General features: G+C 38.4%; 2 protein-coding genes and 1 long non-coding RNA gene across 6 annotated transcripts; all 3 read right to left on the reverse strand.

The window, feature by feature from the left end:
* Window positions 1-22,320: 22,320 nt before the first annotated feature.
* Window positions 22,321-22,707, reverse strand: LOC110777863 (protein S40-1). Its single transcript, XM_021982448.2, has one exon. The coding sequence runs from the start codon at window positions 22,705-22,707 to the stop codon at window positions 22,321-22,323; it is 387 nt and encodes a 128-aa protein (XP_021838140.1).
* An 8,891-nt stretch (window positions 22,708-31,598) lies between these two features.
* LOC130461233 (uncharacterized) lies at window positions 31,599-34,410 on the reverse strand. Of its 2 annotated transcripts, XM_056829232.1 has the most exons (6): window positions 33,167-34,410; window positions 32,925-33,083; window positions 32,523-32,839; window positions 32,300-32,440; window positions 32,119-32,226; window positions 31,599-32,037 (listed from the first exon to the last, which is right to left on the reverse strand). In XM_056829232.1, exons 3-6 carry the CDS (start codon window positions 32,658-32,660, stop codon window positions 31,732-31,734), a joined length of 693 nt encoding a protein of 230 aa, XP_056685210.1. In that variant the 5' UTR covers window positions 32,661-32,839; window positions 32,925-33,083; window positions 33,167-34,410; the 3' UTR covers window positions 31,599-31,731. The 2 variants fall into 2 exon arrangements, with proteins under 2 accessions (XP_056685210.1, XP_056685211.1); XM_056829233.1 differs by lacking the exons at window positions 32,925-33,083; window positions 33,167-34,410 and having other exon boundaries at window positions 32,523-32,905.
* Window positions 34,411-36,036: 1,626 nt separating this feature from the next.
* On the reverse strand, window positions 36,037-42,466 carry LOC110777864 (uncharacterized). Of its 3 annotated transcripts, none has more exons than XR_008921746.1 (9): window positions 42,153-42,466; window positions 41,196-41,462; window positions 41,078-41,112; window positions 40,924-40,983; window positions 40,706-40,747; window positions 40,526-40,586; window positions 39,047-39,101; window positions 38,864-38,962; window positions 36,037-36,253 (listed from the first exon to the last, which is right to left on the reverse strand). It is a non-coding gene; the product is annotated as an uncharacterized lncRNA (long non-coding RNA). The 3 variants fall into 3 exon arrangements; XR_008921745.1 differs by having other exon boundaries at window positions 41,273-41,462; window positions 42,153-42,462; XR_008921744.1 differs by having other exon boundaries at window positions 41,078-41,109; window positions 41,273-41,462; window positions 42,153-42,461.
* Between the last annotated feature and the right edge of the window lie 20,675 nt (window positions 42,467-63,141).

Raw genomic sequence — 63,141 nt, forward strand, 5'->3', positions numbered from 1 at the left:
TTAAATTAAAATCCTAACGAGCCTAGAGTTCGTAACGGGCCCAGACGCATCCCGTCATAAAATTAATACGCACTAAAAGACTCGATTAAGTCTCATACACTCCGGATTCTAAGAGTCCGAATCTGACAAAGAAACAGCCCAAACATCAATTTCAACGCCCAGCCCTGGGCGCTGAAAATTGCCTGGATCCTATTTTCAACGTCCAGAGATGGGCGCCGAAATCTTTGACGCCCAGCCCTGGGCACTGAAAATACCTGGGACGTGTTCTTTCCTAATTCCTCGTGGATTAGAGTTCTACAATTCTATCTTTCCACAAACTCTTTTCTATAAATATAGCCCCAAGTTCGACGTGAAAAAGACACAACACACAATTCATATTCTGAGTATTGACTCTAACCCCTAAGCCTAAGCCTCACGCTGCGAAATTGATCACGCGTTCTGTCGCAATCGATCCAAAAATCGAACAGAACGTATCCTATCCCGTAATTTGAGATTCGTTAAATAAAAGGAGAAATAGCAAAGTCAAAGTGGTTAGTTTTCTGAGAACCGTGACGCACCTCTCAAGGGTGCGTCGTAATGTGTCCCTTTTCCATGATTTAATTACTTTCCTCGCCCTTTTATGAACTGTTAAACTAATTAAATCTGATTGTTCTATCACGCCTAATAAAGATAATATTTTTGGGAAATTGGATTATCATGCTAGGTCCCTTAATACAATCTAAATCAGATAATCGCGATCGATCTAGTATTATGTGTTGCATATTGTTAAAATCAACTCAGATTAGTTTAATAGTTAACGCATGTCCCTTCAATTATTTATGCTGAGCTAGTAAGGATATCCTGCCTCTGGAGTTATCGACGAGCGAGTACTCCTCTCGGTAGTTACAGTCCCCCGAACCCTCAATCTCTACCTTGCGGGTGTATGTTGAGAGATCCCCACACCAGGGATCATAAGGGAACCTATGGCCGTCGTGGTCAAACATAATTGCACTCCCTTTATGTCACGATAACCGGGTTTTGTCAGTTTTTCTCATTGTCGTTAAAAACTGAATGGCGACTCCTATATTACTAGTCAATTGGGTGTAAACTCACAGGAAATCCAATTACACTTGATTTGACAAAAAGAAACGTCACACCCACGAGGGACGAGGTCACGCATTAGCCTCGCGCTTTTTCGACCCCCCTCACACATTACTAGTCATTGTCTTGTCAAACTTGTCATGACATTGCTTAGGCGCTTGCTTAAGCCCATACAATGACTTGACCAGTTTACAAACTTTGTTTTCTTGACCTGGAACAACAAAACCTTCAGGTTGAACCATATAAATCTCTTCATCTAAATCACCATTCAAAAATGTAGTTTTCACTTCCATTTGATGCACAACAAGATCATGAATGCATGCAAGAGCAATTAAGGTTCTAATGGTTTAAATTTTAGTTACAGGAGAGTATGTATCAAAATAATCAATGCCATGTTTTTGAGTAAAACCCCTTACCACAATCCTGGCCTTATACTTGTCAATGGATCCACATGATTTCAACTTTTTTCCTAAAGATCCACTTACAGGTGATTGGTTTGCAGCCTCTAGGCAGATCAACCAATTCCCAAGTATTATTACTTAGGATTGACTGAAGCTCGCTATCAATGGTCTCTTTCCAGAAAACTACATCAACCGACCTCATTGCCTCTTCATAGGTTCTAGGATCGTCTTCTAGAATAAATACATACACAAAGTCATCAGTAATCAAGAAAGGTTCAGTTAGGAAAGCAGTAACAAAATCATCACCATAACTTGTTTCCTTTCTTGCCCTTTTGCTTCTCCTTGGCTCTAAATCATACTCATTATTAGTAGTGGAACAAGGAACAATGGGTAAAGCATTAGAAGTGCTAGAAGATGGCACATCATTACTAATGCAAGAGATCTTTAAAGGAAAAGTGTTTTCAAAAAAATTTGCATCTCTTGCTTCAATAATGTTACCACTTGCATAAGAGTTGTTAGCACCCTTAACTAAAAAACAATAAGCAGAACTTTGATAAGCATAACCAATAAAGATAGAATCAACCGTTTTGGGACCAATCTTATCCCTTTTGAAACTAGGTAAGGCAACCTTTGCTAAGCACCCCCACACTTTCAAGTATTTCAGGCTTGGTGCTCGACCTTTCCATAGCTCATATGGGGTCTTGTTCAGCTTCTTGTGAGGCACCCTGTTCAAAACATGACAAGCATAAAGAATAGCTTCCCCCCACATATTATCAGGAAGCCCAGAACTAATAAGCATTGAATTCATCATATTTTTTAAAGTTCTATTTTTCCTTTCAGCAATCCCGTTTTGTTCGGGTGTGTAAGGAGTTGTTGTTTCGTGAACTATACCATTCTGTTCACAAAACGCCTTAAGAGTGTTAGGGTCATACTCACTGCCCCTATCACTCCTAAGTCTCTTGATTTTCCTGTCTAGCTGGTTTTCAACTTCAGCCTTGTACTTGAGGAACATCTCCTCGGCCTCATCCTTAGACTTGAGAAGATAAACCATGGTGAATCTAGAGCAGTCATCAACAAAAGTAATGTAATATCTTTTACCACCCCTGCTTTCATAGTTTTTAAAATCCCCCAAGTCACTATGAACAAGTTCTAGTACTTCTGTCTGTCTATCTATTGATTTAAAGGGTTTCTTTGCGAATTTTGCTTCAACACATACTTCACATTTTGCAAAATTAGTTTTAGAAAAGCTTGGAATCATGTTTAAGTGTTTAAGTCTTTTAATTGAAGCAATATTAACATGACCCAATCTAGCATGCCATAAATCAATAGACTCGGCAATATAAGCAGAAGAAGTACTAGCTTTCTTATTCATAACTTCAATGGAAACATCAAGAGTAAACAACCCCCCATTACAAAAGCCCTTTCCCACAAATTCCCCATTGTGAGTAATAACTAGCCTATCAGAATCAAAGGACAACTTCAAACCAACTTTCATAAGTAAACTACCAGAAATTAAGTTCCTACGCATTTCTGGAACATGCAAAACATTAGTTAAAGTGAGTGTTTTTCCAGAAGTGAGAGTGAGAACGATCTTCCCTTTGCCTTGAACAGTTACAGAAGCAGAGTTACCCATGAATAGATTTTCACCATCAGTCTTCTCGTAGGAAGTGAACATTTCTTTGTTGGTGCAGATGTATCTGGTTGCTCCTGTATCAACTATCCATTCAGCAACATCACCTGCCAGATTAGCTTCTGAAACAACAGCAATAAAATTGTTAGGATCAGCAACTGCTTCAACAAGGTGAGCTTGATTCTGATCTGGCTTCTTCTTGACCCTGCAATCCCTGGACTTGTGACCAGCCTTCCCACATTCAAAACAGTTACCCTTAAACTTATACTTCTGAATTTTCCCTTGAGGCTTGAACTGACTGCCCTTCCCCTTAGGCTTATCAGAATAGAAATTGCCCTTAGGTTCAACAAGGTTAGCTTTAGCAGAACCAGAAAATACAGATTGACCCTTATCCTTAATACGGTTCTCCTCCTCAATTTTTAGGTGACCTACGAGTTCCTCTAGGGTAAGGTCTTTCTTCTTATGCATTAACTGGTTTCTAAAATCTTTCCATGAGGGTGGTAGTTTCTCAAGTAAAATAATAGCAAGAGTTATATCACAAACACTCAAACCCTCGGTAGCCATAGCAATACATATATTTTCATAAGCATGAATCTGATCAATAATGGGTTTATCATCCTCAACTTGAAATCCTAGCCACTTACTAACACAATAACGTTTAGTTCCAGCATCATCAGTTCCATACTTTTTCTATAAACCATCCCAAATATCCCTAGCATAATTATAGCCCATATAGATATCAAGCAAAGCATTCGACATATGATGCAACAACATTCCCTTATAGGTTCTATCAAACTTAGCAAACTTAACCTCAAAATCATGCAATTCAGATTCATCATCAGGTTTAACAACATCAGAAATAACATACGCAACATCAATTTGCTCCAAATAAAATCTCATCCTAACAGCCCAACGTTTGTAATTTTTCCGATCAAGAGGTTCCAATTTCGACATATCAGGAATAAGAAATTTCGACATATTCATAGCCATAACAGAATAATTATCTTTTAGATTGTTAGCTAAATAATGAACTGGAACAACTTAGCTGGATAATGCGTATGTACGAACTGAACCAATTGTCGTGTCATGGCCGGACCACTGCTCTAAAAGACAATTCCGCGCTACCTCTGACGCAGTAGAATGCTTGCGCTTGCCCTCCAGGGCTCACACGACACCAAGGATTGTGTGCACTCACAAGCCTCGGTTGGAGACCAGAATATTTGCCCAAAAAATACAAGAACAGTGTTTAGAATTTGAGAGAGAATAATAGAGAATGCTTTCTGATTGTGTGTATATGGAAAAACCGAAGTGAGGTATTTATAGGGAAGCTACAACAGCCATAAACGGCTAGTAGTGGAGTATTGGGAGGTTACACGTTTTACTGAGAGATTAATGGGTAGTTAAAACGGTCATTAAGAGGGGTTAATGGGGCAGTTACGGAATTAGTGGTTTGATTAATTCTCTGCCCGTTGGAATTAATTAAACCCTTCACTGACCAAAAAGAAAGACCCGGACCACAAAATCCACCCCACGCCCGCGAACCGCATTCGCCAAGTACCAAGTACCAAGGCCCAAGGCCCACGGCCCAGCCCGCGCGCGTGTGTGTGTTGTGTGTCCACCCATGCCACTCACATGCTTTCTTAAACAAATGATTCCCTCAAGTCCCCAAATATAAACATTGAATGAAGCTTGTGTTTTTCCCATGTAGGACTTTCCATATTCCCACATTTTCCCATTTCCCACTCATTCTCTTTTGTATTTCTCACAAGGATTTCCAACAGTGTTATGAGTCACAAAAGGGTGAAATTCACTATTCCTAAGAAATAGAATTTTGCATTCCTTCTCTTTAGATGCTCTATGTTGATTTTTCGAATAACTTGGGTTCAAGCTTTGGTACTCCCATATTTTTTTCATGCTCCATTTGCTCAACATTTTTTCTTTCTTTTTCCTTTTCTCCTGTTAGGAATTAAACACAACTTAATTAAGTCGACAAGAATACGAAACGTACTTGGAGTCAAATATAGTCTTGTTTGGTTTAATATCTTGTTTCCTAGCTTAATTAGAATTTTAATTAGAAACTAGATATATTTTGGTATGTAACAATCTTTAGAATTATTTAGACTTAGGGAGAAAATATAATTCTAGTAGATGTTGGTTTCTAGTTTAGCCAATGCAAGGGGGTTTAAGCCTACCTAGAAAATAAGAGGGAAAAATACATTGGTGAGAGGAATCATCAATTGAGGGGTTATTGTGTTATTTTGCAGGAACTTAATAATACGATAATATTTGAGGGGTGGAAATCTAAATTTCCTCACAAACACTTGTGTCTTTATTATTGTTTTTGCTATTTGTTCTATATTGTATTTGCGGGTTTGTTCCTAATCGTTTGTGGCAGGTGTTTGGTTATAACAAACTGGTATCAAGAGCTAGGTTCAGTCATGGATGATTTCAGGAACAAGTACAAGGTAGAACCTTTTAACGGGAAGATGAATATATCGTTGTGGCAAAGTACAATTAATAATATTCTTATACATCAATTTCTTCACAAGACTTTGGAAGATAAGAAACCTGATTCGGTGGACAAGGACAAGTGGGAAGATATGCAATTACGGGTTACTAGTACGATCAGATTGGCTCTTGCACCAGAGATCAAGTACAACGTCTTAGAGGATAATAATCCAAAAGAGTTGTGGGACAAATTGATTAATATGTACGCATCTAAGTCATTGGCCAACAAGTTGTTCTTGAAAAAGGATATTTATTCACTCGAGATGGAGGAAGACAACGCACTACAAGATCATCTAAATAAGTTTAATGGCTTGATCACTCAATTGGCGAGTTTGAATGTGAAAATCAAGTAGCAGGAGAAGGAAATTTTATTGTTGACATCACTCCCGTTAAGTTATAACTCTGTGATATCTAGTTTACTTGTAGGGAAGACAACAATTGCTTTGGACGATACTGTGGTGGCGTTATTCGAGGCGGAGAGGTTCATGAAGAAAGAGAGATCGTCAATCCATGGAGAAGTAGGATTAGTAGCGGAGGGTAGTAGCAACATATGGAAAGGCAATAAGAAGGTGCGCAATACAAACCCTAACATCAAGTGTTGGTACTATGACGAGGTAGGACATATACAATCAAAGTGGCCTAGGTACAAGGAAGACATGATGGTGTTGAGGAACGGTAGGGTTAGAGGTGCTGCTACTATTGCTATTTATGAGGATATGGCTCTAATGGTGGAGGAGGGTAAAGATTCAAAAGGGGGTTGGATTTTGGATTCAGGATGCTCACAACATATTTGTTGTAGGAAGGAGTGGTTTACTTCTTATAAACAAAGTGATGAGTTGTGTGTTACCTTGCCTAACGGGGAAGAGGCTAAGGTTGAGGGTATAGGTGAGATAGAGATCAAGACACATGATGGGAAGACTCGATTATTACGAGAGGTAAGGTATATTTCGATACTTGATCGTAATCTCATATCTTTAGGTCATTTGGATGGCTTGGGTTATGATATACATATTGAGGGAGGTCGTTTGGAGGTCACCAAGGCTGGGAGTGTGATCTTGAGGGGACGGCGAAATAAACAAAACCTCTTCATACTTGAAGGAGGTATTAGAAGTTGGATTTTGGCTCAAGGGAAGGCACGCTCCGAGAGTTGTTTGTTGATTCACGAAGAGACTAAGTTAAGTTTAAGGGAAGGTTTGTTAGGAATTAAACACAACTTAATTAAGTCGAAAAGAATAGGAAATGAACTTGGAGTCAAATATAGTCTTGTTTGGTTTAATATATTGTTTCCTAGTTTAATTAAAATTATAATTAGGAAACTAGATATATTTGGGTATGTAACAATCTCTAGAATTATTTAAACTTGGGGAGCAAGTATAATTTTAGTAGATGTTGGTTTCTAGTTTAGCCTATAAAAGGGGGTTTAAGCCTAGCTAGAAAATAAGAGGGAAAAATACATTGGCGAGAGGAATCATCAATTGAGGGGTTATTGTGTTATTTTGCGGGAACTTAATACTAAGATAATATTTGAGGGGAGGAAATCTAAATTTCCTCACAAACACTTGTTTCTTTTTATTATTAATTTTGTTATTTGTTTTATATTGTATTTGCAGGTTTTTTCCTAATTGTTTGTGGCAAGCATTAGGCTATAACATCTCCCTTTCTTTTCTTTCTTCTGCTTCTGAAATTTGGTCGTTTTTCTTTGTTTTCTAACCTAGCTCATCTCCCTTCTCCTCTCCTATCTCCTTCGCCACTTTTCTCTCACTCAAACTCATTAAAAATTATCAAATTTCAAGCTCAAAATTCCTCTTCAATCGCGTAAAACAAAACCACACTATTTTCTTTTTTTGAAACAACCTCCATTAAATATCCTCAATTTTCCAAGCATCGAAAAACAACAGTTTCCCCCATATCTCTTCTCCTTCTTCTTCATTGATCTGAATCTTCCCCTCATTTTCAATAACCAGGGTTTTTGCCAAGTTTCGTCGATTGAAGAAAAAATGTCGGTAGTAGCCACAAAGATGTTCCTTTAGACATTAAAGGTAGAGTTCTCATATGGCGGGATTATCGCGGCGATGTTTCGGCGGTTCAAGCTGAGAAATTCTTCACTAAGTTCATCGAGAAAGAGGTTATTCTGATCTATCTATTTGTGGTTTTTGTTGTTGGGTTTTAGGGGCTGGAAGCTTATAGTTGGTTTTGTAAATGTCTCTTAGTTGGTAATTATGACAAATCACTTTGATAGTGCATTGGTGATCTTATTGAAACTACATGCCAGTAGAAATCCCTAGGAAATATAGATTTTTGAAATAGGTTTGATATAGATTACCTGGGTTGAGTGATTTGATATAGATTTCACGCAAATATTACTGTTTATTCCAGTTTAGGTGGTTAATGTTGATATTATAGAGCTGGTTTTTGAGGGGGAGGAGATTGTAATTTCTGGTTATGGAATGATGCATGTTCTGATGATAGTGGTGGTAAAATTTGTCAATAGTTGTGAGAGGAATCATACTTTCATAGCATTTACTATGTTTCAGTTTGTCAAATTGGATGTTATAACAGATGCAAAGAAAGATTAAATAACGTAATTAAAGAACGCAGAGATTTTAACGTGGTTCACTAACAATGTGTTAGCTACGTCCAAAGGCAGAGGGGAGGAAAGATTTATTGATCTTTGAGGATTACAGATTACATAATACAGCTAGGTTATGACCTAAAGAGTTTATATAGTACTCTCTAGACAGATGCGGAAAGCCCAGAAAATAGGCCCAAAACAAATAACCCGTGTCCAAAATAACAGATACCGTGCTGGGGCGTTGCAGTAAGGGGCTTGACCGATTCAAGGCATTATCTAACATTGGCTCTGATGCATTTAACGTGTATTGATGACCATGGCGATGTCGTTAATATGCAGTCAATCTTATATATGTGTTTGTGTTCAAGTTTAATGCAACTCTTGTCATGTCCCTTGCGTTTTTTTTATTATACTAAGTTGTTTTGAACCCTTCCTGAATTTTTTTTTTCTGGTTGGTTTTGTTTACTCATTCCTCTTTTCACATCTCTTGTTTTCATTCTTATGAATGTAAAATGTTGGGAATGCTAACTACATGCAAAATATTGTTCTCTGTATCATTGCAAGGAGAAATGGAGCAACTTCGTGATAAGCTAGCTTGTTGTGGTCGGGCGTACAACAAAAGCAGAAACACAATTCAATACAAGAGAATGAAGAGGACGACACACATCCCCCCTTTTGCTTAGCTTAGCTCAGGGCCGGCCCAAAGAAAATTGAGGCCCTGTGCTACTGTTCAAGATAGGCCCCCAATTTTTTAAACTATTTTTAAGAATTTTTTTTCCGTAAAGAAACTAGGACGTGGTAGTAATTACTGTTATAGGGATTAGAGAAATACAAGTTTGTTTTGAGAAAATAAAATAAATAGTGGTTGGTTGACACAAGTCTTCTGACTTGAACAGAGATTGCAGAGAAATTGAGAACAATAAACAAAGTAAAGAGAGAAAGTAGAGAAGCCCCACATGGCCCCACTCTTCACAGGCACATACATATTTTATTTTATAAATTTTGGGCTTTATTACAATTTCTTTTGGCAATTTCGGGGCCCTCTATAATGTGAGGCCCTGTTGTTAGGTTATGATACATATGACAATTCATAAATCATGCGGAAAAACCATTAAGCCAGGAATACATATTATTTACACATAATCATTTAGCATAGTTTAGATGCATACTCTTTGTTGCGTGCCTTCCCTAGCTGCGCCCGAACCGAACAAGAACAAGTCTTTAGGACTCCAAGTGTCGTCCATCCGTAGATAGTCCACAGCACGTCCGGATCCGCCTTAAGATTGACCAACTAGAATCGCCCTTAAGGTACTATTATTTTCGGCACTTTATAGCTAAATGTGTGACTGAATTTTTCTCTCAAAAACTCACTTTGAATACTTCAATGCTCGATGTAAATATGTGACCCTAGGCACTTATTTATAGAGTTTATGGAAAGGAATTATAATCCTATTAGAATACAAATCTATTTAATTATAATCCTACTAGGACTCTAATTAAACAAACTTTATCTATTAGGATTAGATTTAATCATATTACGAATCCCGGTAGCCTTAGGATTCCGAGTAACACACACGAGTGGCGCACAAGCACCGCACGCCCGCACGCAGGCCTTGCGGCCCACGCCGAGCGCACAGCGCAATGCCCACTGTCGCAGCCTTGTCCGCGCGTGCGCCCAAGCTTTGGCTGGGCCTGGCTTTTGCGCTGGGCCTGGTCGTATGCTTGGCGTGTGGTTGTTGCGCTTGGCTTGCTGGGCGATGGTCCGGCTTCGTGCTGGGCCTTCGTCTGGTAGGCCTCGTCCGATGCTAATTCGTACGATACGCTTACGATTAAATTCTCGATTCCGGAATTCATTTCCGATACGAACAATATTTAATATTTCCGATTCCGGAATTAATTTCCGTTTCGAACAAATATTTAATATTTCCGTTTCCGGAACTATTTTCCGATTCCGATAATATTTCCGATTCTGACAATATTTCCGTTTCCGGCAATATTTCCGATTCCGGCAATATTTCCATTTCCGATAATATTTTCCGATACGTACCATGTTTCCGTTTCCGGCAACATCTACGACTTGGATAATATTTATATTTCTGATACGATCCATATTTCCGTTTCCGGCAATATCATCGTTTCCGGAGTATTCATTTCTTGCCTGTGACGATCTCAGCTCCCACTGAAACCAAGATCCGTCGATTCCGAATATCCATAGATGGAGTATTTAATTCCATTAAATACTTGATCCGTTTACGTACTATTTGTGTGACCCTACGGGTTCAGTCAAGAGTAAGCTGTGGATTTAATATCATTAATTCCACTTGAACTGAAGCGGCCTCTAGCTAGGCATTCAGCTCACTTGATCTCACTGAATTATTAACTTGTTAATTAATACTGAACCGCATTTATTAGACTTAACATTGAATGCATACTTGGACCAAGGGCATTATTTCCTTCAGTCTCCCACTTGTCCTTAGGGACAAGTGTGCATTTCCTAATTCCTTTGTCGCTCGACGTTTGCTCTTGAACATAAGGTAAGAGTTGTCATCCTTATTATGTCCAGAGGTGTTCCTCGGTTTCAGAGTTCAACTGATCAAATAAACAGATAATCATAGCCTATGATTCATCCGAGCACGGCCATGCATTTCACAGTTTCTAGCTCTCCGAGTGGCCTTGTACAACTTTTAAGCATCTCATCCCGATTTATGGGAGGACAATCCCAATCTTGCGATCTTGAGATTAGACTTCGTTTGATAGGTGATTACCTGAGCGTTGCCTTTATAGCCTCCTTTTACGGTGCGACGGTTGGTCAACGTCAAAGCAACCAGTTCTCAAACAAGTAATCTCAAATCACTCAGGTATTGAGGATTTAGTGTCTAATAATTTTAATGAAATTTACTTATGACAGATTTTCATCTCTTACAGTAAAGTTTCATAGGTCTTGTCCGATACTAGTCTTCCCAAAGTAAGTATCTATGCAAATGATTATGACATTGCCATGTCCACATAGTTCAAGAAACAGAACTACTAGTCATCTTGCATTCTAATCGTCTAACGTTTTCTATGCGTCCAATTTTATAGAAAACTCCGACTAGGGACCATTTTCAACCTTTGACATTCAAGTTCACTTGATCGACATTTCTTAGTCACAGGACTAGTCCTGAGAGTCTATCTTGAATATATCGTCAAATTGAAGGGACTCATCATTTAATAAACCACAAATTAAATGGAAAAATGAATTCTTTTCATTTATTGTGAATGATTAACCAATAATGTTTTACAAAGATTTAAACTCTAAAACTTTAAAACATTAAACAGGGACATCAAAGCCATTCTCCAATATGCTTGATTCCCATAGCTGCAGTGTGCGAGTTGTGCTTCGCCTGCGGCAGAGGTTTAGTCAATGGATCTGATATGTTGTCATCAGTTCCAATTTTGCTTATCTCGACTTCTTTTCTTTCAACGAACTCTCGTAGAAGGTGAAATCTACGAAGTACATGCTTGACTCTCTGGTGGTGTCTAGGCTCCTTTGCCTGTGCAATAGCTCCGTTATTATCACAATACAGGGCTATTGGTCCTTTAATGGAGGGGACTACACCAAGTTCACCTATGAACTTCCTTAGCCATATAGCTTCCTTTGCTGCTTCATGTGCAGCAATGTACTCCGCTTCAGTTGTAAAATCCGCAATGGTGCTTTGCTTAGCACTTTTCCAGCTTACTGCTCCCCCGTTGAGGCAGAAGACAAACCCAGACTGTGATCTGAAATCATCTTTGTCGGTTTGGAAACTTGCGTCCGTATAGCCTTTAACAATTAATTCATCATCTCCACCATAGACCAGGAAGTCATCTTTGTGCCTTTTCAGGTACTTAAGAATATTCTTGGCAGCAGTCCAATGCGCCTCTCCTGGGTCTGACTGGTATCTGCTCGTAGCACTGAGTGCGTACGCAACATCTGGGCGTGTACATATCATAGCATACATTATTGAACCAATCAATGATGCATATGGAATCCCATTCATTCGTCTACGCTCATCAAGTGTTTTTTGGGCACTGATTCTTGCTTAGAGTCATTCCATGAGACATGGGTAGGTAGCCTCGCTTGGAGTCCGCCATCTTGAACCTATCAAGCACCTTATTGATATAAGTGCTTTGACTAAGTCCAATCATCCTTTTAGATCTATCTCTGTAAATCTTGATGCCCAATATGTACTGTGCTTCTCCTAGATCTTTCATCGAAAAACATTTCCCAAGCCAAATCTTGACAGAGTTCAATATAGGAATGTCATTTCCGATAAGTAATATGTCGTCGACATATAATACTAGGAAAGCAATTTTGCTCCCACTGACCTTCTTGTATACACAAGATTCGTCTGCGTTTTTGATGAAACCAAAGTCACTGACTGCTTCATCAAAACGTATATTCCATCTCCTGGATGCCTGCTTCAATCCGTAGATTGACTTCTTTAGCTTGCATACCTTTTTAGCATTCTTTGGATCCTCAAAACCTTCAGGCTGTGTCATAAACACAGTTTCTGTTAAAACGCCGTTTAAGAAAGCAGTTTTGACATCCATCTGTCATATTTCGTAATCGTAATATGCAGCGATTGCTAACATTATCCGAATAGACTTTAGCATTGCAACTGGTGAAAAGATTTCATCGTAATCCACATCGTGGACTTGCCTGTAACCTTTTGCAACCAATCTAGCTTTGAAAACTTCAAGTTTCCCATCCTTGTCCTTTTTCAGTTTGAAAACCCATTTGCTTCCAATGGCTTGGTAGCCATCTGGCAAATCGACCAAATCCCATACTTGGTTTTCAGACATGGAGTCTAATTCAGATTGCATGGCTTCTTGCCATTGCTTGGAGCTAGGGCTCGTCATAGCTTGTTTGTAAGTCGCAGGTTCATCACTTTCAAGTAATAGAACGTCATAGCTCTCGTTCGTCAAAATACCTAAGTACCTTTCCGGTTGAGATCTATATCTTTGCGATCTACGCGGGGTAATATTTCTAGATTGACCATGATTCTCACCAGATTCTTCTAAAGATCTCTGAGTTTCATCCTGAATGTCATCTTGAGCATTCTCTAGAGTTTGTTGTTCGACTCGAATTTCTTCGAGGTCTACTTTTCTCCCACTTGTCATTTTGGAAATGTGATCTTTCTCCAAAAAGACATCATCTCGAGCAACAAACACCTTGTTCTCAGATGTATTGTAGAAGTAATACCCCTTTGTTTCCTTTGGATAGCCCACAAGGATACATTTGTTAGATTTTGGATGAAGTTTGTCTGAAATTAATCGTTTGACGTATACTTCACATCCCCAAATCTTTAGAAAAGACACATTTGGAGGCTTTCCAAACCATAATTCATATGGAGTCTTTTCGACAGCTTTAGACGGAGCTCTTATTTATAGTGAGTGCAGCTGTATTTAGTGCATGTCCCCAAAATTCTAATGGAAGTTCGGCCTGACCCATCATTGACCTGACCATGTCTAGCAAGGTCCTGTTCCTCCGTTCCGACACACCGTTCCATTGTGGTGTTCCAGGAGGAGTCAATTCTGATAGAATTCCACATTCTTTCAGATGGTCATCAAATTCATAGCTCAGATATTCACCGCCTCTATCAGACCGCAGTGCTTTAATCTTCTTGCCTAATTTATTCTCTACTTCACTCTGAAATTCCTTGAATTTGTCAAAGGATTCAGACTTATGCTTCATTAGGTAGATATAACCATATCTACTGAAGTCATCAGTGAAAGTGATAAAGTAGCTGAAACCACCTCTAGCATTTGTACTCATTGGTCCACATACATCTGTATGGATTAAACCCAATAGTTCATTTGCTCTTTCTCCAACTTTAGAGAAAGGTTGCTTTGTCATTTTGCCAAGTAAACATGATTCGCATTTACCATAATCCTCTAAGTCAAATGGTTCTAGAATTCCTTCCTTTTGAAGTCTTTCTAAGCGTTTCAAGTTTATATGGCCTAATCGACAATGCCACAGATAGGTGAGATCTGAATCATCCTTTTTGGCCCTTTTGGTATTTATGTTATATACTTGTTTGTCGTGATCTAATAAATAAAGTCCATTGACTAATCTAGCAGATCCATAAAACATCTCTTTAAAATAAAATGAACAACTATTGTCTTTTATTAAAAAGGAAAATCCCTTAGCATCTAAGCAAGAAACTGAAATGATGTTTTTAGTAAGACTTGGAACATGGAAACATTCTTCCAGTTCCAAAACTAGCCCGGAGGGCAACGACAAATAGTAAGTTCCTACAGCTAATGCAGCAATCCGTGCTCCATTTCCCACTCGTAGGTCGACTTCACCCTTGCTTAACTTTCTACTTCTTCTTAGTCCCTGTGGATTGGAACATAAGTGTGAGCCACAACCTGTATCTAATACCCAAGAAGTTGAATTAGCAAGTATACAGTCTATAACGAAAATACCTGAAGATGGAACGATTGTTCCGTTCTTCTGATCTTCCTTTAGCTTCAAGCAATCTCTCTTCCAATGCCCCTTCTTCTTGCAGTAGAAGCATTCGGATTCAGAAGTGGGTTGACTGACCTTCCTCTTTACAGATTTGGCGCCAGTTTGCTTAGTTGGGCTGGCTTTGTTGCCACCTTTCTTAGCATTCCTCTTCTTTCCAGATTTCTTGAACTTGCCCCCACGCACCATAAGCACATCCTGCTTATCACTTTTGAGCGTTTTTTTCAGCGGTCTTCAGCATACCGTGAAGCTCAGTGAGCGTTTTGTCCAGACTATTCATACTGTAGTTCAGTTTGAACTGATCATACCCGCTATGAAGAGAATGGAGGATGGTGTCTATAGCCATTTCCTGAGAAAATTGCTGATCCAGCCGACTCATATTCTCAATGAGTCCAATCATTTTGAGAACATGTGGACTTACGGGCTCGCCTTTCTTAAGCTTGGTCTCAAGAATTTGCCTATGAGTCTCGAATCTTTCGACTCGAGCCAGATCTTGGAACATGTTCTTCAACTCACTGATGATTGTGAAAGCATCTGAGTTGATGAACGTTTTCTGTAGATCCGCACTCATGGTGGCGAGCATTAGACATTTCACATCCTTGTTGGCATCAATCCAACGATTGAGGGCTGCCTGAGTGACCCCGTCGCCTGCGGCTTCGGGCATCGCCTCTTCTAGGACATACTCCTTTTCTTCCTGCATAAGAACTATTTGCAAGTTCCTTTGCCAGTCAAGGAAGTTCTTCCCGTTCAACTTCTCCTTTTCGAGAATTGATCGAATGTTGAATGAATTGTTGTTTGCCATATTTAAAACTACAATTGAAAAGAATAAACAAATAAATAACCATTCACAGTTTCTCTTAATAAACTTAAATTCTAGCATACATGCATAATTCAATGTTTATTAAGCATTTTATTCAAGTTATGTGTTCCGGCAGGTGTGAATAAAATGATTCCAAGATCCTAAAATCATTGAAGAACTAAGCACAGTTTGTCGACTTAATCCTAAAACATCTTAGGTAAGCAAAAGCCTTTTGCTAATAGTCTAGAAACTATTCTTGGTTGATAGGTACGTCTAAGAACTTATTAGGTAAACCTATCGATTTTGCCACGACATAAAAGGACTCCTTACTTATATCGTTGAGTTTCACAAAAACTAACATGTACTCACAATTATTTGTGTACCTTGCCCCTTTAGGACCAATAAGTAACACCTCGCTGAGCGAAAACTATTACTAGATTGATGTAAAGGATATCCAAGCAAGTGTATATTTTGGCATGGCACCTTTTAACTCAATTTTTAAGTTTGGAACTTAAGGCTCTTACTATGTTGGTTAGATTTTAAGTGAACTAAAATCCTTAATCATACAACATAATCAAGCTTTTGATCTCATGCATTTTAAGACATATTTAAAAGCAATAAATAACTTAAAACATGCATAAGATAAATGTGATCTAGTATGGCCCGACTTCATCTTGAAGCTTTAACTTCAAAGTCCGTCTTGAAAATCTCCGTGGGAGGCACCATTTTCTTCAAATAGGATAAGCTATAATTAAAACTAATTACAACTATTTGATGGTACGCAGACCATATTTGAATTGAAAAACAACTTTGGTACTTTAGACCAATTACATTCAAATTAATGGTACGCAGACCATATTTTCTATCCTATTTGGGCCATACTAGTCACTTCATAACCTGCAAAACAGTACATATACAATATATACCATTCACCCATTCATTATCATGAATGGCCCACATAGCTGGTCAGTATAACACATTATGCATCACGTAAACATTTGCAGCAATTAATCAAGGGCACCAATAATCTACCAATTATTCAGTCCTTATTAATTCTAATCAAGTTGTTTTAACCTTAAGGATTTGTAGACCTAATCAAGAGTTTATGACTAAAAGGGCTCCCACTTAAACCAATAAATTCATATGCTTTACTAATTTTAAACATAAAAATGTATTTCTAGTCTAACCGGAAACATACAAATTTAATTAAAATTTAAAGCTCATATAAATTTATAATTGAATCCAAAAAGTTTAATTTAATTTCACTCGTATTTAAATTAATTCATGATTTTAATTTTAGTAAAATAATTAGAATAAATAAAATTTATTATAATTACAATATTCAAAATTAAAATCCAAGAAAATAATTTAAATTATTAATTTTAAAATTAATTAAAATTACGTAAACTGAAAATTTCAAATTAAAATTTCAAAACGATCTAATCGCAACGCAACAACCCCACGCAACGTACGCCCATGGGCCACACGCACACAGCCATCGCTGGCCATGTGCGCGCAGCCCATGCGCTGCGTCGCATCGCTGCTGCTGCTCTCCTTCGCAAAGCATCACGCGAGCTGGTTCTCGCTGCGCGCGCGCCAGCGCTCGATGCACGCGAGCCATCGCTCGCTGCGTTCCCTCGCCAGCGCTCGCTTCATGCGAGCCAGCGCTCGCTGCGCGCGCTCGCCAGCGCTCGCTTTATGCGGGCCAGCGCTCGCTGCGCGCGCTCGATCCTGCGAGCCATCGACGCTGGGCGTAGCACTCGTGGCACGCGAGCTTGCGCGAGGCAGTGCGCGCTGTGGCGCAGCTCGCTTGCTGCCCACACGCGACTGTTGTGCCTTGTTTCGCCCTTGCCCATTCGTCCATTGCTCACAGCCCACGACACAAGGCAGGGCTGCTGCCTTGTGCTAGTGCACCATGGCCTTGCTCATTGCATTCGTGCCCCATGGGCGACGAGCTCCCTTGCTCGTCGTCACATGCCCGCACTATATACAACACCCCTTAAGGGTAACACGTAGCGTCCATTGCTTTGTGCGTGCAAGTTATATGAACGAATCGCATAAAATTTAAAATTTTATATTTAAAATTAATGACAAATTAATAAATAATATTAATTTCATAATTTTAGGGCGAAAAATCGAAAATTTATTATTCAATTGATTTCCGATTAACATGGATTCAAGTCTAGGTCATAAAAATTTAAAATTTAACATAAATTTACAATTTTTATGGTGGTTTTTAATCATAGGTATCTAATTAAATTATAATTAATTATGAAAATCAAATTAAGTCTAAATTATTCTAATTTTCAACAAATTAATCATAATTACAAATTAGATTGCATAATTAACAAGGCTAGGCATTCAATCTTGTTAAACATATACAGTAGGTCAATCAAAAATTCAAGATTTATCAACAAGAATCGCAAATATTTAATTTAACATCTTAAATTTACGAAATTTTGCATTCGAAAAACTAAAACCTCCGAAAAGTCATAGTTAGGCTTCGAATTTGAGAATTCTGGGTTCGGCAGAAAAAAAAATATTTTTGTCAAAATTTTACAATGCCTTTTACATACGGAATTGACACAAAAATCACTCGCTTTGGATGAGTAACGAAGAAACTGCCGAAAAACTGCGTACGTATAATTAAATAAACGCAATTTGCAATTAATTAACAATTACGAAAATTAATCACCCCTTTTAATTCTTGCAAATTTGTAATATTTAACCATGTTCATGCAATTTAGATTATGAAAATAATAAGAGGCTCGTGATACCACTGTTAGGTTATGATACATATGACAATTCATAAATCATGCGGAAAAACCATTAAGCCAGGAATACATATTATTTACACATAATCATTTAGCATAGTTTAGATGCATACTCTTTGTTGCGTGCCTTCCCTAGCTGCGCCCGAACCGAACAAGAACAAGTCTTTAGGACTCCAAGTGTCGTCCCTCCGTAGATAGTCCACAGCACGTCCGGATCCGCCTTAAGATTGACCAACTAGAATCGCCCTTAAGGTACTATTATTTTCGGCACTTTATAGGCAAATGTGTGACTGAATTTTTCTCTCAAAAACTCACTTTGAATACTTGAATGCTCGATGTAAATATGTGACCCTAGGCACTTATTTATAGAGTTTATGGAAAGGAATTATAATCCTATTAGAATACAAATCTATTTAATTATAATCCTACTAGGACTCTAATTAAACAAACTTTATCTATTAGGATTAGATTTAATCATATTACGAATCCCGGTAGCCTTAGGATTCCGAGTAACACACACGAGTGGCGCACAAGCACCGCACGCCCGCACGCAGGCCTTGCGGCCCACGCCGAGCGCACAGCGCAATGCCCACTGTCGCAGCCTTGTCCGCGCGCGCGCCCAAGCTTCGGCTGGGCCTGGCTTTTGCGCTGGGCCTGGTCGTATGCTTGGCGTGTGGTTGTTGCGCTTGGCTTGCTGGGCGATGGCCCGGCTTCGTGCTGGGCCTTCGTCTGGCAGGCCTCGTCCGATGCTAATTCGTACGATACGCTTCCGATTAAATTCTCGATTCCGGAATTCATTTCCGATACGAACAATATTTAATATTTCCGATTCCGGAATTAATTTCCGTTTCGAACAAATATTTAATATTTCCGTTTCCGGAACTATTTTCCGATTCCGATAATATTTCCGATTCTGACAATATTTCCGTTTCCGGCAATATTTCCATTTCCGATAATATTTTCCGATACGTACCATGTTTCCGTTTCCGGCAACATCTACGACTTGGATAATATTTATATTTCCGATACGATCCATATTTCCGTTTCCGGCAATATCATCGTTTCCGGAGTATTCATTTCTTGCCTGTGACGATCTCAGCTCCCACTGAAACCAAGATCCGTCGATTCCGAATATCCATAGATGGAGTATTTAATGCCATTAAATACTTGATCCGTTTACGTACTATTTGTGTGACCCTACGGGTTCAGTCAAGAGTAAGCTGTGGATTTAATATCATTAATTCCACTTGAACTGAAGCGGCCTCTAGCTAGGCATTCAGCTCACTTGATCTCACTGAATTATTAACTTGTTAATTAATACTGAACCGCATTTATTAGACTTAACATTGAATGCATACTTGGACCAAGGGCATTATTTCCTTCACCTGTGACATATATCACTTTGAGCATGTAAAGGGACGGGCCTGGCTTAGCTTATCTTAGGCACCTGAAAATTAGTTTGCATTTTGCAATACCCTATGTTGGGAACTTAAAAGGCAATTAGTTTTATGGCTAGCGACTCGGTTGTTGACAAACTCATCCTCCTTTTTGCTTAGCCTATGTTAAAAACTTGTAAGATAATATAGTATTTTGCACCTTACATTTAATGACCCCTAAATTTTTTGCCAAAAGAAATGGTTTTCGTGGTTGCATACAGTATAGAGGGTAGGAAAATAGATTCATTAGCCAAACACTTTTGATAGGATTAAGCATGTAATGTGGGGTTCCTTTCAAATATCCCTTAAAGCTTTTGTAATAGGAACACTACTAACATTGTACGTGTATGAACTCATGGTACGTTACGGAGCCCTTTTGTTGTAATTTGGTTTGGATGAAAATATGATTGTTGTTTTAGAAACGAATTTTGTTGAAACTTGGAAGGCCCTTATTGTTATACTCTCAATGTATGATATGACTCACAATATTAAGGTGCCTCATTCTTAGTGATTTATTTTATTACTTTCCTTATGAGATTTTCATATTTTTCGATTTTAAAAATAATTTGTACACTCTTGTTATCCCGATTTAGATTTTTTACAAAAGAATTGAAATATTAGTCTTTTTATTTGCAACGTATTAGTAACAACAATCACACATTTACTCAACATTTTATGAATCATCTAATCTGATCTAATTATTCAACATATTTACAGAATATTTTTGCTAATTGATTCCAAATGCGCGATCCCACAACTAGTACGAAGAAAAGTAAAAACATTGTGGATTTATAGTTGATCATATACACCACATTTAAAGCGTCACTTTCCAAAACAACCTGACCATAGCCCAACCTCCACGCAAGTTGAAGGTCGAAGACAACGACAACCTCTGCTTGCTCCGCTTATGTATTTTTTACGATGTACTCCCTCCGTCCCTTAATACTCGAGTTGTTTTGACCTGATATGCTTGCCAATGCACAACTTTGACCACCCATTTTTGTAACTACATATTATAAAACTTATAAAAATATTAATATTTTGAAAATATATATTAAGATGAAACCAACGATATATTGTATACTAAATTTGTTATCATCTACTATGAATAAAATAAGGTCAGGGCCGGCCCTAGGGGGTAGGCGAGGGGTGCGACCGCCTAGGGCCCAAGGCGGAAAGGGTCCCAAATAATTTTCTATCCAGTAATTTAGTACTAGTAATAAACAACGCATTAAATATACATGTTATTTACTTGGCTCATTGGTATATAGTAGGTTTAAAAGTTTTGATATCTACTTAGAGGTCTAGGGTTCGACTCCCCTTACTAACTCTTTTCTTTTTAAACTTTGTCAATATTTTTATTTTTGTGTTTTACGTTGATTTTATGTATGTAATATTTGACTTTTAGTACTCAGTTCTAATTGATATAAACTATATGTGAGCATAAAAATGCTTATTTGATGGACTATGGGTTTATAAGTTTTAAAATAAATAAGCATTTTAATGAAGATAAGATTAACTGATATTTTTATATGCTTAAAATGAACCTTTATTTTCAAAAAATATCTTTTTACGCATATTAATTATCTTGTAATTAAATGAGTATTTTTTTTATTGAAATATTTCAAGAAATCGACTAGAGCCGGATTTTGAAATTCTAGGATCCTACAAAGGAAATATAGTAAGTTTTTATTGATTTGAATTCAACAATATAGTGGATCTCATAAAAAATAAAAAAAATAAAAATATTATTTCAATTAAAGGCGTATTATTTTGGAAGGGGCTCAAATCCCTTATTTCGCCTAGGGCCCTCAAAATGTCAGGACCGGCCCTGAATAAGGTCAAAGTGAATTATGTAAATAGTGCAAAAAGTCAAAACAGATCGAGTATTAAGGGACGGAGGGAGTACAAATTAAATAAGATGGAGTATAATATCAATTTCATTTCGGATCCATTGAAACATATACTCCATCCGTCTCAAAATTATACGGAGTAGTCATATTTAACTAAAAGTACGAGTTTTAAAAAAAGTGTGAATATAGAGTATGGGATAATTGGAAAATAGAACAGTGGAATATGATGTACGAAAAAGTCTAAAAAGTAAAATATATTGTATGGAAAATTGTATGGGAAAGTGAAATATAGTTTATGAAAAAGTGGGAAAAATAATGTTCAAATAAGAAATATGATTATAAAAGTAATTGGTATCTATTGGGTTGGGATCAAAATTCGGATAACATAGGACTTGATTGAGTTCCGTCAAGTCTACACTAATGCGGTTTCCAAATTGAATTGCATCTGATATTATACCACGAAATGAGTGTTGTTGTGTGCTTCATTTTTCAATACAAATTCGACCAATGATAGATTTGCATCACCACATGTCCACATTAATAATGAACAACATAATTGCCAAAAAGCCAATTTGATAAAGCAAGATTTATTGTGAATTGCAAAAAAGCAACTGTTACAGATATTTGTTCATTTTTTGCTATAATTCTTGTAAACAATAATAAATAAAAACCCAAGTTAAATTCTCAAAACCTAGAGTATAGAGTCAACTCTCGTCCATGGGGAAAAATATCCAGAAAGGGAAACCCATGAAATATTTACATATTCCTAAAAAAATGTTAAGATTCAAGAAAACCGGTTAGTTTGAGAATGGAATTCCGAACAAGAAACAAATTCTTAACTCTAGCATTTTTGTCATAACTATCATTAAACCCACTCGATCTTCGATCCAAAATCACATGAGGAGGAATCATTCCATTGTCATCATCAAAAAATTGCCCGACTGCATCGTAACGAGGCGAGGAAGACGGAGAAGAAGAGTTTGAACGGGCCGGAATATTCACTGGAACAGAACACTTTTTCACCTTCTTCCACCTCGAGATCTTGCTTCGACGACGAGACGATCTCGATATGGATGAATGATCTTCAAGAACAGTTTGATCATCGGAGGAGGATTCGTCGGAAAAAACAATATCCGATTCTTCAAATTCAAAGAAGTCCGCCATTAAATTAATGTAATTTCGAACAGACGGAAAGAGAGGTTACTCTGTTTGGGGTTTTAAAAGTATAGATTGGTGGTTGGATAACAAAATGGGAGAAGAGTAGGAAGTATATATAGGGAAATGGGGGTAGTTAAAAGGAAAATTAGGAATATTATTCAGAATATTATTACTGAATTAAAAAGTAGGTTGAAGTGGACAATTATTGGAAAATGATTAAAGGATTGATTGGTGAAAATAAAATGGGTGGACACTATCAACACTTGCACCTATATTATATTATTATGATGATTGATATCAATTGAGGTTGGCATGAATGGTTAAGGGCCTCTTGCTCTTTAATCAAGGTCTCAGATTCGAACCTTGGAAATGGAAAAAATCTCAACTGGTCTGTATGCTTTCCACCGAGGTACACATACAAACTCCCACGCGAGAATACCTCGCCAAAGGCGGTGGGAACTCCTCATAGTAGAACAAAAAAAATATTATGATGATTGATGATGATGCCATTACCCCCGGTTTCTTTGTTTTATCTGTGGGGATTTATTAGTTTATTACCATTATTATCGTTGTTTTTATTTATTTTATTTTTGATGAAATCTATTTTGGATCTTAGTTTAAAATCAGGACATTCAGACTAACACTTAGTTCTTCTTTATGTTGACACACATGTGGTATGTTGGCCATAAAAGTTAGATTTTTATGGAAGGTACTTCCTACAACTTTGATTTTCTTTTCTTTCTTTTTTTTTAATTTTTTTTTTAGGTTTTTCACATTGGGTTTTTCTCTCCCCTCATCTCATTGGTCCACATCACTTTTCACTAACTTTATCACATAACCTTCCCATTTTACAATCAGCGCGTCTCCTGTGAGACCAGTCACACCATCAACTTGATGGTGTGACGAGCGCGAAACCAACAGCGTACCTCCCCTAAAACTATAAGAAAAAAGTAACAGATCTAAACTATATAAGTAACATACCTAAACTAAAAAAGTACCTCCTCTAAAATTAAAAAAAAAAGTAACATGTCTAAACTATAGAAGTAACATACTTAAACTAAGAAGGTATCTCCCCTAAAACTACTCCGTATAAAAAAAAGTAACATGTATAAACTATAGAAGTAACATACCTAAACTAAAAAAAGTACCTCCTCTAAAATTATAAAAAAAAGTAAATGTCTAAACTATAGAAGTAACATACCTAAATTCGCAAGTGTGAACTGGTCTCACCATCAGTTGATGGTGAGGACAGTCTCATATAAGAATTTGGGTTTTACAATTTCATACCTACATTCATTAACCTCCCCATTTACCTTCTCTCTCCTACTTTTCCATACCCCACTACCTTTCTAATAAATAAGATTTGTTATTAATTAAATCAAAATTTGTTAATTATAATTAAATAATTACCATTTAATTAATCGGATTAAATAATTAATTGTAGTACGTTAAAAAAAGCGGAATTTTTAATTACACTAATTTAATCGTTTATTGCTATTTGATCGTTAATTTAATCATTAATCGCGCTGGTGTAGACACCTACTTTTGTCCCCATTCCCGAAAGGGAAGGTTCGATGATGAAAACATAAATCTCCACTTGACAACGCATCTCCTATAAAATAACGAATCTCAATCACCCTTCTCGTTTCACCCGAAACCTGTTATTTATAGAAACCTGCTATTTATGGAAACCTGCTAAAAATAGTAACTGCCGTAAATGGTAGCTTCTAAAAGTGGCAAGTCATAAAAGATAGAAACCTGTCAGAATTAGGTGTTGCACTCCAACATAAATCCTAAATGAGATAGAAAACTGCGAGAATCCTATTCCTAATATGATTCGAAAATAAGAGTTACGTATTAATTAAAATCCTAACGAGCCTAGAGTTCGTAACGGGCCCAGACGCATTCCGTCATGAAATTGATACGCACTAAAAGACTCGATTAAGTCTCAAACACTACGGATTTCAGGAATCCGAATCTGACTAAGAAAACAGCCCAGACCCTATTTTCAACGCCTGGCTCTGGGCGCCGAAATCTTCGGCGCCCAGGCCTGGCGCTGAAAATACCTGGGTACGTGTTTTTTCCTAATTCTTTGTGGATTAGAGCTCTGCAATTCTATCTTTCCACAAACTCTTTTCTATAAATATATCCCAAATTCGACGTGAAATAACAACACACAATTCATATTATGAGTATTGACTCCAACCCATAAGCCTAAGCCTCACGCTGCGAAATTGATCACGCGTTCTATCGCAATCGATCCATAAATCGAACAGAACGTATCCTGTCCCATAATGTGAGATTCGTTAAATAAAAAGGAGAAATAGCAAAGTCAAAGTGGTTAGTTTTCTGAGAACCGTGACGCACCTCTCAAGGGTGCGTCGTAATGTGTCCCTTTTCGATGATTTAATTGCTTTCCTCGCCCTTTTTATGAACTGTTAAACTAACTAAATCTGATTGTTCTATCACGCCTAACAAATATAATATTTTTGGGAAATTGGATTATCATTCTAGGTCCCTTAATGCTATTTAAATCAGATAATCGCGATCTATCTAGTATTATATGTTGCATATTGCTAAAATCAACTCAGATTAGTTTAATAGTTAACGCATGTCCCTTCAATTATTTATGCTGAGCTAGTAAGGATATCCTGCCTCTGGAGTTATCGAAGAGCGAGTACTCCTCTCGGTAGTTACAGTCCCCTGAACCCTCAATCTCTACCTTGCGGGTGTATGTTGAGAGATCCCCACACCAGAGATCACAAGGGAACCTACGACCGTCGTGGTCAAACATAATTGCACTCCCTTTATGTCACGATAACCGGGTTTTGTCAGTTTTTCTCATTGTCGTTAAAAACTGAATGGCGACTCCTATATTACTAGTCAATTGGGTGTAAACTCACAGGAAATCCAATTACACTTGATTTGACAAAAAGAATCGTCACACCCACGAGGGACGAGGTCACGCATTAGCCTCGTGCTTTTTCGACCCCCTCACAATGGCGACTCCACTGGGGATAGTGAAGGAAATACTCGTGCTTGTAGGTAATCAAAATAGCCGAAGGGTGAAACGATCCTACCCCGCGTTTATTTCCCCATCAAGTTGGGACGACCTGAAAATCAGCATATAATGTGAACGGGCAGAACCGCATAACGAATCTCGGCTCCCTCGGGAGTTGGGATTAAGGATACCTTTTTTCGCCAATAGGGGGTGCATACGCCGCGCATGTTGCCCACTCGGTACTTGTGCAGGTAGTACACCTATCCCGAACCCAATCGCTCGCCCACTAGGTCCCTCTCGCCTGCATGCCCCCTTGGCTTGCACTTGCGGGTTGGCCTCTTGGGCGAAATTCGTCTGTTGAAGATACTACTTCGACCGGGGCATGTGTTGGATCTACAATAGAAGCGGTACCAAGCCAAGCGCAAATAACTACCCATAGAAGCCTATCATAAACTACATGACAATATTATTATCGCCTCATGATGAATGTTAGTTATGTGTAGCGAAATATGTGATTGTGTGTGACAAAATATCCTAGAAAATCAACGACCTTAAAAATTGCCCAAACATTCATAGACTAATTTGCCAAAGAGTTATACCGAAATACGTGTTCCGCAAACCCGAATGATCGCTACAAAAATAAGCGACGCTCGGGATGGCCTGTAACGAATCCCACAAACGCTGCACAACGCGTAAAGGAAGTTATTAGGCAAGCACGCAAATCGAAGTCGCATAAACAGAAGTAGACGCAAACAGAAAACGAGAATCAGCCAGGGACGCATTTTCAACGCACCTGACTGGGCGCCAGAATTTCTCACGCCCGTCGCTGGGCGCTGAAGTTGCTGCTTGGCCTTCTGGTCAGGCGCAGCAGCCTCGGTGCCCGCGCAAAAGGAAAATACGTAGCACAAAAAATATGTTCGTAAAAAGAATTGCTACGAGGGCGTAAGAAAAGCATTCGATTTCAAAAGCGACTCGTAAAAAATTAATAACTCTTTGCGTCGTTGTTAGGCCTCCTACCACGACAATGCTCGGCATTAAAAAATCGAACATGAAAATAATTATGAATGTCACACGGGCAAAGATTTTCGAAATTATAAAGAGTTCAAAGTGCACACATAGCAGTCCAAATATACTAGTCCGACTTAAGGGTAGTCATAGAATGTCTAAAAAACCGACTCACGAAACAAACTAATGTGTCTCCTACTCCACGACAATAATGCAGGGCCCCTGAATACCTGCCCGTGATAGCCATCAAGGAACGCGATGGAAGAAGCATATCCCAAACATCTATACCTAGAGGTCGCACAAACCCAAGAGATGCATGCTCTGGGACACGACCCTTTACGTTCTCAAAGGCCACTCGCCCCAAAGAATCGTGCTATGCCAAAAACGCTCCCCAACTCACATGATTTCGGGCTATTGTTTGAGTTAGAAAAGAAAAGAGCGAAGAATGAACCAGAAATTATGGCATTAGCTCTTCAAGATGAATTGTTCGATCCTACTAAATTGATCGCTCCATCACCCTCAAAAGATGACCAAATCCAACGAGGGTGGAGTAAAACTTTCAAATGGACTAATGCTCGTGGGATGAAGTTCAAGATATCTACGGGAGAGGGTCCGATGTACGAAGAATTAGAGTCTGAATCCGAGTCTGACTCCGAGTCCGAACCTAGCAAAATTGTAACCCCTCCCAAAAATAGTTTAGACCCGGAAATATCTACTCCCGGAGATCTTTTTGATGTAATGCTTCATGACTTTAATAAGATAAACAAAACTTTTGAGTATATGCCGCTTAAAAAACAGAGTAATAATGCAGAATGTCTCGCCACTAATTAGCACGAAAAAGAGCCAGAAGAGGAATATACCGAATTGATAAAAGCTGTAAATGAGCAAGAACTCAAAACTCCTATAATTGAGGACACAGAATTGGTAAATATTGGAACAGAAGAAAATCCTAAAATCATTAAAATTGGCCTCACCTTAACTCCCACTGAAAAGGCCGATCTAATCTCCACTTTGCGGGAATTCGAGGGTGTCTTTGTTTGGTCCTACAAAGACATGCCAGGAATAGATCGAGAAATCGCTGAGCATAAAATTCCGCTAGATCCCAAAATGACGCCAGTAAAACAAAAGCTACGGCGGCTCAAACCAGAGATAGCCTTGAAAATAAAAGAAGAAGTCACTAAACAATTAGACGCCGGCTTTATAAAAGTCTCCAACTACCCAGAATAGGTGGCCAATATTGTCCCCGTAGCTAAAAAAGATGGACGCGTGCGAATGTGCGTAGACTTTCGAGACCTCAACAAAGCCAGTCCCAAAGATGACTTCCCTCTACCTCACATTGACATACTAGTAGACAACACCGCAGAGCACGCGCTCCTCTCCTTTATGGACGGGTACGCCGGATATAACCAAATACTCATGGTAGAAGAAGACATGGAAAAAACAACTTTCATTACCCCTTGGGGTACATATTGTTACACTGTAATGCCTTTTGGTTTGAAAAACGCGGGGGCCACCTATCAAAGAACAGCCACCACGTTACTCCATGACATGATACACAAAGAAATCGAGGTCTATGTAGACGACATGATTGTCAAATCTAAAGACCGGCACGGTCACCTCCCGGCACTTAAAAAGTTCTTCACCCGAATCTTGAAATATAACATGAGACTAAATCCACAAAAATGTGTGTTCGGGGTAACCTCTGGAAAATTGCTAGGATATGGTGTTAGTACGCGAGGAATCGAGATTGACCCATCCAAGATCAAAGCCATTACCGAAATGCCCCCACCAAAAACTGAAAAACAGATAAGGGGCTTCCTAGGAAAGCTGCAATACATTAGTAGGTTCATTTCCAAGCTTACCATGACTTGTGAGCCAATATTCAAAAAATTAAGAAAAGAAGAAAAAGTCGAATGGGATGAACAATGCCAAACTGCCTTCGATAAAATCATATCAAAGAATATCTAAGCAAACCACCCGTCCTCTCCCCGCCTTTGCCTGGAATCCCTTTACGCCTATACCTAACCGTCACGGATACTGCAGCGGGAGCTATGCTCTCACAGTGTGTACATGGATCCGAGCGAGCCATTTACTACTTGAGCAAGAAGTTCATACAGTACGAGACGAGATACACAGAACTTGAGAAAACCTGCCTCGCCCTCGTCTGGGCATCCAAAAAACTCAGACATTACCTATTGGCCCACACTGTTCATATAGTGTCACAACTAGACCCCTTAAAATACATGTTCGAAAAGCCCACCCTAAATGGTCGCCTGTCCAGGTGGCTAGTCATGCTCTCAGAATTCGACCTAAAATTCATGCCAGAAAAACAATCAAAGGAAGAGCGGTAGCCGAATTCCTGGCCGAGCATGCCACGAATGAGGAAACCACGGAAGCTTACCTCCTCCCTGACGAGGAACTTCTGATGATACGAGACGACTATTGGACACTATACTTCGATGGCGCGTCCAACCAGAAAGGATGCGGCGTCGGAGTTCTCCTAGTCAGTCCCGAAGGGGCCCATATACCAATTTCCGTCAAACTTGACTTCGAGGCCACAAACAACGCCGCCGAATACGAGGCCTGCATAGTTGGGCTAGAGGCCGCAGTTAGCCTCGGAGTCAAACATCTACAAGTCTTCGGGGATTCTTCCCTAATAATCAACCATATATCCAAAAGATGGAAGGTCCGAAGCACTAGTCTCTCAAAATATCAAGCTCACTTAGACCAAATAGTCGAGCAATTTGAAAAAATCGAGTATACGTACTTACCAAGAGACGACAACCAATTCGCGGATGCACTAGCGAAGCTAGCTTCAATGCTCAACATCCCGAATGAATGGGACGTGATGACCCTTCGGGTCGAGCGAAGGAAAGAGCCGGCTTATTGCTGTGCCATAGACTCCGAACCTGAAAACACCGAAGAAGAACCATGGTATACGGACATCCTTCGTTACAAAACAAGTGGGGAATTCCCCCCCAAACACCTCCCCGCGAGCACAAAAGGCCCTACGCCTCCTCGCTTCACAATATAGCATAATTCTGGGAGAACTGTACAAGTACGCACCGAATAAAATCAAGTTACTTTGTGTCCACCAAAACCAAGCCCAAAGACTAATGGAAGAATACCATAACGGCGTGTGCGGACCCCATATGAACGGAAAAATGCTATCCCGAAAAATATCCCGCTCAGGGTACTATTGGACCACTATGGAAACCGATTGCCATCACTTTGTAAAAACTTGCCCAAAATGCCAAATCTTCAGTAACCTTAACCATTTGCCTCCCTCAGAACTATACACCTTCACTTCTCCATGGCCCTTTTCCACCTGGGGTATAGATATAATCGGCAAGGTAACACCAACAGGCGTAGGGGGACACGAGTACGTTTTAGTCGCAATTCATTACTTCACTAAATGGGTAGAGGCAGTCTCCTATGCAAAATTAACGGCCAAACATGTCACTCGATTCCTAGAAAAGAACATATTCTGTCGATACGGGGTTCCACATGAAATCATAAGTGACCAAGGTTCCCACTTTAGGGCCGAAGTCCAAGACCTGCTCGAAAAATATCATGTCAAACACCATAAATCCTCTCCCTACAGGCCGCAAATGAACGGCGCGGTAGAGGCGGCCAACAAAAATATTAAAGTCATAATCGAAAAAATGGCCGAAAATTATAAGGATTGGCCCAACAAATTACACTTCGCATTATGGGGCTATCGAACCTCAATCCGCACCTCCATTGGAGTAACACCCTACTCCTTGGTATACGGAATGGAAGCAGTTCAACCGATCGAGTTGGAAATTCCCTCCCTCCGGATCGTCCTAGAAAGCAAGCTACCCGAGGCTGATTGGGTACAAGCTAGGTACGACGAGCTCGTCCTTTTAGACGAACGGAGGTTGAGAGCTTTACATCACGTGCAAGTGTATCAAAAGCGCATCGCAAGGCAATTCAACAAAAGAGTCAAACCTCGAAATATCAAAGAAGGCGATTTTGTATTAAAAGAAGTCCGCGCACCTACTACGGACCCTCGAGGAAAATTCCGGCCGAACTGGACAGGACCATATTTTGTAAAGACCATCCTACCTGGCGGAGCAGTCCAACTAGCTGACATAGATGGAGCGGAATTCGCTAACCTCACGAACTTAGACCAATTGAAAAAGTACTATATTTAATAAAATTCAGTCCGGAGTTAAGGCATCTAATAAAACACATTAAGACTCATAAGCAAGCATTCTGCACATTACTCTAAGCAAACGGCATAAAACTCGATAAAGTAGAAAAAGCGAAGGACAAAACTTCAACGCCCAGGACTGGGCGCTGTTATTTTTCACGCCCAGGTCTGGGCGCCGATATTTCCTACGCCCGTGTATGGGCGTCCTTCTCTCTTGCCACCTATCCTCCCGCTTCTGCAAGTGTTCGTACTCCTTTTTCGAACCATCCAAAGAACCACGAACACTTGGGGGGGGAAGCAGACGTGTAATGAACACCCTTTCAATTTTTTTTTTTTTCAAAAGCTAGAACTACGCGCGACCTGATTCTGACAAGATACGTAGGCAATCCTTATCAAGGATTCGGTCCAATAAAAATTAAAAAAATAATAAAGTCATGCAACGCATCAAGAAGAAAGGATATTGCAAAGGGCACTATACCCTAACCCATGCACGGGCAAGATCAAATAGAATGAAAAACAAAGCCACAAGAATTTTCAGGAACAAGCCCAACAAAGGAGTATGGCACGAGTCGGCAAAAAACGAAAAATAGTGAACATGCATATGTAATACCCCAAGTAGTCGGCTAGTCTAAAAATATGTGTGCACTCTTGTATGAACTCATTATTTTTACGGAATTCTTTCTCTTTTCAAAATTCGTCGTTGGTTTAGAAAGCTAATATTACTATAATATGTTAAAGCAAAGCCCACGGAAGGCTCAAAACATTCTTGCACCAAAAAAATCGCAAAAAAATATATATATATACATGCGGAATACAAGAATGAATATATACAAAACAGGAGGTAAGCCTAAGACTCGTCATCGGCTTCATGTCTCCAAGCCTCGCCGGTCCATCCACTCCACCCCCCGTGGTATGAGGACCCCCAGCCAGAATCACCCCGAAAATGAGGCTGTGACTGCAACTTGGGGCTAGGCTCTCGGGCCACCGACACGGAACGTCGCCTACGCTCCGGCTCGGACCTCTCCCCGGAAGAACTAACCCTCGCATCGGAACGGCGATGCCGTAGGGGCGAGTGTCGTGCCCTCTCTCTCTCACGACCGTGTCCCCCGCCCGAGGGACCCGCGTCGTCGGCCCCGGCTCGTCCAGCACCCGTCTACAAGAAAAGACAAAAAGAGGGTGAGTAACAGAAAGCCAAACAAAAGGTACAGATCAAAAGAAAAAGAGGGCACATTACCCGAGTAGAGTGGGGGCTCCTGCAAGAAAGTGCAGATCGGGCCCAAACCAACGCGGACTTCAACCGGTTGATCACCCCCACCATCGCGTTAGCCGTACGGGCCGGAACCTGAAACAGGAATGTTAGTAACAAAAGAAAAAAAGAAAGATATAAGAAGAGTGCACAAATAAAAGGTGCATACCGCCTGTACTCCCTCAGGGAGCGGAGCATGGAAAACCCAGTCTTCCGGGAAAGTCTCCACAATCTCGGATCCACTCTCTCCAGTATACGAGATCCGAGCATCGGGAAGCACCCATCCCCCCAACGAAGGGTCAGGACACTCCTGCACAAAACACAGTAGACATAAACACATGGGCACGAGCATGAAAACACTAAAATCAATACGAAAAGAGAGGGCAACTTACAGCGCCAGGCTCCGGGAGACGAAGAGAATCCTGGATAAACTGATAATAGCTAGCTCCCTCTATCACCAACTCCGTCGCCGGCACGCCAGTCCTCGAGTGGACCCTCCACGACTCGCCTATCGAACGAGTAGACAGCATGGTCGCAGGCGGAGGCCTAGGCACCGAAAAGCCCCGACCATCTGCATACGTACCCGCTCTCCCAGGTACCAGACAGGGTCCCAGCGGCCAACGAATAAGACCCGCATCTGGCTCAGGGCATAACTATCCCTGACCGAAGCATAAGTACCCCTAAAAGAGAGCCATGGGGTCCAAACCACCTGTTTTTGTACAAACACGGTCAGATCTCGCACATAGAAAATAAAAAGAATGACGAAATACGAGATAGAGGATAAGATTCTGCACATGCTCAGGGTTCCTGTCCCAAATGAGATCCCACACGGTATCGGGCGGTGGACGCACTGTCAGCTTCTTCTTCCAACCCCAACGACGACCGGCAGGGTACTCCAAAGGCCTCTGCCCCTTTCGGGGAGCCAACCAAGGTAAGTGCTCAAAGGCCCACAGCTGCAAAAAGAAAAGACAATAAAACATCAAAAAAAAAGAGGCCCGGTAAAAGCGAGAAAACAAAAGAAAGTCTAGGCACATACCTCGATCAAACGCGGCACTCCCGCTAATGTAATGACAAAGTGACGTCTATTCGGGTCCGAGTCGCGCACCGCCAAACTCATCTGGCCGACGAGCATCGCATAGCCGAAATCGCCCCAGCGATAGTCACCCAGTGTAGACACGTCCTCCACCATGCCTATCCACCTCGGGTCAAAAGTGTCAGTCGGACCCGATAGAAAATTGGAAGTAATAAAATGGAGGTAGAACAGCCGAGCCTGCCTCGAAGACGACTCCTCTACCCCATGCTCCAGGGCCCACATCAGGTCAGCAAAAGGTATCCCACGGGGCTGGTACGAAGGCAATCTCATGCCCATCCACGAGCCCAGGAGCCTGGTACCCTCAGCAACAGTCGGCGGTGGGCTATCCGACCTCAGACGAACGGGGTTCCCTGTAAAGGTCAAGCCCGTCAAAGCCGTGTAGTCCTCGGGAGTGATCGTCATCTCACCCCAAGGAAAATGGAAGGTGTTGGTGGTATCCCACCACCACCTCATGAACGACCGCAGAAAGGACAGGGAGATGTTAAGCCGCAGTATCTCCTAGAAGGTCTCGACCACCGGAAACAGTGAGCTCGCCCTCACCAAAGCCTAGGCGTCCGAGCTCAGGAAACTAAAAACGGTCTCACTCGTCGCTGCGCCATAGCCGCGAACCGTAGTCTCTCTCCTCGCGTGAAGGCGGGAAGTCACGCGGTGCTCTAGGTCGTAGTGTAGATCACGACCGTCGTAGAGCTCAGGGCCCACCCATGGGGCACCCGCGCCAGTAGACTGACGCGTCATGCCACGCTCCTCGTGGCCACCAGAAGGAGGTGACGACTCGTCAGGCATGCTGATCAATAATACAATAAGGCATTATACCTTTAACAAAACTGGCACTCACACCAATCACTAAAGGAGTGCATTCCACTCATAAAATGGAGTCATACAATTTTGTTCCCTAAGACATGATACTAAGTTCATATCGAACAAAAAATTCCATAAGTGAATTTTTTTTAATTAACTCCAACAAAATGAAAATTCTTCCATAATTTGTCATTCCTGAATTATGAGGAACACAAGCAATATACCAAAAACACCTACATTGTAAGAAAACACTAGAGTCGTAGGTATACTTGGGGGCTAGCATAAAAATGCCCAAATTCAACAAGAATCAACATACTTGCGAAAATTAACATGCACAAACTAATTAACATGTTATGTGGAACATTTCCAACTATCTAATTGAAGGAAAGGGGCACAAAATCAAAAACCCCCAAATCAATTTCATGTATAAAAATACTTGACAAAAATACTGAAATTGACAAAAAGGCTCAAAATTACTGAAAATTACTTACATTGGGGAGATTAGGAAGTGATTTGGAGTAGAATTCGTAAAGAAAAGTGAAGAAACGAGCAAGAAATCAGTTGAAAGAGGTGAGGAGCTTGAGCAAAAATGGTGGAAATGGGAAAGGAAGGAGACGGTCCGCGAATTTAAAGACCCGTCTCCCCTTCGCATTTTCAACGCCCAGCTCTGGGCGTTAGATATTCTCGCGCCCAGAGCTGGGCGCTGAAAATGTTTCCCAGACAGCGAATATTCGCTGTCGGGCACGCGCAATCCCCTATTTTGTGTAAAATATCTGTTATCTTGATATTTCTTTCCCAATAACGGTATTTTGCAATATCGTTAAAAATATGCACAGTGTGGACCCACTTATAGGACACACCTGATCAGGAAATATTGCGACCCACCAACAGGTTGTAATCACAAAAGCCCTTCTACATAGGCAAAATAAGAAATTCAAAATGGGCTCGCCCACCCTCAGCGGGCGGGGTCTGCGTCACTAGCCGCGCAGGTCCTCAGTTTTCGAAAAATAGAAAATGCAAAATGAAACAGGCTCGCCATCTTCAGCCGGCGGGGTCTACGGCGCAAACCACGTAGGTCCTTATTTTCAAAAAATAAACACAAAAACAAATTTTAAAATAGATTCGTCCACTTCTATCGGACGGGGTGTCCACCCTTAGCGGACAGGTTCGCCATCTTTAGCCGGCGGGGTCTACGTCACAAGCCGCGTAGGTCCTTATTTTCAAATATTCAAAAACAAGATTCGTCCACTTTTTCGGACGGGGCGTCCACCCTTAGCGGACAGGCTCGCCATCTTTAGCCGGCAGGGTCTACGTCACAAGTCGCGTAGGTCCTTAGTCGCTGCAGCGATAACTTTTTCTGGTTTTCCCTTTTCCAAAAATTAAAAGGATTGGTTTTCCGTTTTTTCCAAAAAAGAGCGATGTGCTGGATTTTCCTTCGTTTTACGTCCCATAAAAACAAGGGGGGTTTTCTCGTTTAACTAGCCCTGAAAACGAGAATCTTTAAAAACATTTTTACCTCGTGATTGGGCTTGGCCACACTAGAGGAAAAAACCTTATAAGTTGCTCTTAAAAGTGGCTTATAAGGTGCCCTTCGTAAGTGCCACCAATGGGGGGGTCACTTATGTAAAATTATCAAAAGTTGCCCTTAATAAGGGCAACTTATAATCTTATAAGGTGCCCTTGTTTGCAACAAGGACACCTTATGTGAAACTTATAAGGTGCCCTTGTCGCAACAAGGGCACCTTATGTGAAACTTATAAGGTGCCCTTGCTGCAATAAGGGCACCTTATAAGCTGCACATAAGGTGCCCTTGTTGCAAACAAGGGCACCTTATAAGCTGCACATAAGTTGCTCTTGTTGCAAACAAGGGAAACTTTTGAGTTTTTTTTTTTTTTTTTTTTCAAAAAAATAAAAAAATCTGCAATATAATTCCTAATATTCTGCAATATAATTTCTGATTTTGCAATATAATTTCTGTTTCATCAAACACCAGCTTGACATTCTCAAAAAGGATATAATTTTCAAATTTCCAATAATATTACCGAATTAATTCAAATGTAATTAATTAAATCGATAAATAACAAAATAATGTAAGAGTCACGAATAACTACAAATCTGCTCTATTTATTACACTGAGGGTAGTTCACAATCGTTGAAGTAAATAGCCCACTTGTCTCGAACCTCACCCAACTCCTTTTTGGTAAAGGGCTCCTCACTTGAAGTTTTGAAAACCTTTAAAAGAACACCGTACATGCAAACCAATAAATTAAATTAAGTTTCATATGCGAAAACAAAAATTAGATTGGTTGCGAAAACAATTATATTGGACAAAAATGACATTTTTGAACCCAACTACCAACAAACAAACCTATTTCATATTCTAAACGTTTTTCATGATACATATGATTAGTTATATGATTATAAGACTCATTTCAAGTTCGTTATGCACGTCTATGGTTCATTTGGGTCGATATAGGTCATTTATGGTAAAAAATGGCATTTTCGATCCTAATTACCAACAAACAAACCTATATCCATATTCTAAATGTTTTTCATGATTCTTATGATTAATTATATTATTATAAGACTCATTTCAACTTCGTTATGCACGCTTAAGGGTCATTTGGGTCGATATAGGTAATTTATGGCCAAAAATGGCATTTTCGATCCCAACTACCAACAAACGACCCTATTTCCATATTCTAAACGTTTTTCATGATTCATATGATTAGTTATATGTTTATAAGACTCATTTCAAGTTCTTTATGCACACATAAGGCTCATATGGGACGATATAGGTCATTTAAGGCCAAAAATGGCATTTTCGATCCCAAATACCAACAAACGAACCTATTTCCATATTTTAAACGTTTTTCATGATTCATATGATTAGTTATATGATTATAAGACTCATTTCAAGTTCGTTATGCACGTCTATGGTTCATTTAGGTCGATATAGGTCATTTATGGTCAAAAATGGCATTTTCGATCCCAATTACTAACAAACAAACCAATATCCATATTCTAAATGTTTTTCATGATTCTTATGATTAATTATATCATTATAAGACTCATTTCAACTTTGTTATGCATGCCTAAGGGTCATTTGGGTCGATATAGGTAATTTTTGGCCAAAAATGGCATTATCGATCCCAACTACCAACAAACGAACCTATTTCGATATTCTAAACGTTTTTCATTATTCATATGATTAGTTATATGATTATAAGACTCATTTCATGATATTTATGAACGTCTATGGGTCATTTGGGTCGATATAGGTCATTTTTGGCTAAAAATGGCATTTTCGATCCCAACTACTAACAAATGAACCTAAGGACACTTTCTAAATCTTTTTCATGATTCATATGATTAGTTATATGTTTATAAGACTCAATTCAAGTTCTTTATGCACACATAAGGCTCATTTGGGACGATATAGGTCATTTATGGCCAAAAATGGCATTTTCGATCCCAACTACCAACAAACGAACCTATTTCCATATTCTAAATGTTTTTCATGATTCATATGATTAGTTATATGATTATAAGACTCATTTCAAGTTCGTTATGCACGTCTATGGTTCATTTAGGTCGATATAGGTCATTTATGGTCAAAAATGGCATTTTCGATCCCAATTACTAACAAACAAACCAATATCCATATTCTAAGTGTTTTTCATGATTCTTATGATTAATATATTATTATAAGACACATTTCAACTTCGTTATGCATGCCTAAGGGTCATTTGGGTCGATATAGGTAATTTTTGGCCAAAAATGGCATTTTCGATCCCAACTACCAACAAATGAACCTATTTCGATATTCTAAACGTTTTTCATTATTCATATGATTAGTTATATGATTATAAGAATCATTTCATGATATTTATGAACGTCTATGGGTCATTTGGGTCGATATAGGTCATTTTTGGTTTAAAATGGCATTTTCGATCCGAACAACTAACAAATGAACCTAAGGACACTTTCTAAATCTTTTTCATGATTCATATGATTAGTTTTATGTTTATAAGACTCATTTCAAGTTCTTTATGCACACATAAGGCTCATTTGGGACGATATAGGTCATTTATGGCCAAAAATGGCATTTTCGATCCCAAATACCAACAAACGAACCTATTTCCACATTCTAAACGTTTTTCATGATTCATATGATTAGTTATATGATTATAAGACTCATTTCAAGTTCGTTATGCACGTCTATGGTTCATTTAGGTCGATATAGGTCATTTATGGTCAAAAATGGCATTTTCGATCCCAAATACCAACAAACAAACCAATATCCATATTCTAAATGTTTTTCATGATTCTTATGATTAATTATATTATTATAAGACTCATTTCAACTTCGTTATGCATGCCTATGGGTCATTTGGGTCGATATAGGTAATTTTTGGCCGAAAATGGCATTTTCGATCCCAACTACCAACAAACGAACCTATTTCGATATTCTAAACGTTTTTCATTATTCATATGATTAGTTATATGATTATAAGACTCATTTCATGATATTTATGAACGTCTATGGGTCATTTGGGTCGATATAGGTCATTTTTGGCTAAAAATGGCATTTTCGATCCCAACTACTAACAAATGAACCTAAGGACACTTTCTAAATCTTTTTCATGATTCATATGATTAGTTATATGTTTATAAGACTCATTTTAAGTTCTTTATGCACACATAAGGCTCATTTTGGACGATATAGGTCATGTTTGGTCCAAAATGGCATTTTGGACGGTTCATGCCAATTATAGGCGAATAATTTTTTTAACTAATTTCTAGCCTAATAATACATCATAAATAAGCTATTTTATATACCTTTTCCAGATCTTGAACTTCCTTGCAACTTTTGAATATGTCATGCATGAATTTCATCACGTAATAGCCACACTCGACCCTACCCTCTTGTTGGGCGCACTAGATTAAAGACAACATATATTAGATAATAGGAAATGTAATTGTTTTGGCCGTAAAATAAGTAGTGAACAAGTTATTATTTACCTTAATTGATTTCCATTGAGGAAGTGCGTTTTTTTTGACATTTTTCATCAACACTCTGCGATTCCACAATTCATTGGAAGTTAATTAACATTAAATGCTTGAATGTAAAATATGATTGCAAGTTTTATTTGATTGCAAGTCCAAAGCATATATTCCCGAGCGCAAGACTTGATCAGCAGCTGAACAGATCAGAAACTGACCTGTTCAGCTGCTGATCTGCTGCTGCTGATCTGCAGCGGAACAGATCAGTTTCTGATCTGTTTAGCTGCAGATCAGCAGCCGAACTGATCAGTTTCTGATCTGGATCTGTTTAGCTGCAGATCAGCAGCAGCAGATCAGTAGCCGAACTGATCAGTTTCTGATTTGTTCAGCAGCTGATCTGCTGCTGCTGATCTGCAGCGGAACAGATCAGTTTTTGATCTGTTCAGCAGCTGATCTGCAGCTGAACTGATCAGATTCTGATCTGTTCAACAGCTGATCTGCTGCTGAACAGATCAGAATCTGATCAGTTCAGCAGCAGATCAGCAGCTCAACAGATCAGAAACTGATCAGTTCAGCTATAGATCAGCAGATGGTTGTTTTCCCGAAGAGCTATTACATGATTGTTTGTGGCTAATATGGTGATTTAATTAAACTCGGCCAATATAAGTTTAATAATAATCCAGTCAGTTGACTCTTGGTTTAACTCACATGTGACTATGTCACAACTTACTAAATGGATAATAAAAATTAATGGCTTGTCCACACATGTTTCATCAGCAAATACTATAACGCATAAACAAAACTTAGATCAGAATCAATGAACCAAAGACAAATAAGTCACTTAATTAGTATAAATTCAAACTAAAATATCAATTTTATACTATACATACTCCTTCTGTTCCTAAATGGATAATAAAGATAAATGGTGTTTACACACATGCTTGATCAACAGTTTATGTCATGCACTCTTGCGTAAACAAAGCTAATACAAATCAGGTTCAACAAGCTGGCTGCGGCAGCAACAACAAGCTGGCTGCAGCAGCAACAACAGCAAGCTGGCTGCGGCAGCAACAGCAGAGTGGCAGATTCAGCAACTAGAAGCTAGCTGGCCTGTTGGCAGCAGATTCAACAACTAGAAGCTGGCAGAGTGGAAACAACTCGAGCAAGGGTCTCATATTTGCAATTTTATGAACTCAGTGAACGTTACGAGGACCTTATATTTGCAACTTTTTTAGATATAATCTATCGTTGACGTGAATCTTAATTGCACAATGTTAGCTAGCTATAGCGGAGTAGTATTTTTAGTTTTACTACCGTGTGTGTATATATATACTTCGTATAAAAAATTGATAATGTTTGTTTTTAATATTACCTATAAGTAATAAAAAAATCAAGTCAAACTTAGTATTTATAAATGACTACAAACCTCATAGGTATGATATATAGAGTATACTGAAAAAAAGAGTCAGGAAACTCTTTCACCATGTGGAGCCTTACCTAACAATGAGAGAAAGATGTAGAAAGCCTTATAATTTGGCATCACATATCGAAGCAAGCACTGCAAAAAGGATAGAATCATCAATGTTAGTATCCCAAAGTCATATAGTGGCAACAAGTTGAACTGATAAGAGAGAAATATATCACATATGGAATTGTCTGTGATGGCAAGGGTACCACCTGGTCTAAGAAGCTTGAATGCTTCCTTCATCAACTTCCAATCTGTTTGTGGTAGGGGAAACAAATAGCATTCGTTTCAGTATATCAACCAAGGTACTAATCAAACAACCAGTGATTTTAATGAGATTTAAGTAAATACGTGCTTCGTATAAAAGAAATCTGGGGTATGATTAGGAAGAATATGAAATACAAAACATAGGATGTCAAAGTGATCATACCCAAAGGCGGGATATAGGGTCACCACATGCAGCCATATTTCCAAGCCGCAAAAAAACAATCTGCATTATACCAGACCTCGAGTAAGTGATACAGATACACTGTCAACTAGCTGTTGATCAACAAGAAAAAATACGTGAATTTTGCAAAGAGTACCTGGTAATTACCTAGTGTTCGTGTCTTGAATCCTGCTGCACAATAGTCAAAGTAGTATTAAACTTAACAAATATGAGTATTTTATGCAGGATAACTAGACAAGACATACAATACTTACAAGAGAGACTGAAAAGGAATACGTCCCAGTTTTTTGAAATAAACTTGGGATAGAGTCCACTGAAAAAATATACAAACCTGACATCCTCTATGTCATGTGGTTGTAACAGTTACAGTATGAAGTTCGTCAAACTTGAGGCAATCAGCTCTAGCCTTGAATTTTACGTCCTGGCACATCTCGTAATCGTCCCTTAAAATGTATTTTAGATCCTACTCGTTAGTGGTACTGCTTGGACTGAAGTTTGATGGTCTCTTTGTCACTAAGAATCTGCCACCAATTCAATCACAACTTAGGATGAACAACAGCAAAACCTTTGTCGCATAGCTAAGTTAACGACGATAACGTATAACTTTATGTCTCTCTATTTAATCTCTACGCCCTCAAGCTACTTTAAATTAGCTTCGGACACACACAGTAATATCTACAACTACGTACTGAATTTTTGGGTTAAGATTATATCCCATAAAGCCTACAAGTATTAAGAAATTCCTAAACAAAGATGCTGACAAGATCATTATTTCACCCACCATGTAAAGAGCTCTGCAGTAATCTGATTGATTATTGTTCAATTAAACATCACAATTTGTATGGCAATGAAGCTGTCATAAACTGGCCTCTGCATTCTTGAAACACCACCAATATTGCTATAAATTTCACAGATACGAAACTTAAGAGAAAATAAACCTAAGCTGCAATTTCATCAATAAGATGAACAAAAACAGAATTTAGAAATTTGAACTACATAAAAGCCCCACTAAAATAATTTGTTCACAAATGGAATTCCCGGGCATGATTATCAAATAACCCTTCAAAACCCAGAAATGAACTATGACTGATTGAAGCAAATTTCATCAATAAACCATCCAAATCAATTGATCAATACATTTCAAACTAAACACAAGCTACAATTTCATCAGTCATTCAGAAATTTTACAAGAAGGGCAAAGAAAAATTAACCTGGTCGTGATGCTGGCCAGAAAGCCGCAACGAAAACCACCACCACCGCCAGCCCCAGCAGCAAAAATCGTCCAAAATCCTTGGACAAACCACCACCACCGCCAGCCCCATCAGCAAAAGCCGTCCAAAAGAAGATATAGCAAATAAAACACCGGCGGTACGAGGTTTGATGTGGAGATGAAGGTCTGGAGGAAATCTCTTGAGGATGATCAAGTCGTCGCCATAAACGGCTTCTGCAGAAGAAAAGGGGAGCAGCCGAGCAGCGAGAAGAGAAGGGGGAAAAAATCTGGTTTCAGTAGTAAAGATTTATTTTTTATTTTTATTTTTTTTACTTTTTGTCATTAAAAGATGCTCTTGTTAGATAAGGGCAGCTTTTAATTTTTTTATTTTTTTTTTAACCATTATAAGTTGCTCTTGTTGTATAAGGGCAACTTTTGATGAGCAACTTATAAGGTTTTTTCCTCTAGTGCCAGGCCCAATTACACTTTATAGCTTTGATTTCGAAAACATCTGTAGCTACTTCCAATGACAAAGTGAAGGAGTTTCTACACTTCTTTAGATCCTTCCAAAGTTTCTATACTATCCGTTGACAAATCCCAATTACACGTGAGGGATATGTCGACACTTCAAAGTGATGTCGACACTTCAAAGTGATGTCGACACTTCAAAGTGATGACCCTTAAGTCAAAGTTATCACTCGGGGGCTCGTGAGACCCTCGCAAAAAACAGGTCACCATGGCTTGTGTGACGCACTCCGTCTAAAACTTTGACCATCGTCTTACTCCAAGACTCAGTCAAAGTGGGGGCTAACTGTAGACACCTACTTTTGTCCCCATTCCCGAAAGGGAAGGTTCGATGATGAAAACATAAATCTCCACTTGACAACGCATCTCCTATAAAATAACGAATCTCAATCACCCTTCTCGTTTCACCCGAAACCTGTTATTTATAGAAACCTGCTATTTATGGAAACCTGCTAAAAATAGTAACTGCCGTAAAGGGTAGCTTCTAAAAGTGGCAAGTCATAAAAGATAGAAACCTGTCAGAATTAGGTGTTGCACTCCAACATAAATCCTAAATGAGATAGAAAACTGCGAGAATCCTATTCCTAATATGATTCTGAAATAAGAGTTACGTATTAATTAAAATCCTAACGAGCCTAGAGTTCGTAACGGGCCCAGACGCATTCCGTCATGAAATTGATACGCACTAAAAGACTCGATTAAGTCTCAAACACTACGGATTTCAGGAATCCGAATCTGACTAAGAAAACAGCCCAGACCCTATTTTCAACGCCTGGCTCTGGGCGTCGAAATCTTCGGCGCCCAGGCCTGGGCGCTGAAAATACCTAGGTACGTGTTTTTTCCTAATTCTTTGTGGATTAGAGCTCTGCAATTCTATCTTTCCACAAACTCTTTTCTATAAGTATAGCCCAAATTCGACGTGAAATAACAACACACAATTCATATTATGAGTATTGACTCCAACCCATAAGCCTAAGCCTCACGGTGCGAAATTGATCACGCGTTCTGTCGCAATCGATCCATAAATCGAACAGAACGTATCCTGTCCCATAATTTGAGATTCGTTAAATAAAAAGGAGAAATAGCAAAGTCAAAGTGGTTAGTTTTCTGAGAACCGTGACGCACCTCTCAAGGGTGCGTCGTAATGTGTCCCTTTTCGATGATTTAATTGCTTTCCTCGCCCTTTTTATGAACTGTTAAACTAACTAAATCTGATTGTTCTATCACGCCTAACAAATATAATATTTTTGGGAAATTGGATTATCATGCTAGGTCCCTTAATGCTATTTAAATCAGATAATCGCGATCTATCTAGTATTATATGTTGCATATTGCTAAAATCAACTCAGATTAGTTTAATAGTTAACGCATGTCCCTTCAATTATTTATGCTGAGCTAGTAAGGATATCCTGCCTCTGGAGTTATCGAAGAGCGAGTACTCCTCTCGGTAGTTACAGTCCCCCGAACCCTCAATCTCTACCTTGCGGGTGTATGTTGAGAGATCCCCACACCAGGGATCACAAGGGAACCTACGGCCTTCGTGGTCAAACATAATTGCACTCCCTTTATGTCACGATAACCGGGTTTTGTCAGTTTTTCTCATTGTCGTTAAAAACTGAATGGCGACTCCTATATTACTAGTCAATTGGGTGTAAACTCACAGGAAATCCAATTACACTTGATTGAATAAAAAGAATCGTCACACCCACGAGGGACGAGGTCACGCATTAGCCTCGTGCTTTTTCGACCCCCTCACAGCTGGTAATCGTTAATTGTTTTTTAAAAAAAAAAAAATTAAACGTGTATGTTGGAAGGAAGTGGGAAACCACTTGGTTAAGGTTGGGGACCAGATGCATGTTGGAAGCTTCCCTTTTTATTTATCTCCCCATTTCTTTGTTAATTATGGGACACATCTAACATTCATGGGAACCCTCCCTTTTCCATTTTTGCTCAAATGGGAAGGGTGAAATCCCATGAGTGTGGATGCTCTTAGAAAGGGTTCTTTTCCACTGATATGACCTTATTTAAATAAGTTAATGATTATAAATTCGTATGAGTTCCATTGAAGTCTTATAAGTTAAATAAGGTCATATAAATCTAATAAATTCCGTTGAATAAAATACTACCTTTGTTCCTGAAAGTTCTCTACCCTTTGGAATATGTGTTAAAGGTGTGAAAACCATGACCGTAAATTTCACTATTATATTCCTCAAAACGTTATCAAATAAGATTTTGTTAGATTTATATCGGTATATATTTTTAGAATATCAATTTTTTATAATATTTTCACATACAAAATTGAATATATTAGTAGTTAAATATTGCATTGAAGTCTGTGCAAATAGTAACTGTAAAGAACTTTAAGGAGCGGAGGTAGTATGTAGTATTATGATTATTACTAACCGTGGGCGGATTTAGGGGGGGTACAAGGGGTACGCTGCCCCCCCCCCCCCCCCCAATTCCCCGAGAAAAAAAATCGAAGTTGATGTAAAGCTGATAAGCAGAAAAGCCGTATATTTATTTAATGTGTTATATGTTGTCATGAAATGATGTTTGTCCCACCTGGTACTTGTGTGGATGTTCACATGGGTATAAAGAGGACCTAGGTTCAATCCTTGGTAGAAGGAGAATTCCTTGTTCTGTTTTTCTAATTCACCCTTTTCACTTGTTTAGTTTTGGTGCCATGTATCGAGTATTTTTCCATTCTAATTATTCTTAATATAGTATCTTTCCATTTTTTACAAAATTTATATATATTATACATAAAAGTAATTAATACCCTATAAAAAATTTCACTGTTTGCAAACACAATATTCACTATTAATATTTGAAAATTCATAGTAGTATAGTTAAATATGGTTTACCATTTTAAAAAAAAAATGTAATACGGAGTATTTTCTAACGGTACGATTAATTTTTTTTTTTTTAACATTGACAAATGAATTGAACCTTAAAATAATTAATCAATTACATAGTTTAGTTAGATATATGGAGTACTTCGTTGTTGCCAGAGATGTACAAAGTCAAATAATGTAATTGAAGCGAATGATTTTGATATAATTATGCACTACACAATTTTTGTAGGGGAATTAATTACACCAATTTTTTTTAATAGCATATTAAAACTTACATTAGTAGAATCGCACCCCCATCTCACAATTCCTAGATCCGCCACTGTTACTAACTATATCATATAATATTATTTACGTTGTTATATTAAATAAATCATTTTTATCATTGTTATATAGGATCGATCGGTTGAGATCACTTCTCACACTTCTTACCATAAGACCCCTTCTCACCGGATCCTAACCCTAAATCCAACGGCTGTGATATGGGTGTGTAAAATAAGAAAAATTGAACCTAATTAAAAGAATTAAAACACGATTTTCGGCTCCTTTTTCCTGCATTTCTCTCCCTTGCTTGCGTTCTCTTCCATGGCGGAAATTAAACCTCTCAACATCAATGGTCCCTCTTAACTTTGGTTCTCAAATTGCGTAATTTCAGATGACAACGACTCCCCAACATGAAGGTATTTACTTCTGTTTTGTTGTAATCAATTGGTTTTTAATTTCCAAGTTAGGCTTTCGAAATTATTGAATCAATTTCAAATTGACTGCAAAATTGAATTTATTAGTAGATTGTGATTGCGAAATCGCGTAAACTTTCATTTGCTCATGTTGAATTTCTTGGGGATTCAACTCCCTGTTGTTGGGCTTGGGAAGCACATTTTTAGCTCAAAATATTACACATTCAGCCAAAAATATAATATGATATGTGTTCTTTCTTAAGTAATTGGACAATTGAGCAAATTTCATAAACTTGATAATTTGCTAATGTTTTGTGTAAATGAGCAAATTTCATAAACGTATTCATCTCTCTCTATCTTTTTGTTTTAGTTCCTGGGTTTTTTGTACGGATTTTTCATGAAATGCCCCTGAGGTTTGCTTTAATGCACCAAATACCCCTAAACTTTCCAGAATGCACCAAATACCCCTGAGGTTTAAAACAATAACACAAAATGCCCCTAATGAGTATTTTCCGTCTATTCCGTTAAGTCTCCGTTAGCATGAAATTACTTTTTTGCCCTTACTCAACCAATTTCTCTACTAATTATAATACTAACCTTTAATTATATTAATTAAACCCAAAAATTTAATTAACTACTGTTATTTAATATGAAAAAAACCCAATTTTTTTCCCTGGGATCTTCTTCCTTCACGCAATTTCTGGGCTCTTCTTCTTCCTTCACGCCATCAATTATCATCTTGTTCTTTTTCTTCTTCTTCCACCATCATCATCCCTAACTAAAACCCTATTTCATTAACTTGCCCTTGGTCGGTCCTTTCTCTCTCCTCACCGTCACTTTCCTTCAATTCTTTCATCCCTCCTAAAAAAAATCACCATTTTCTCTCTCCTCAAGCTACAACAATGGTGGATTTGCAATCCGTTTTATTACCGAATAGCAGCAACATCAACAACGACACTTCATTAATCTGGGTTTTCAAATTGATTTTTTTTACAAATATTTTGTTTGGTAGAATTGATTTTTTTTTTTTTTTGCAATTACCCCCATTTGATATTTTTGGGGTTTTCATTAATCTAGGTTTTCGAAGATGGAAGAAAGGTGGATTGTTTATAGGAAGGGGCAAGATTGTTGAAATGGCGGTGGAGCGCCGCCATCGCTTGCATGTTAGTCGGAGGTTTTTTAGATCACCATGGAGCAATTTAGCAATTGATCTCACTATTTCAACATGGAATGTTGGAACAGCTTGTCTTTGGCCGTTTACTCCTCATCTCAATCTTTTTTCAGTTAAGCAAGTTATGCGGTTCGTGCTCTTTGCGTCATCAATTGTTCAATACAGTTTCAGTAATGGCGGCTGGGGCGCCATTCTCACTGATCTTTATGCTCGCAAGGTTTATATTTGGAACATTTAGTTCATTTGTTTTCATTTTTTTGGGTGTTACTTTTAATTGTGAAATTTGTTGTCTTTGGTGCTGAAATTAGGGTATTCATGAATCAATTATTTGATTGAGAATGCTGGCAATTATTTATTTTGATTGAGGTGGGGATTAACAATGAAGTTTGAGAAAGAAAAGAGAAAGAGAAAGTGACAGAGAAAGAGAAAGATAAAGATAAAGGAAAAAAAAGGGAAAAAAATAATAATTTAATGTTAACGGAAAAGTTAACGGAATAGACGGAAAATACCCATTAAGGGCATTTTGTGTTATTGTTTAAAACCTCGGGGGTATTTGGTGCATTCTGGAAAGTTTAGGGGTATTTGGTGCATTAAAGCAAACCTCAGGGGCATTTCATGAAAAATCCGTTTTTTGTATTAGTATTTAGATGATTTGTATATGTTTTTTTTTTGTTTAATTTATAGTTATTGTTTAGTTATTAATTCTGGGTTTTAGTTAGATTCTATTTAAAATATTGTAGGTGATTTTATACATTAATACAAAATTCTTCGCATAAACAATTCTGGAATCTGGGTTACTCAAATATGTACTGGAATATGAGTATGGATTTGTTAATGATAAAAAGAGTGGGCACTTTGACTGGAGATATTAGGGATATTTGAACCAAAATATAATACTATATATGTCAAATTTGGAATCTCGAAATTCTGGTTGCTCTTGAGAAACTAGGAGATTTTAATGCTTGAGTACTGCGAATATGAAATCTATTGGCATTTGTATAACCAGTTGATATGATTGAGATTAAAGAGGTTTAGGTGATGGGGAATAGAAAAGGTTGGCATAAACCATTCTAGGCTAGCAAAAGCTCCGCGAAAAGTTGTTGCTTCATGAAACTTGCCTCTTTTATTGGCAGAACTTGATAGCTGAATTTGCTAGAAAAGGTTTGCGAGATGAGGAAGAGTTTCAGTGGGATTCCTACCAAATCATGAATGAGAGATTATAGCAAGAATGGTTGGCTAGCATTGAGTATAGGAAAACAAAACCCGACATTCTTGAGCAGTCTGAATCTGTCATATACCCACTGGTGACACAATCCCTTTCGAGCTCTTGATGCAGCTAGATGTGGCCATTCTGTTACAATCCCTTCAACTTTGAGTCACTAGAGTGAGTTAGAGGTTCTTTTACTGCAACAAAACAACCTTACAGGTCATATCCCAACTGAATTAGGTAGTTTACCAACCTTGGGTACACTTGATCTTTCTCATAATTCTTTCACAAGTGGAATTCCTGTAAGTTTTTCCCAGTTAAAGAATCTTGTATTTCTCAGCCTATTCTCGAACAAAATGGATGGTCCGATACATGAACTTCATAGAATTAAGAAATTAAATCTACGGGACAACAGCTTCAACGGTCAGCTCCCGGAAAATCTTGGCCAGAATGGGAAGCTTGAGTGGATTGATGTAGCAGATAATCAAATCAAAGGTCCAATTTGAAGGAAATAATGCCCTTGGTCCAAGTATGCATTCAATGATAAGTCTAATAAATGCGGTTCAGTATTAATTAACAAGTTAATAATTCAGTGAGATCAAGTGAGCTGAATGCCTAGCTAGAGGCCGCTTCAGTTCAAGTGGAATTAATGATATTAATCCACAGCTTACTCTTGACTGAACCCGTAGGGTCACACAAATAGTACGTAAACGGATCAAGTATTTAATGGCATTAAATACTCTATCTATGGATATTCGGAATCGACGGATCTTGGTTTCAGTGGGAGCTGAGATCGTCACAAGCAAGTGAATACTCCGGAAACGATGATATTGCCGGAAACGAAAATATGGATAGCATCGAAAATATAAATATTATCCAAGTCGTAGATGTTGCCGGAAACGGAAACATGGTACGTATCGGAAAATATTATCGGAAATGGAAATATTGCCGGAATTGGAAATATTGCCGGAAACGGAAATATTGTCAGAATCGGAAATATTATCGGAATCGGAAAATAATTCCGGAAACGGAAATATTAAATATTTGTTCGAAACGGAAATTAATTCCAGAATCGGAAATATTAAATATTGTTCGTATCGGAAATGAATTCCGGAACTGGGAATTTAATCGGAAGTGTATCGTACGAATTAGCATCGGACGAGGCCTGCCGGACGAAGGCCCAGCACGAAGCCGGGCCATCACCCAGCAAGCAAGACGCACGCCAACACGCACAACCCATGGCAGCGCCAGGCCCACCGCAAGGCAGGCCCAGCGCGCCAAGGCGTGGCTGCGTAGCGTGGGCTGCGTAGCGTGGGCCAAGAGCACGCACGCGTAGGCGCCCTCGTGGCTCCGTGCGTGTGTGTGTTTGTGTCCATGCACAATTCCTAAATCTATTAGGATTTGGTGTATGATTAAATTCCTATTCCTAAAAGGATTATTTAATTAATTAGAGTCCTTGTAGGATTCTAAGTTTAATTAAATCGTATCCTACTAGGATTCCAATTCCCTTTCCAAACCTCTATAAATAAGGGCCTAGGGTCATAATTTATGGACATGGGATTGAAGTATTCTAATGGTAAGTTTTGAAAGAAAAATAAGCCAAACACTTGCAAACACTTAACCGAATTTCCTAGTAACCTTAAGGGCGATTCTAGTTGGTCTAACTTGAGGCGGATCCGGACGTACTGTGGACTATCTACGGAGGGACGACATTTGGAGTCCTAAAGGCTTGTTCTTGTTCGGTGCGGGCGCAACTAGGGAGGGCACGCTACAAAGTGTATGCTCCTAAATTATGCTAAATGATTATGTGTAAATAATATGTTTCCTGGCATTAAGGTTTTTCCGCATGATTTATGTTTTGTCATATGTATCATAACCTAACAGTGGTATCACGAGCCTCTTATTATTTTCATAATCTAATTGCATGAACATGTTTAAATTATACAAATTTGTTAGAAATTAAAATGGGTGATTAATTTTCGTAATTGTTAATTAATTGCAAATTGCGTTTATTTAATTATATGTACGCAGTGTTTCGGCAGAATATTCGTTACTCAACCAAATTGAGTGATTTTTGAGTCAATTCCGCATGTAAAAGGCATTCTAAAATTTTGACAAAAATAAAATATTTTTCGCCGAAACCCAGAATTTCCAAATTCGAAGCATAACTATGACTTTTCGGAGGTTTTAGTTTTTCGAACGCAAAAGTTTGTAAATTTAAGATGTTAAATTAAATATTTGCGATTCTTGTTGATAAATCTTGAATTATTGATTGACCTACTGTATATGTTTAACAAGTTTGAATGCCTAGCCTTGTTAATTATGCAATCTAATTTGTAATTTTAATTAATTTGTTGAAAATTCGAATAATTTAGAATTGATTTGATTTTCATAATTAATTAATAATTTAATTAGATACCTATGATTAAAAACCACCATAAAAATTGTTAATTTGTGTTAAATTTTAAATTTTGATGACCTAGACTTGAATCCATGTTAATCGGAAATTAATTAATTAATAAATTTTCGATTTTTCGCCCTAAAATTATGAAATTAATATAATTTATTAATTTGTCATTAATTTTGAAAATAAAAGTTTTAATTTTTATGCAATTCACTCATAAAACTTGCACGCACAAAGCAATGGACGCTACGTGTTACCCTTAAGGGGTGTTGTATAGTGCGGGCATGCGACGACGAGCAAGGGAGCTCGTCGCCCATGCGGTACGAATGCATCGAGCAAGGCTATGGTGCACGAACACAAGGCAGCAGCTCTACCTTGTGTCGTGTGCTATGTGCGATGGGCGAGTGGGCAAGGGCGAGAGCAAGGCAGCGACAGTTGCGTGTGGGCAGTAGGCGAGCTGCGCCATGACGCAACTGCCTCGCACAACGTGCGAAGCCTCGCGCGCAGCGAGCGCAAGCTCGCGTGCGATGAGCGCTACGCCCAGCGACGAACGCTCGTAAGCTACGAGCACTGCCTCGAGCAGCGAGCGCAAGCTCGCGTGCGTCGAGGGCAGGCGCGCGCAGCGAGCCAGAGGCCAAGCGTGCCTCGAGGCGCCTTGCGATGGTGTGCAGCGATGGATGCGACGCAGCACATAGGCTGCGCGCACATGGCCAGCGATGGCTGCGTGCGTGTGGCCTATGGTTGTGCGTTGCGTGGTGATGTTGCGTACCTTGTGTTACGATTAGATCGTTTTAGAATTTTAATTTGAAATTTTCAGTTTATGTAATTTTAATTAATTTTAAAATTAATAATTTAAATTGTTTTCTTGGATTTTAATTTTGAATATTATAATTATAATAAATTTCATTTATTCTAATTATTTTACTAAAATTAAAATCATGAATTAATTTAAATACGATTGAAAATAAATTAAATATGTGGATTCAATTATAAATTTATATGAGCTTTAAATTTTAATTAAATTTGTATGTTTCCGGTTAGACTAGAAATACATTTTTATGTTTAAAATTAGTAAAGCATATGAATTTATTGGTTTAAGTGGGAGCCCTTTTAGTCATAAACTCTTGATTAGGTCTACAAATCCTTAAGGTTAAAACAACTTGATTAGAATTAATAAGGACTGAATAATTTGTAGATTATTGGTGCCCTTGATTAATTGCTGCAAATGTTTATGTGATGCATACAATGTGTTTTAACTAACCAATTATGTGGGCCATTCATGATAATGAATGGGTGAATGGTATATATTGTATATGTACTGTTTTGCAGGTTATGAAGTGACTAGTATGGCCCAAATAGGATAGAAAATATGGTCTGCGTACCATTAATTTGAATGTAATTGGTCTAAAGCACCAAATTTGTTTTTCAATTCAAATATGGTCTGCGTACCATCAAATAGTTGTAATTAGTTTTAATTATAGCTTATCCTATTTGAAGAAAATGGCGCCTCCCACGGTGAATTTCAAGACGAAGTTCCCATTTTCGAGACGGACTTTGAAGTTGAAGCTTCAAGATGAAGTCGGGCCATACTAGATCACACTTATCTTATGCATGCTTTAAGTTATTTATTGCTTTAAATATGTCTTAAATATGCATGAGATCAAAGCTTGATTATGTTGCATGATTAAGGATTTTAGTTCACTTAAAATCTAACCAACATAGTAAGAGCCTTAAGTTCCAAACGTAAAAAATTGAGTTAAAAGGTGCCATGCCAAAATAACACTTACTTGGATATCCTTTACATCGATCTTAGTAATAGTTTTCCGCTATAGCGAGGTGTTACTTGTCGATACTAAAGGGGTAAGGTACACAAATAATTGTGATACATGTTAGTTTTGGTGAAACTCAACGATATAAGTAAGGAGTCCTTTTATGTCGTGGCAAAATCGATAGGTTTACCTAATAAGTTCTTAGACGTACCTATCAACCAAGAGTAGTTTCTAGACTATTAGCAAAAGGCTTTTGCTTACCTAAAATGTTTTAGAATTGAGTCAAAATACATATTGTGCTTAATTCTTCAATGGTTTTAGGGTCTTGGAATCATTTTATTCACACCTGCCGGAACAATAAATTCGAATAAAATGCCAATGACTTGTTTAAATTGCATGACTGCTTTAATTTTCAAGTTATTATTCATGATAAATGTTTAGACTTTGCATGCTTCAATGTATGTTTTAATTATTGTTTATAATTAAATATCTTGCACTGCAGTAAATCCTTTTAGAAAGGTAACAGTAAATTTCCTCGATTGGTAGTGAATCCAAGAACGATTCACGGAAATGAGAGAAAATGAGCAATTCAAAATGTACGTTTCTTATAGCGACTTTTATGGTTGTTTTCGAGTATCAAAATCGAATGGCAAACCAATTGGTGCTTGTGAATTCAAAATACAATGTAGTTTTGAGATCATAAAGCATTGAGTTTAAACGCTCAGCTTTACCAATGGTTAACAACCTAAAATCTTTTTCCATTTAATTCTCGGATAAGTCTAGTCCCTAGACATTCGAATAGATCGATGCTTAAAGAACTTTAGAAGCTTCTGGTAAGATCATCTAGTTGAAACAAAATATTCAACATAAATTAAAATGGTAGGAACTTTGTTGGAGTGACATTGGACATGTCTAAACAATGTATAAAAGTCAACACTAAAGAATTCAATTCTTAAGACTATAAGAAAGGGTACAAGAAATAGGAAAACAAGGAACAAATGAAAGGAATTTACGATTCCGTTTCTACCTATAAGTTTATGTTTAAAGAGAAGTGACCTAGCAATCAAACTTCCTTGGTATCATATACCGCTTGAGGTTCTGACTTCGGTAACAACTCAAACAATGGAAGCTAGGATGCACTAATGACCTACAAGTGGGAAATGAAGCATGGCAATGCTACAATAGTTGTAGGGTCATCTAGTTTGTTTTAAGTCCTTTCAAAGGCTGGAACTTAATGGCTATTTTGTTCCACAATCAGCATACCTAAATTTCTGTTTTCAAACACAGAAAGACTCATATTCAGAAGAACAAAAACAATGTTTGTTTGTTTGTTTGAATGAAATGGTCATTTACGGGTTGAGTCAATATGCTTGATTAAAACAAACAACTCTTTAACAATAAAAACTTTACTAGGTTCAAATCAAACCTTTGATTTGAGTTCCACTAAACTTTGGCATTGTTGCTTAGACCATATCAACAAGTTAACATTCATAAGCTCTATTTTGATGGACTTTTGAAAGTTGATTGATTTCTAGATCAATTTAAGACAACTAATCTTACTTGTTGAAAGTAACAAAAGATATGAACTATTGTTAGAACGCCTAGACAATAGAGTTCAAAGCTAAAGAAAGATTTTATTATTTCACATGGATTTGAGTGAATATAGGTTTATTTACTCAAATGTGATATAAGTTGAATCTGTTTGGCTAGTTCAAAGATTCAGAAGTATAAAATCCACTTGGCAAGAAATCATAAAGATCTAGGTTAGATCATGTTGATGATTACTTGAGACCAAATATGATCATCAATGATTGTGTGTTGTAATTTCACAATCTAGGTCCATAAGATATGGCATATCTTAGTTGGAATAATCGAAGTCAATTAGTACTTGATTCGATTAATGATGAATCATAAAGACTTTTCCTATAATTTCTAAAACAAAATGCTCAACTACCACCAAAATAAACCAAATTCGTCAAAGCTATTGAAAAGTAATTTCAGAATAACTTTTCATAAAATATATCTAAAGAGTTTCAAAACTCAGTGGGAGCTTAGTGTTTGTCATTCGACAAACTAAGGCCCAAGTATAGATATATGTTTCATTGTGATTTATTCAAATGAGACACATGGGTATTGTTTCTACCACGAATTTTTGAGAACATAATGTTTGTTTGCTCGAAGTAATGTCCTTTTGGAGATTCGTTTCCAAAATTACAAGTGGGAGAAAATAGACCTCGAAAGTCTTCGAGGCGAACAACAAACATAAACGGACATTCAGGAGGCTTTTCGAAGTTCTTTAGAAAATCCGAACATGTATTCTTTAAGAACTTTAGAAGTGGATTTAAATAATAGACATCTCTTAGAAGACTTTACAAGTGCTTCAAGGAGAACAAGAATATTAAAAGGACTTTCAAGTGGCTATTGATATTCTATTGTTTGATGTTCTATACCCAAGTAGGAATAGAGTTCAAGTCACTGAAACTATGAGATTCTTCTATTAGATAGTAAAGAAACATGGAGTTCAGGCCACTGAAGCTATGCGATTCTTCTAATTAGAAAGTGAAGAAACCTACAACTTGCAGTCAAACTATTTAATGAGTTTGTGACCTATAAGAAAGCTATGACGAAACCCAGATTCCCTAAATGGTTAGAGGCCATAAATAGACTCAATGTTTTAAATGGTTAGATGCCATAAAACATACTCGATGTTTTGATGACAAAATTGAAATTTTGTTGATTTGCAAGAATAGTTTCACACCTATTGGTTGCAAGTTTTTTTTAAGGATAAAAACCATCAAACATGAAATTGTGTTCACACACAAACCTAGATTTGTTGCTAAAGGTTACAAGCAAATTCACGGTGTGGATTGTGTTGAAACCTCATGCAAAATCGTAATGCTTAAGTCTATAATTCAAGCACTGATTGCATATTGGTACATATGGCAATTCGATGACAAAACATCTTCCTCAGTCAAATGTTGGAAGAAACTATGTACATGGTATGTCATAGGATTTGTGGATCCAAATAAATAGTTGAAATGGAAAGCTAGCTTATAAAATCTAAGTACAGATTTAAGCAAGCAATTGGGAATTGGAATTGTATTTTAGTGAAGCTAATAAGTATTTTAGTTTCATCAAATGTACATGATTCTTATAGTTATATAAGAAGTTTAGTGGGAGTACGTAAAACTTAATTGGTCCTATGTGTATCACACACATATCTCTCTATTGTGAAATAACATTCAAATGCTAATGACTAAGATTTGAGATTATTCATCAATGATGGACCATGGCGAAACTTACTACATACTGGGTATGAAGATCTATTTACAAACATCTTATGATATTGTTTTGGATTAAGTAATGGCATTTATAAATCAAACACGAAAGACTTTATTGGAGATATTCAATCCATGTGAATAAATCTAAGTAAAGAATGTTTTGAACTATGTATAAGCATTTACTAAGTTAAACATCAAAGGATCTAAATGAGATTCTTTACCTATATTATATGTCAAAGAATTTAGCTGGATTCAGTATCTACTGAAATTGAATGAGCTAAAGTTACATGAATAGAATTCAATTGGGAATTATTCTGCAAAAGAATTTATCATGTATGATATAATATGAGGATCGCCAAAAACGTATCGTATGACTTTAGGCATGACGAACATATACCAATCTCTATTGATCTAAGTGAAGATCAACTAGATTGAGATTAAGAATACTTATGGTACTTGAAAAGGTACATAGGAATAGTTCTTGATTCAAGGAAATAAAGATATGCTAAATATTGATGCTACACGCATAAACACTGGCAAAGGATCAAGCAAGACCCTTTGGAGTTAACCATTGATAAGGACGAGCTATAGAGCATCGTGTTTTGAAATGGCAACATGGATTGGAGACCATGAGTTGTTGCGTGGGATATTAAAATATTAATTTCTATGTTCTAAGATACAGCTGGAAAGTATTCCACATATCTTTGAACTGCTTGGATAAGTAATTCCAAACAAAGCATCACTAGCAACCTATAAAGTTGAAGTAAAAGTACTTATTGCCTAAGAAGCAATAAGACAGGGTTGTTTATGTTAAAGAGTTCTTCATTGAACTTGGGTAGATCACAAGTCTGTTGACTTAATAGTTCGATCTTCATTGCAAAATGCGTAGAACCACTATTGTAGCAAGAAAGACTAGATCACAAAATAAACATACTCAAAAGATCTTATCATCTATCTCGAAGAACATTCGATGAAAAGGATATTAAGATTGGCAAAGCATGATAACTAAACCTATGCAACAAGTGAGAAACAACACTCACATTGTGGCACTGGAAATCAAGCATAGCTTTGAATTCCATGAACTGTTTTAAAGATGGGTTTGAGGCCCATGGTTGTAAAACATTGGGGTTGAACATTTATCATATATGAAATGCATTTTCATATTCCATTTAATCTTGGTTTAGTATTAAATGATGAGTCCCTTCAATTTGACGATATATTCAAGATAGACTGTCAGGACCAGTCCTGTGACTAAGAAATGTCTATCAAGTGAACTTGAATGTCAAAAGTTGAAAATGGTCCCTGGTCGGAGTTTTCTATAAAGATGGACGCATAGAAAACGTTAGACGACTAGAATGCAAGATGACTAGTAGTTCTGTTTCTTGAACTATGTGGACATGGCAATGTCATAATCATTTGCATAGATACTTATTTTGGGAAGACTAGTATCGGACAGACCTATGAAACTTTACTGTAAGAGATGAAAATCTGTCATAAGTAAATTTCATTAAAATTATTAGACACTAAATCCTCAATACCTGAGTGATTTGAGATTAGTTGTTTGGGAACTGGTTGCTTTGACGTTGACCAACCGTCGCACCGTAAAAGGAGACTATAAAGGAAACGCTCAGGTAATCACCTATCAAACGAAGTATAATCTCAAGATCGCAAGATTGAGATTGTCCTCGCATAAATCGGGATGAGATGCTAAAAGTTGTACAAGGCCACTCGGAGAGCTAGAAACTGTAAAATGCATGGTCGTGCTCAGATGAATCATAGGCTATGATTATCTGTTTATTTGATCAGTTGAACTCTGAAACCGAGAAACACCTCTGGACATAATAAGGATGACAACTCTTACCTTATGTTCCAGAGCAAGCATCGAGCGACAAAGGAATTAGGTAATGCACACTTGTCCCTAAGGACAAGTGGGAGACTGAAGGAAATAATGCCCTTGGTCCAAGTATGCATTCAATGATAAGTCTAATAAATGCGGTTCAGTATTAATTAACAAGTTAATAATTCAGTGAGATCAAGTGAGCTGAATGCCTAGCTAGAGGCAGCTTCAGTTCAAGTGGAATTAATGATATTATTCCACAGCTTACTCTTGACTGAACCCGTAAGGTCACACAAACTGTACGTAAACGGATCAAGTATTTAATGGCATTAAATACTCTATCTATGGATATTCGGAATCGACGGATCTTGGTTTCAGTGGGAGCTGAGATCGTCACAAGCAAGTGAATACTCTGGAAACGATGATATTGCCGGAAACGGAAATATGGATCGCATCGGAAATATAAATATTATCCAAGTCGTAGATGTTGCCGGAAACGGAAACATGGTACGTATCCGAAAATATTATCGGAAATGGAAATATTGCCGGAATCGGAAATATTGCCGGAAACGGAAATATTGTCAGAATCGGAAATATTATCGGAATCGGAAAATAATTCCGGAAACGGAAATATTAAATATTTGTTCGAAACGGAAATTAATTCCGGGATCGAAAATATTAAATATTGTTCGTATCGGAAATGAATTCCGGAACCGGGAATTTAATCGGAAGCGTATCGTACGAATTAGCATCGGACGAGGCCTGTCGGACGAAGGCCCAGCACGAAGCCGGGCCATCGCCCAGCAAACAAGACGCATGCCAACACGCACAGCCCATGGCAGCACCAGGCCCACCGCAAGGCAGGCCCAGCGCTCCAAGGTGTGGCTGCGTAACGTGGGCCAAGAGCACGCACGCGTGGGCGCCCTCGTGGCTCCGTGCGTGTGTGTGTTTGTGTCCATGCACAATTCCTAAATCTATTAGGATTTGGTGTATGATTAAATTCCTATTCCTAAAAGGATTATTTAATTAATTAGATTCCTTGTAGGATTCTAAGTTTAATTAAATCGTATCCTACTAGGATTCCAATTCCCTTTCCAAACCTCTATAAATAAGGGCCTAGGGTCATAATTTATGGACATGGGATTGAAGTATTCTAAGGGTAAGTTTTGAAATAAAAATAAGCCAAACACTTGCAAACACTTAACCGAATTTCCTAGTAACCTTAAGGGCGATTCTAGTTGGTCTAACTTGAGGCGGATCCGGACGTACTGTGGACTATCTACGGAGGGACGACATTTGGAGTCCTAAAGGCTTGTTCTTGTTCGGTTCGGGCGCAGCTAGGGAGGGTACGCTACAAAGTGTATGCTCCTAAATTATGCTAAATGATTATGTGTAAATAATATGTTTCCTAGCATTAAGGTTTTTCTGCATGATTTATGTTTTGTCATATGTATCATAACCTAACACAATTCCAAAACAGCTATGCAAAGGAGGAAGACTACAAGGATTAATATATATATATACACATTTCCAAACTCTATTCCCTCTACTAGACAACCGCATCTTCATTGGAGCTTTGCCTTTAGCCTTCGACCTCCCATGAGAGCTCACTGAGGAATCAGCAAAAGCACTAGTAGCCAAATCTGACAACCGTGGCTGAAGAGGAGGGGACCTTAACTCAACGGAATCCGGAGAAGATACCGGTGATATGTCCATTGCAGTGGGCCCGTCTCCCGCTGTTGCATTGACGGAAAGAGGTAGCACGACCTCGGATTCCGCCTCAGATGAGGCGCTGTTGTTGCCGGCGAAGTCGAACGCGGCAGAAGATGAGGAGTCCGGAATGTACCCCGAGTCAGACGCCGAAGTGACCGGAAAAGATTCCGTTAAAGAAGGAGAAGGGGAACCAGGCGCCGCTGCAGGAGGGAGATCCGGTTCAGGAGGGTATTCCACCCAATTGCTGGGTCCAGGCTCAAACGGGTCGGGTGGCCTTCTACCCGAAACTGGAAATGGTGAGGGCAAAAACGGGGCTCCGGTCCAGTTGCTTGGACCCGGACCAAATGGGTCTGTAAAGAAAGGACCCGATGAGAGAATACCAGAAGGTCGAGAACTAAACTGGGCCTGGACAGGAGAAGCAGACGCAGAAATTGGGCCTGGCTGAATGGACCGATGGCCATCAAAATACAAATCATCATCCACATATTCAAAAGAGCCAGAATCCACACCCGAAATGGGCCTAGCTGGAAGCCCACACACCAATTGAGGTTGAGAAATATCAGAGTCCATTAAGGGAGCCTTTCCTTTAATTGTGGACCTATCCTCAGGAGCAGAAGCATGATGTGGAATAAGATGCCAAACATCAATAGGCTGACCACGAGGATCCCATGAAACGCCACGTAGCAAGAGGTGGAGACAAAGGAGATTGCGATGGAGCTCCTTGAACCAGAGAGTTACCCACCTCATATTCTGGCTGCAAGATACGTGAACCATACTGATTGGACCGAGAGACAAAATTTCCCACACCTCGGAAAGCAAAAGTATCCTCCACCGGAAACAACCCTGGGAACCTCTGACCACCGTCAAGAGGTGGCCAATCACCGGAACCACCGTCTGAATCATCATCATTAAAACTGAGAGGAACATCAGGGACTTGTTGATCATTATCACCAAACACAAGAACCGTGGACCAAATTGCTGGAGTGGGGAATACACCTCGTAATGCATTAGAATATAATGGAATATCTGTAGGACTATACAAAACACGTTGGCCACGTTCTTGAAAACGATTAAAATGGCACTCCAGATGGTATTGAGTGGCAAAAGCCGAAGAACGGCACGTGGTTGGACCATGTCCGACAAAACCACACTTTTTACAAAATCTAAACACACCTTCATATTTAAATTGCACCCATGTAACACGATTATCATAGGTAGGGAAATAACAACCAGATATTAACGGTCTTTCCAAATTAACTAATACCTTAATCCGAAGGCAAGCAACCGGATATTCATCATTATGAGCATCATCAATCCTGGTTATGTCTCCAACATGAGCCACAACCGCAGCATCGACGTCGGGGGTGGAGTATTGGAGGGGAAGACCGTCGACTGTGATCCACATCTCTGCCAAGTGGAGGTTCATGTTAGCAGTTATAGAAGAACCACTAACCCTCTGCAACACCATAATACTCCTTTTCAAGTGAACCCAACCTTGAAGATCCAACTCTAAAGCATCCGTTTCATTTTGACAGATGAATAGGAAATTAGAGCCATAAGACTTGACACGAACAGGCCCACGGAGATGCCAAACACGATTGATAACCCTTTAGACTAGGTGAACTGAAAAAACCCTAGTATCCCATGTTTTCCCAATAACCGTGCATCTCCAATTAATATCCTCCACCCCATGAAGAAGAGGTGGCTCCATAACTACCCAATACGATGAGGGTAGACAAAAGAGGAATTATTTGAGGTCATACTGGAAGAAGAAAACGAAGAACCCTACTAAGAACACTAAACTGGACTTTTTAAGACTTGAGAGCTTTTCCTCTGACTAACTATTTTCTCTCTCTAGAAAGATAAGCTTAGTTTTTATTGGCGAATACATTTACTACAGTTGATTTGTTAGCTTTGCTAAATATAGATTTGTTGCAGGGATTGGTCGTTATGTTTTAGTGTGTACATTATACATTTATACCCCACGGACTTTTATGTGTTTAGCAATGTTGTGCTATGAGGCTTTTTATCTAGCATTATCTTCATAAAAGGTTTTTTTTTTATTATTCTGCCTTTAGTTGATAAACCAAATGCGAGTATCACTTCTTAAGGTGGATTTGGTTTTATGACTGTAATAGGAGGTACTTAAAGGTTGTTACTTTGAAAGTGAAATGTGAAATTCATTGGAGTTTTACCTGAAAATCTATCTAATTAGATGGGGCAAAACTACTTCGTATACTTTTCCTATATGCCTGTTTTCTTTTATGTAAGTATTTCCTCAAAGAAAATAGTGTTATGATACTTTTTATATTTCTTATATATGATGCAATTTTTTTATGTGAAGATTAATGATGATTTATGTGGCAATGCTAACATTTAGATCAAGATATTAATTGAAGCCCCGATCTCCGATCGCACCGGTTTAGGAAAAATCTTTTTTTTATTATGTTAAAGAAACAAATGCAATGTTAATTGGATAGTCCTAAGAAATTAATTTTATTTCTAGTATGATTTGGCAAGGAAAAAAGTTGACATATGGATAAATAATATAGATTCTATTATTATTTTATTTGATATTTTGTTGACTATTTTGATTTTTGGACACTACATGTTTTTCAATTAAATTAAGTATGTTTGCAAATTACGTCAGTTACATTAATTTATGATTTATGGCGATATATTGACTTGTATATATTTTATTTATATATTTATACGTTACTGATTCAAGTATTTAATTTCATAATTCAACTCTTCTTGGTTTAAAAATGATTATTAATTCAAACATTACCAAAAATAGGATGGTGGGGAGTTAAATTGTGACGCTTTATTTCATAAGGCAATTTGACGGAAAAACAAAGGGAGGTAAATTGGGATGCTTTAATGTGTCAAAGTGTTTTTGCAAGACTATGAGCTAAATGTATTTGACAAAAAAAAAACCACTCTGAAATGCGTCCCTACATTTGTGGGAGTGCCTTAGAAAAGCGCCACAAAGGCAGGAAATGTTGACCAAGAATAATGACGCTTTAGGGAAGCGTCACTTTATGAAATTGTGATGCATTATTGCTGCAATAATTAAACAAAAAAAACGTCATTGTAAGATGTTTTTTTTGTAGTGACGGTGCCACCATGATCTCCTTATGAGTGAACGGATCTGTTAAGTCGACTGCTTGGGCCAGAGTGATCTTTGGGAGGTCAACCAGCCAATCACCCCCCACAAACTCGTTGTGGTGCTGCCGTGAAGTATTTTTCACGGAGTATTCTGTTACATGTATTTATTGAAGGAAATAATGCCCTTGGTCCAAGTATGCATTCAATGTTAAGTCTAATAAATGCGGTTCAGTATTAATTAACAAGTTAATAATTCAGTGAGATCAAGTGAGCTGAATGCCTAGCTAGAGGCCCCTTCAGTTCAAGTGGAATTAATGATATTAATCCACAGCTTACTCTTGACTGAACCCGTAGGGTCACACAAATAGTACGTAAACGGATCAAGTATTTAATGGCATTAAATACTCCATCTATGGATATTCGGAATCGACGGATCTTGGTTTCAG

This window comes from Spinacia oleracea, chromosome 5 (assembly GCF_020520425.1).
Source record: "Spinacia oleracea cultivar Varoflay chromosome 5, BTI_SOV_V1, whole genome shotgun sequence".
In the NCBI taxonomy this organism is placed as follows: domain Eukaryota; kingdom Viridiplantae; phylum Streptophyta; class Magnoliopsida; order Caryophyllales; family Amaranthaceae; genus Spinacia; species Spinacia oleracea.

Bases quoted from the DNA above. Each gene is read 5' to 3' on its own strand.
- LOC130461233 (XM_056829232.1), bottom strand. From the start codon at position 32,660: ATGCTGTCTACTCGTTCGATAGGCGAGTCGTGGAGGGTCCACTCGAGG. The intron at 32,227-32,299 runs GTATGCACCTTT...TTCCTGTTTCAG, and splicing joins TCCCTGAGGGAGTACAGGCG to GTTCCGGCCCGTACGGCTAA. The intron at 32,038-32,118 runs GTAATGTGCCCT...CTTTTCTTGTAG, and splicing joins GGAGCCCCCACTCTACTCGG to ACGGGTGCTGGACGAGCCGG.
- LOC110777863 (XM_021982448.2), bottom strand. From the start codon at position 22,707: ATGGCGGACTTCTTTGAATTTGAAGAATCGGATATTGTTTTTTCCGAC.